This window comes from Anas acuta, chromosome 3 (genome assembly GCF_963932015.1).
Source record: "Anas acuta chromosome 3, bAnaAcu1.1, whole genome shotgun sequence".
Classification (NCBI taxonomy): Eukaryota; Metazoa; Chordata; class Aves; order Anseriformes; family Anatidae; genus Anas; species Anas acuta.
The window spans coordinates 46,062,142-46,134,230 of record NC_088981.1 but is presented as its reverse complement, the minus strand read 5'-3'; the positions used below and the strand labels follow the sequence as shown (position 1 = coordinate 46,134,230).

Genomic DNA, 72,089 nt, shown 5'->3' with positions numbered 1-72,089 from the left:
TTTTAATAGATTCACATCTACAAACTAAACTCCCTGAGGAGAAGGGAGTGAGGAGGATTTTCCCCCCTCAGCTGTTTTCTCTGCTCAGCCCTAATAGCTTCTTTCTCTTGTACATAGGAAGCCTCAAACAAATGTCAGGAATCTCAAGAATCATGTGCTTCTCACTATTTGACTGGAGGTTATGGTTTAAAACCTTCAGAAAAGTACATATGCACTCTTCACATTTCCATTTTCCCAAATCCACAGGAGAGCACAGAATTAAGCTATCTGAATTCACATATGCTTGTGGCCTGCTGAAAACACAACACTTTGGAGACCCAATATCTGTCTCTCTGATGTAGCCCTGCTGGTCATCTGCTTTTAGCTATTAGCTGTTTTCCTGTTAACTCAGTTTCCAGAAATATAATAAATGATAACTCCTTATCAAATTGAACAGGGAATGAAATTATCAACCAGTTCACAGTGAAAAAAATAACTTCCACCTAGACCTAGGACCACAGAAAGAGCATTAAGATCAAAGGCCAACCATAGATATACTAAAGAAGAATGGGTCAGTTCACTATAGGCTGTCATTTGATATAACCACCACTAGAACTTGACAAGTTCTTGGCTATAAGCTGAAGGTTGGTAATGCATTATACACCATACCATATTTCTTTATGTTCAGCTTTAGTGAACAGCTGGCAGTGTGATGTATTTGTGTGCTTTTGGCATTACCTCAGTGCTTCCCAACTTTGGCATTATCTCCCAATTTTTGTATTTTTTCTTCTCCCTAGAAAACTTAACTGGCTTCCAAAATCTTGTGGATGGATGAAGCCACAAGAACTTCATGACATGCATTTTCTGAATGAACATCTGTGCTCTCAACTACCTTAAGAACCCTATCAAAAAGGCACTGGCACTGGCTCTGGCATGCAGTTCTTCTTGCTCCTATTATATGCTTTTCTTTATTATATAGTGCTACTATTGTCCTATAGCCATCTCTTTGATTGTACAGAAGCTTTACTAGGAAAGTGCTATTAAAGAGGGTGTGATAACTTTCATATAACCTTTGTATAGCCTCCACCTTTAAAGAATTTTGATTAATGCCATGCTGCATATGCTGCAACTCCACCTATAATCCTTCCTATATGAAGCTGTTCCTCTCCATTCCACAGATGCATGCTTCTAGTAATCTGTAATAATGCTGAGGATTTGAAATTACATATATAATGTGCTTTTACATTAAACACAACTGCAAAGCCAACTGTGTAAGGCCAACTCTATTTGACCTGCAGCATTAACTGCACAACACAGAAAAGAAATTCCAACGGTACTACTAAAGTACACTGTAAAATATTCAGTGAGTTTAAGCAGGTGAAGTTTTTCCATGAAGATTATACTACAGTAATGAATGAAAAAATGAAAGGGTTACTTGATGCTCCACTATGCTTTTCCTAGTCATTGCACTTGTGTTAGGATTGTACATACATTCAATCCTCCACAATGCAAAAAAAATATTCTAAGATCTGGTCATTTTTAAATGATGTCTAAATCAGCAGGGGTTACATGTCTATAGCTGTGTCATGATAACAAGGCAGAAATGGATTCAAATGCACTGAGAAATCCAGTTCAGTAAAATAGTTTTACACCTGTGCTAAAAAGACACACTTGTATGCTGTGCGAGTCTCAAAATTTTCAGTCTTGTATTTATGTCTAACCAGGCACATATGTGTTCTGTCAAGCTGTTCATTTGTAAGCCCTGTCCTGAACTTGTTGAAGCAAGAACACTGTGCACACACCTTTTGTTCCCTGAAAAAATAGGAGCTCTTTTTGAAGAGGAAACACACAAAATAGAACAAACACTTGTCAACCTTGAGGTCAAGGTTTCTCAGTGAGTAACAGTAAATAATGGAGACTGCTTCTGTATCTTCTTTCCCAGACTGGCCATCTTCTTACAGCTACTCCCTCCAAAACAGCAGCTGACAGTAACAGGTATCTAAATAGGAATGCCAATTATTTACAATACCATTTTCTGAAATACAGACTAGAAGGAGAAGCAAAGTGTATGTGTGCTACTCCAAAATGTATATATATATATATATATATATTTTTTTTTTTTTTTTTAAATTCAGGGCGCAGCAGCAATCAGCTCTGAGTGGAGTACTTAGTGTATCAAATACCAGCTTAATTGTCAGTTACATCATGCAGTTTACTTTAAGTGAATGCAACAGTATGTAATTGTATGAATGCATATTGACAAATGACTGATTCTTTGTAGTCCTGCTGAATAGAGAAGGCTGTCATAACAAATTGCTGCTGTTCAGGAACAGGTATCTAGAAAAAGCTGACACAGAAAACAGTTGTGACTGTTGCCCAGTACTTTGTACAATAGGAGCAAAACACTATTGTTTCCTTAATACTCATAGTTCTGCCATCCATCAAGAGGAACAATTTTGTCATTCACATGCACATAATTAGTCTTTCCACAGGAATTTTAGTAGTATTTAAAACCAGCATCCATTAGTGTCTGCTTATTTTAAAGCAGTTGTTTATGCACAGCTATACTACTGAGACACAGCTCTACTGGCATGTACTATGTCACATTGCAAAAGTCCATGGTAGCTGTGATTTTTCTGGAGGAAAAGTGATATCTAAAGGGTCATATTAAATTTCTCTGATTTTGTTGAGGACAAATGTGACCAAACCTTCATTACTTCCAAACAAAAGCCAAATTTCAATTGAGAGAACATTGGCGATAGTCTGTATCTCTTATGAAACTGAACCAAGATAATATTTCGTTCCCCTCTCTCCTCTACCCAGCAGAATGATGAGCTGAGTTTGACTTAGATCAGTTAAAAAGGTCATGTCTTTGTTTCTGAGACACAATACAAACAGATTGGTATACAACTTGCAATGTTTATCCCTCTTGTTGTCAGTCATAACTGACAATTAAATAATGCAAGGTGTTACCAAGGAAATAACAGAAACCCAGCTCGTTTGCTGAGTTCCTACAGCAGTAGCTTTAATTACATTACAGATCAATTCCAATATTGAAAAGTGTGCTGTGTAATTTCATACAGGTACTGCTGGCTTCACTGCTTCATAGGCTTAATACTGATTTTAGATTGACCATTATACTTGTGTACATTCACATCAGCCAGAGTACTCAATCTCCTGCTTTCAATTTTGCTGAACTGTCCTTCTGCTTCCAACATGTGCCCTCTTTAAAAAGAAGAAAGCCTCCACACAAACTGCTGTGGTAATAGGGAAGTTAAAATGTAGATGACGACAATGGGTCCAATTCTGACAGCAAACACAGGCACATGACGTGCAGTATTTGAATCCTTTCAGACACAGAACACTGAGACAAAGCCTGATGAGACCAAACCTTGTCGTCTGCTCACAAGCGGCCCATGTGGAAGTTTTTTGTCAACAGAGAATCATAAGCTTGCAGTAAAGACAGTGATAATAAAAAAAAAAAAAAAAAAAAAAAACACTCTTAAATTCACACAGGTACTTGCATATCAACTTCATTGCACTCATTTTTTGAAGAAAAAAAGCAACTAATTCTTGGGCACTTTCCAAGCTAAAAGCAGAGAAATTAAATCAGCCTCCTGTCTTTTTCTCTCATCAGATCATGCACACAGATCTTTCATGCCATGCAAAATGTTGCCCATAGCTCAGTTTAAGTACAATGCCTGAAAGCATACCTTATCTTAGTGTTGGTTCGTATCAACGTCTACAGGAACTTGGCTGGGATTCCTACTGCTCTGCATGAGCCCCCGGCAACACAGGTCTTCCCTTCTTCTGCCCCTTCACAGCGTTCCTCTTTCTCCCAGTAACCCCATGGATAACTAGGATAGATGCTTTTGCAAGGCTTCTGTATAAACTAGCTCCCAAAATACTTTGTTTGTGACCTCCTAGTTTATCACGGAAATTAAAAGCCCAATTTCATTCATCTAAAAGTGCTCTCTTCACAATCTCAAGTGTAGGAAATCTATTTCTTCCACAGATTTCTTCCTAATCACAGTTCAGGTTTTTCTTCCAAGTTTTGAATCTTGTCTTCCTAGAATTCAGCTCTCCATAAGACTTTCTCTAAACTCATGAGCCTTTTACCACTCCAAAAAAAATCATCTCTAGTCAACAATTCTTTTTTTTTTTGTTTTGTTTTGTTTTTTTTTTTGTTTTGTTTTTTTGTGTGTTTGTTTTTTTTTGTTTTTTTTTTTTTTTCCAGTGCCTCCTCAAGGAGAGGCACATGCTTAAATATTTGAGAACAATGGCTCTGATAAATGGAACCATTAAAAGTTACAAGATGTCAACTCACATTTTATGTTGAACTGTAAAGCTGCTCCCTTAGAAATATAGATACATGACCCCTTCCATTAAAATAAAATTTCTAAATTATATACTAGACAGTTGCAGAACTTGAAAATAGTGTATCAAATTTTTTTCGAACTGTTATGCAAAAGGGCAAAGATATTAAAAACAACAACAACAACAACAAACTAATTGTCATTTAAATAAAAACTAGATAGCCTCTGATTTCAACAAATACCTTGTATAACTGATGCATTCACAGGGAATAGAAGGTTTGCACACTTACAACAATATTTGCTTACAAAAACATTTATACCAAACCCACTGAAGGGGTCACAATGAAATCTGATTTGCCTTCTTTTTCTGAGCCCTCTTGTCATTTAACCATGAAGCAAAAGCAGTAGAATACAATTTAAAAAGGTCAATCACTCATGAACAAATAGCTGATGACAGTCCAGGGAAATTGCCTAGAAACACCCCATGGGCTAAAATGTGCTTGTATTAAGTTTCTGAGTGCTTCTAAGCAAAAACTCTGTTCAAAATAAATTCTGATTATTTATAAGCAGCATGAGTTAAATTGGACAATTACATATTCATTACTGATTAACTCACTTGCTAATTGGCGTTTATTTGCTATTCCATATTCTTCAGATATGTGCTAATGTGTGCATATGGCAAGGTTGTGACATCATGAAACAAGCATGAATATAATTGAGACAGTTGAGTGCTTAGGATGCAGATAAGAGAAAAATGATGTTTCAAAGACATTACTTCCCTTTCTCTCCAGCTGTATTTATGATCCTTTTCTTTCCCTTACTAAAATGCACACAATCTTCCCTTGTAGCATTATTAAAGCTATTTGTGTGCTCTAATTTCACACATGTGGATTTCTTTTTAAGGTTACTTTCACTCTTAAAATGTCTTAGATTTGGAATGCTTGACTTGAGAATAATTGGAGTGCCTCTGTAGTATATATTTATTCAAAATATTACATACATTCCTCTTAAGTACTATTTTAACATAGCTTTGTCTAACAATGTGCATACTTCTAAGGCTAAATACTTCCTACAGTAAGACAGAGAACACCTCAACCTCACGTTTCTATCATTTTTATATCAAAGTAGCAGGAGTAAGCCATTTCTCTTTTAAATGCTTTTTTTTTCTTGTTAAATCAGAAAAAAGTGTTTTGACTCTCCCTTTGGAGCAGTGTAATGCAGCCACAGGTTGTTTGATGATTTAGTTTCCACCTGTTGTGTTTCATGAGATTCATCCAACAAGTCTTCGCTTTATCTTTCCCGTCCCACCACAGCCACACATCTGCTTAAACAGATATCCTCCCATAAGTACCACCGACCACACTTTTCCCAGCTTCCATATATCCAGATGCAAACGTGTGTATTCATATGCAATTAACACCCCCCCCCCCCCCATCCCCATCCCTCCTCCAGCCAGGCCTAATTTTTGAATATACTGTTGCTGCAGTATCACATCAAAGTTGGTTTGTCATTATAGCCTACTATATAGGTTTTTGTTTTGTTTTACAGCAAAACTGAAGTCAGATATTTTAAAATCTTACTTCTAGTCTGGTGAGAATGAGGCCATAGGCCTATTTTATATTTCAGACATCATCAGCCCCATATTTTTATAGATAAAAGTAAAGGCAGAAGAGTATCATTCCATGATCTCTTTGGTGTCAGTGGGGAATATTTGGCATTTATTTGAAAGAGTAGGACATAAGCTATTCCTGATATATCATTATTCCAGTGAAATATAAGACATTAGCCATTTGGAAAGAAGAAATTCATAGAGGGGTGTGATATATTCTCCCTGGGTAATGAAATTCCTAGTGATGATGCACTAGTCAGTCAGTACTCACCCCGATCTCCTGGGCGCTCAACCCAACCAGCACTGGCACTGACTTCAGAAACACCCACAGTTATCCTAGTACTCATAGAAAAATGAGTTTGATATCTTAAAAAAATGTTAAGGTGACAAGCATTTTCATTTTAATGCTGACAAAACACTGATTTTGAGGACCTGGTTTTCTTCTGTGAATAGCTGGAAAGAGACCATCCAAAATATCTTAGTGATGTGAAGCACCTTGAAATAGGCAGTGCCCTGACCTAAACCTGAGTTTCTCTGAGTTGGCCCCATTTGAGGGCCAACTGTCTTGTTGTCTCCAACTAGAAAGTTTAGCAAATCCAGGGTTAAAGCTTTCCCAATAGAATTGTCACCAGAACTACTATCTTCCTGAAAACAAAACAAAACAAACAAACAAACAAACAAAAAAAAAAAAAAACCAAAAACATTGTTTTAATACATTTTCATTTTCTAACTAGAAGGATTTTTGCCAAAAATTTTCCTCACTCAATTCTGTTATAAATCTCTTTCCATTACCAGAGTGGCCATTTGCTAGTCCTATTGCTCTGATGGCCACCAAATAACTTTATTTGAAAGCATTTGAAAACCTAAGCACATCACTACATTTGTGAGTTGTATTTCATTATTTAACCCTATCACATTAGCAGTGCTTGCCAGCTTTTAAATATTTTCTAAATTAAGGGTACTGTCTGCAGGCTTATTTCTCCCAAGCAATGCTAACAGAATAAAATAAATAAATAAATCTTACAACATTAAGGGAGAGGGAAGAAATATTTAAAGATTTATTCCAAAAAGCTTGAAATGATTTGGCCTGGAGGATCTGTTTTAATATGAAAAACATTTCTGCACAGACATATGCATATTTTTTCCTATATGCAGAAAAGTAGTACAATCTTCAAGAGGCATCCAGCATCTGACTTTCAATACCTACAGCCCTTTTTGCTCAAGAACAAAATAAAAGCTACTTAAACCCCTGGGTCACATCTTCAGTTAGCCATTTCATATGCAACTTTTGAGGAATAAAAAGAATTGAATGGGCCTAATCCAAACTCTTTGAAGTAATTTTTTTTTTTTTAGTTGCAACAGACTTTAACAGACTTTAAATCAGGTTTTTGTTTATTTAGAGTGTTTCTCTCTCTATCTCTCTCTTTTTTTTTTTCTTTATTTTTTTTCTTTTTCCAGTTAAGGAAAAAACCTCTCATTGCTAGTTCACAATACCAGAATCATTCTGAACAGGTAAGGTACCTCTTTTTGTTATTAAAATCTATTTTTTTTCCACTGTTGTGTAATATAATTTAGATTTTGCATGGAACACCAAAGATGAAATACAACTGAAAATGAACTGCTGAAGATTTCTGAATTACAGAATCTAGCTTGGTTGACATACGCTTTCCATAACTAATGCTCTTGTAAAGCCCTGAAGTCTGGAGGTCTAACGTGCTGAAGGAAAAAAAAATGGAAAATTGACAATAAGCAAGAGGTATTCAAAAGTTAGAGCACAGAACTTTGCTTTGGGACTTGTGAAGATTTTGTCACCAATGGTGATTCACCGCATGAGAGGGAGCAATTAACATCTCTGTGATGCAGCCTGCTTCATTGGTACCTGTACTGGGAATTTGGGAAGGAGAGATCTGAAGCTTAGTTATTTTTACAAGTCATAGAAATACACCTGGTCTCTAAACCTACAGTCCATTTCCCATCCCCACAAATTAATGCAGATCTAGGATAAAAACTTAAAAGTGTCACCAGATCCCCAAAGCCTGTCACCCTAAGAACTCAAGATGCTTAAGAAAGACATAAAGAAGCCAGAGATCTTTGTTGCATTGTTCTGAAGCACAGAGTGGTAGATCTAAGCAAGAATATTCTTATGGGGATGCAGCCATACCCAGTCCACAGCCCCAGGCAGAGGAGGCTGAGGCTGCCAATGTGACACCACAGCTTAGCTTTGACAGCAGGTTTCTGTGTAGTACTTTGAGATCCACACTTGAAAAGGGGAGGTACATATCCACAACACTTGTATTAAGAGTACATGCAGTACCTCAGCTGTCCTGTCTTGGTAAACGCAGGTTACTTTGGCCTTAGAATTATGTTGCGTGGCAGTTACTATGAAAAGCATTTTTTGTGTGTGTGTGCTTTGTTTTTTCTTTTTTTTAATAAATACTTTTGTCAATAGGCACACGCAGTACATTACATGTCTCAACTGCCACTATGACTTATGCCCTTTTTGCTTCAACATGAACACCTGTATTTATGCAGCAATGGAAAGGCTGGTTATTTCTTATATAGCTGACTGTGTTCCTTTTGGCATAATATGCTCTTATGAATAGTTGGGTGAAAACAGCCCACTTACCTTCACAATAATAAATTAGCCTGTGTGACTCAGAGGGGAAGTAAGGGGGAGAAAGGGAAGCAAGAATTAAAGTTTTGTGCAGTTCTGCTGAAATTCGAGACACATAATCCCCACACACCCATGCATATAAAAAGGAGGCTCTGGAGAGGTAAAGGTTCTATAGAAAAGAAAATTTTAAGACCTGACTGGCCTTTGGTTATGTAAAGAAATGAAGATTGAGCAGCTGCACTGACATTTCGTTTCTGGATAGCAGAGGATGGTAGTGACTCATTCCTCATTGCTATGCCAGCATACCTTTTCTACACAAGCTTTCATTAAGGTTAAAAACAAATGAGAAGGCAATGCATTTCGGCTTATATCAATGTGTTGCTGACAACTAGTGTGAGTAAGTGACCTGCCGCAGTGGCCCGAACTTAAGTATTCTCATTTGGATAGCTCAAGAGCAAGTATTTCTCATGTGAAATTCAGAAAGGGCATGCTGTATATAGAAATGAAATTAGGTTTTACTCTTGCTCTGCAGAAGTCCATAGAGCCTACATTCACAGCTATTCATGTTATATAAAAGAAAGCTTGAGTTACCACACACAATAGAATATAAATGGCAAATATAAGAAACTAATACAGTATATGATGAATTAAGTGTAGAGATAAAAACGGACACCGTATAATCTGTACCTGCCTCTGGTAATGATAAAATTTGATCAACAAAGAATAAGTCTGTATGTAGCATATTAGTCAGAGCTCAATGGGGAATATTAGTCAGAAATCAAAACTTCCTTAGCAAAGTATTTATGTGCAGCACGGAAAAGCTCAATTCGCTGTACAGAGCTAGCCAAGACATTTTGTACTAAACTCCAAGTCTCGCAGTTAGCACCTTTTCAGGTAACACCTCATGTTAATCCTTGCTCGCTAAAGACATTGGTGCTCTCTAACACGCAGGTAATACTGATGGTCCTAAGAGTTATTTTGGGTTTCTCTAAATTTCCTATTCACACTCTACTTCAGAGTGAGTAGGCAGACACAAAGCTTCTCCCAGAGCTTACCCGATATCGAAGAAAATCTCAGCCAAAGACTCTGTGCGATACCAGCTCTTCCCCATCCCTTGGGACACTATGCCAGCAGATACTCCCCTGAACTTCTCATCTATCTTATCCTGATCCCTGGCCTGGCTTGGGATATTCCTGGCTTGTCCCATTCTCTGTGAAACTCACCCCAGACAAACCACGTCTCTTAAATGCAAGAACAGCTCACCCTAAAGGAAAGACACGTTCTTGCATACAGTTTCAGTTAAATGAATGCAGCATCTGCAAGAGCCAGATCACTGGTCATGCAGGAAAACATAGGTAGTGACAGCACCAGTTCTTTTATTTGGAGTAAATGAGCATCAATCAGCCAGGGAACATTAGTGTTCAACCTCCTAGTTGGCAGGGCTGGAGAGTTTTTGCATGGGCTGCTCCAGAAATGAGATATTGTTTCTGTTTCACTCCTTAGCAGCAGCATTCAACAACAGAATTCAGAGCACTGATGATGTTTTACCTTTTTTTTCTTTTTTTTTTTTTTTTCTAACAGTAAAAACACTGCCCCCTTCATTGCTTTTTATTTGCTCCTAAATCCTAATCTGGAATGTTATCTCCAGCCACATGAGTTTCTATACTTATTAAATCTGGCTTTGTCTTCTAATGAATACACTTGTAATGCTGGCTCTCACAACATGGGTATATGTCCTTGAAGAAAAGAGACAGAGATCAACCTTTTAATTATTTTACCTTAGCCCTCTGAACCGTTGTTACCCAGTAACAACCTGCAGTAAAACAACAGGTAGTTAAAACCAGATCCGAGCTACTTGTATATGAAAACCTAAAGTGTCATTCTTGTGCTATTAATTTTGTGATCATCCAATGAAAAAAAATGCAATTTGAACAGAACCTCTTAAAAAGAGAACAGCTTATCACCACTAGGTAAAAATTGAAGTTCAAAAAAACTCTGTACTTAGGAAAGGTTTTTAGTTAACTAATTGGTCTCAGTAAAAAACATCCAATGCTTCAAACTGTGCTCGCTGTTACACAGAGATAAGTAAGCCTCCAGTGACTTATGTGAAGCTCTATAGCAGAATTTGTCCAACCACACAAAAGCTTCACTCTTCTGCATGTATACTATACATTGAAGAAGCAAGCAGGAACAAGCTGAAAAATGGGTAGGATTGTTTACTCTCCCCAAATCAGCTTGTTGTCTGCAGTCTGTACAAAGGAATGTCAAGGAACAAATGAAGTACAGGTAAAATTCAGTGTACCACAAACAAGCATCTTTCATTGCAGTTCTCTAAAAATTAAAGATATTTACATTAATTTCTGTACCTCCACATTAAGGCACTGTGTTTTGTATGCCTTCACATTACTGCATTTCATTCTTTGTTAGGTTAGCCCAACACACCAAAACCCTGAGTCTCAGATATGTGAAGAAGCAGAATTGGAATGTTCTTAGCCATACAGATCTTTGTGCACAAATCCATACTTAGTGTATCCACCGTGATAACTAATTGTCTGTAATTATATCCTCAAATCACCACATTGTCCATCTGTTTCCTTTCTACTTTGTTGCAGAGCTGACAGACCACACCTCATCTTCCTTCCATGCATTTCAGCACAGTGCAGAAAAAAGAAAGTCCCATTTGGAGATAAGAATCTTAACACTGCTCTCCACAAGCTACTATCCAACCAAGTCTACATTTCTTTTTCTGCTCAATTTCAGTGACCCAGAGATGTCCCTCCAATGAGCATTGCTGTTCAGGGTGAAATTTCCATTTCACTGCACCAGCAGCAGTTCTCTTTTCATACTTCATAAAGATAACAGCCAAAGAACTGCAGTGAGGAAATGCTGCTGTACGTGGGACAGAGGGAGGGAGGAAGGAAGGTAGGTGAAGGCAAGAATGAAGAGGAAATCTTAAAGAAAAACAGTTTCCCATGGCTGAAAGGGACAAAGGAGGATGAAATATTTATTTTTCTCACACTTATTTTGTGATACATATGAATCCAGTGGCAGTTCGTGGTTCCTGAATGGTTTAAGTTTGTTGCAGGAAACTGTGACCTCTGATATAAAACAGAATGACTGTTTCACAGATATTACACGATTGCTTGCAATTGCAAGGGACTGGCATCAATGAGTCCCTTTCAGTCTTATGTACCATACATGCTTATGATCTGTACATGCTCAGCTCACCTTGAATTCTTCACTGATAGATACCTACTTCATATTTCTCCTATATCAAGCAGAATGGTTTTCCTTCTTCTCTTATCAGAGCTAGCATCTAAAATTCCCTACTAAAACCCATAAAACAAAATTCACAGTCCAAAAGGTCTCTTGCAGCCAGGAGAGTAACACAGTTGAAAAACCTGAAAAAGTCATGCACAGACTGCAGATGCTATTGTGCACGCACACACCCCCACACCTATACATTATATAATATCTATATTTACATATGCACTGTCTTTCTCAATCTGCTCAGGTGGCATTTACCTCGTCATGTACCTCCCAGGCCTTCTGGCTTAGGAGCCACCCAGCCACAGGGATGCTTGGCATATGTTCCAGCTGATACACTGGATGCAGCTCCTCAGACCTGACTCTACCATTTAGTCCTGATGACATACATTTGCAAATATGTGTACTTTAGTCAAACAGCATCTGTTCAAGAAGTCTGCATGGTGTAACCAAGTTTTTTTTATCCTAATGCCATCATCAGAAACATATTTTGGAAAACTCCACAAACAATCCTGTATCCTGAGCTGCAGACAGCCAAAGCAGATTTTTTTTCTCTTTCCCTCCCATAGATCTGATATTCACATCACAGAGCAGTCAAACATACTGATCGAACACATATAGCCACAAGCCACTAACATTAGGACCTTAAAATCTGCAAATTTACTTTAAAAGCTGCGGTAGAAACAGCTCCTGTTTAGGTTGTTTGCTGCTTTTCCACTCTCCAGCTCATGCACAGCTATGCTAAGCCATGCTCCCCATGAAATGACTACATTAGAGCACTGCTGAGTGGCCCCAGAAGTTTGGTTGATCCATTACAGTTTTACAAACAGGCGCTAGAACTGCTCTTTGTAGGCCAACTGTGAAAACTTACTTTTTTCCCCATTGTCTTTTGTTTGTTTGTTTTGTGGAAGGAAAAAAATCAATGTGGTGGACTGTAATAAAGATATTTTGCATCTGAGAAGAATTGTATGTTGTTTCCTGATCTGATGCTGTCAAGGAATAAAACCCTCAGCTCTTCATATTTAATGTACTCATCCCTGTCTGGATCCCTCTCCTAACCAAGGACAGAGTCATGAGATCTGCTGAGGTATGCTGCCTCTAGACCATATCTGTAGTGTCTCTCAAGGGAAAGGACAATTAGGTTTGCAGTCACACATAGCACAGATGACAAAGGGAAATCACAGGGCATGACACCCTGGAAGAATGAGAGCATCTCATACTCTGTGCAGAAACTGAGTCTTACAGGAGAGCTGATCACTGAACTTACTTTGGCCACCTGGCACAGACAGGGCCCAGGGAGTCTGCAAGGATGGCAGAGAGCCCAAACGGATGCAGGGATGCAGGCTGTGGCAAAGCTCCCTCCACCCATCCTGACACACACAACCACTGTCTAAACTAGTCTTGCTGCTCTCAGGGTCACGCCTAAAGGAGCACCTGATGCCAGCTGAGCTGTTTCTGAACTGGCACATAAACAAGCAGAAAAGAGTCTAACTGGAGTAATACTCACTAGGAAATACATGGATCCTCTGTGCTCTGCTCACACTACAGACTCTCTCACTACTCCTTTTTCTTCCCATCACACCCACCAAAAGCCAACTCACCTGCATCTCAGCCTGGCTTATGTGTGCACCCACCTCATGAAACATCCTTTTTCCAAGAATGAAAGTGCAGATGAGCTCACGCTGCCCTGATACAGAAGGAATTTCTGTTTGACATTTGCTGTGTCTTTTGAGTTTCAGGCAGACAAATGATGACCAAAGCAAGGAAAGGGAGTCTCAATACAGTGCTCATGATGAGAAAGACTGACCGTTCCACAATATCACATACTGGTGTCAAACCAAGGTCACCATCATCACAGTATGACTTGGGTTGGAAGGGAAATATCATCTAGTTCCAATGTCCCTGGTGCAGGCAGGAATGCCACCCACTAGACCAGGTTGCCCAAAGCCCCATCCAGCCTGGCCTTGAACACCTCCAGAGATGGGGCATCCACAGCCTCTCTGGGCAGCCCGTTCCAGTGCCTCACCACCCTCTGAGTAAAGAATTTCCTCCTGATATTTAATCTAAATGTACCCTCTTCTATTTAAAAAACATTCTCCCTTGTCTTATCACTATTGGCCACTGTAAAGTCACTCTCCATCTTTTTTATAAGCTCCCCTTAAGCACTGAAAGGCTGTTGTAAGGTCTCCCCAGGGCCTTCTCTACTCCAGGCTGAATATCCCCAGCTCTCTCAGTCTTTTTTCATAGGTCCAACAAGTCCCTTTCTCAGGACTCTCTGGCATCACAGTACTCCTAAGATGAGATAAACCTGTCACTTCCATGCTGGGTTATCTGTAAAACAGGCCCCTCATGGCCTCTTTTGTTTAATTACAGTATTGTGCAGTGAAGCAAAATATTAGAGACACGCAGAGCCACATTTTAGCCAGTAGCGAGGCAGGAATCACTTTGTATAGAAAGTTCACAGTAAATTTGACCTTACCTTCATTCCTTGCATTCAATACCAGACAACAGTTCCTCTTTAGTGCTTCAATAATTCCTGTATGAGGATTAATTCTTAAGAATGAAGGATGAGAAGAACTTAAAAGGAAAAGAAGAGACCATCATTAGTTTTGGTAGTACCTATTCTAAGACCTCTCTCTCCCTCCACTTTTGTCCCAACCCCTACTCTGTACTTCCTTTCCTTCCTCCTGATTTTTTCCAAGAGAAAACCAAGCCATCACTGAGGTTTCAATGATGAGTTTCATCATTGAGGTTTACTGGCTTGTTGGAATCCAGAAATCCAAAAGGAGGCATGCACTCCATACTCAGGAAACTAAAGTTATGAATAGACAGAGCTTTCCAGCACTGTGTGGTCTGCCAGGTATGTGTGAATCCAGGAGATAAGCAAGAGGTGGTGAGCCTGAAGTTGTAAGCACTATATCATGATGGCCAGTCTTTGTTTGGGTATTCAGGAAGGATTCCCTGAAGCTGATGAGCAGATGCTTTTATGCTTTTATTTTTTTTTTTTTCTTTTCCCCATTGTGAAGCATTGCGGCCAGGGTAGCCCCCAGGGATGACCCAGCAGAAAAATATAAACATAGAAAGCCAACGGGGTATGCCTTGCTTGAGGGAAGCCTAATATTATGAACCATCTTTGCTGGCATTTATATATTCATTTTGTTGTCTCAGTATTACTAAGACCCTTTTCCCAATCCATGCTTGCGGCATGTCAAGCTGGTGGCAGCTGCTGCATTCTTTTTCCTCCTGAGATGCCTTAGAGAATTAAGCAACCGATCTCCTCAGGCAATTGACCTTTGTCCCGTATTTAAACTGAGTTGCCTAACCCAGGCTAAGGGTCTTTTTTTTTTTTTAATGCTTGGAAAAGAAGAGGGACTTAGTGACTTATAAAACAGGCAGTATTTCATACAGTACCAGGTGAAGAAAGCTGATTCTAGAGAAAGAGCTCTGAGAGTTTTGCAGAAAGAAGTTGTAACAACTCTAACACTGAATTCCCCAGCTGGAAGTGATACTGCTGTGAGACATTACTTTAATGTGCGCTCTTTGTCTCTGCTACATTGCCCGTTTCGTGCTTATAAATTAATAAGTAAGCTGGCACAAAACATCGTTCACTACTAGAAACAGGTAAAATTCAGAAACTAAAATTTAAGTTACAGTAAAATTAAGCACTATAAAATTTTTAGAGGAATCTAATTCTGAAGACTCTCCTATAGACATCTTTTATTCACTTATAAAAATAAATGCAATCAAAACAAACCACAAATTTATTAATAATCTAAACCTGCAATTCACATTATAAAAATCAATTAAATATAAGCTATGCATGAGATAATCACATGGTTTATGATTTTAAGTCAGGAATTTTATTATCATTTAGGAAAAAAAAAAAAAAGCAAAGACATACTATAGCATTAATAAATCTTACATTTAGCAGATAAGTATTCCTTGCCTAACTGGACTTGTTGGAAAACCTTTACTTTTGTGAAGCTTTGCTCTTGGAAAAGTCCTTTAAGCATTTAAGTTCCATGGAAGATGTGTTTAGCTATCACCATTGTTTCCCAAAATTGAGGGTTTTGACATTAATCTGCTTAATCTCATCCACTTTTAGAACTCAAGCGTTCATAACTAAGGTAATCATGAAGAGAAATGTGTGCTTTTAAGACTCAGCTCATCTGATAAAAGATAGACTTTTCCTTTAGGATGAGAGCAATCAAGTACTAGAAGTACATATTTATCTCCACTGACACAGAGGGAGCCTAGGATTTCTGATTTGGAGGCAAATGTAGACAATCATGGATGCCCATGTAGAAAACTGCATGGGGATCATATTAATCATACCTCCACTGACCAGAAATGAATAACTGTATGCATCAGATCTTTCCTGTTTTCTTCCAGTGTCATGAGAAATATCACTCCCTTTCTGTCCTGGTTTCAGCAGGGATAGAGTTAAATTTCTTCCTAGTAGCTGGTATAGTGCTGTGTTTTGGATTTAGGATGAAACTAATGCTGATAAACTAATATTTTCGTTGTTGTAGAGCAGTGCTTACACCAAGTCAAAGGCTTTTCAGCTTCTTGTGCTGCCCTCCAGAGAGAAGACTGGGGGTACACCAGGGGCTGGGAGTTGCAGCCAGGACAGCTGGCCCAGGCTGACCAAGGACATATTCCATACCATACGGTGTCATGCCCTGCAAGAAAACTGGGAAAGGGAGCCAGAGGGGCAGCCCTTGCTCAGGGACTGACTGGGCATTGGACGGCTAATGGTGAACAATTGCATTATGCATCACTTGCTTTGTTTATTCTTTCTTTTTTATTATTATTATTACATTATTTGTTATTGAACTGTCCTTATCACAGCTCACAAGTTCTTTCACTTGTCGATTTTCTCCTCCATCCCATGGGCGGGGGGGGCGGAACAGAGGGTGGACGGGGAAGAAGACAGAAATGAGTGAGTGTTGCTATGTGATGCTTAGCTGTCTGCCAGGTTAAACTACAACACCCTCCCACTTAGTCCCTCTGTCTTCTATAATCTTCTGTACTGTGAAATTTCTTGTGGCCCTTTTAACTGCATGCGTGTTCTTGTTCTTTCCAAATTGGCTATTATCTCATATGAGACATTACATATTTTTAGGGCAAACTATAGAAAGCAAGAGCACGTTACTGGCCCTGTAATTGAGAAAGATTCCAAGGAAGCATTCAAACTAATTCATAAACATTGTAAGATTATCAAATGTTCTGAACCAAACTAGATAGGCATCTTAATGAGGAGACAGAACATGAGAACATTTCCACTGAAGTACCTTGACTGTACTTGTTTTGTGCTAGTTACTCTGAAATGAAAACAGACCTCATTAGTATCATCATATTGAGAAAAGCAACCATCTCATTCAAAGCTAAGGAGGACTAGAAGTTCAGAATTTGCTAATATCAATCCAATTTAACCTATTATTAGGAAAGTTGTCTAAGTCTTGGAAAAGAGATGATAAACACATACACTCAAGCAGTCATCTCTATTTGTAGTCCCAGGAGTTTAAAAAGAAAAAAAAAAAAAAAGTAGAAAATACTTGACAAGGATGTTAGGTGCACAGAAAGTATGAATCAAATGGTTTGGATTTTATAGAGTAGTAGAATGCATTCTCCTGGAAGAATAAGCCATACTAATGAAATGCCCTGTATCACATCAGTAGGGTAAAATGATTTTCTTTGTTAGAAACTATCCAGAAGAAGAAAACTAGACATACAAGGGAAGATATTCAGAATATAATTAAATTCATACAATTTGAGTTCAGTGTATTCCAAACATTTTGAAGTAATGTGGCAAAGAAAAGGAAAAGAATAAAATTTTCTTTTACATTTATACCATCACTAGAAACCCAGACAGTAAGCAAAAGGAATTTAAAATTGCCGTTGACAAGAAGAAATTCAATATAATCGGCATTACTGAAAACTGGTGGGACCATTCTCATGTCTAGAATGTTAAAATCACAGCCTATAACCTATTTGGAAAAGACAATGTAAGAAAAAGAGTTTGAAAGCGTGCTCATGTTAGAAGACAATTACTTGCTTTAGAGTTATTGATAACTCAGAACAGCAGGACCTTGAACATATATGGATCAATGAGCTTACTAACAAAACCCAAGAGGAGGTTCTGATGAGAGGTTGTTGCAGACCACAAAACCAGACTAGAGAACAGGATGAATTAATCCTTAAATACTTCTCAGTAACATGGGGAAAGAGATATCTTTTTTGGAGGTTTCTGTTTCGCAGATGCGTGCTGCAGGTTTCAACTAGCTAACGGTAAATAATCATTAGAGCTTCTGATACAGCACTTATCTATATTCTAAACCAAAGCATGCTCTACTCAACATAAGGCAACTATTTTATAACAAATCTGATGACTGAATCATTAGACTGGAAGTTGGCATTTATCTAAAGATCAATGGTAGCAATCCAATTACATTCAACATGGACAAAGAGAGGACAGTCTCAAAGGGCTTTATAGATAGACAGATAGACAGGCTGTACTTCAGAAGTATGAATTTCTAAAAGCTGAGGAAAAGTGTAAACAGAACTAAAAGGAGCTCCAGAAACACAAGTGAGAATCTAAGCTCCTGAAAAATACTTAGAAACTTCATTTCCACAGTAAACTTGTCCCCAAATTTGTGATTTATATATATGAGACCAAAACATAGCAATTGACAATAGATAGGCAAATAAACACCAGTTGTTATCAAGCAGCAATTGACAATAGATAGGCAAATAAACACCAGTTGTTATCAAGCTTGTAGCCTCAGAAAGCAGGTAATGATAAAAAAAATGGTAATATTTTTTGAAGATACTCATTAATGCAATCAGAAGTACGTTGTGTCAGGTAACATGATTAATGCTCACCTCCATGAGTATCAAGGAGCAATGACAGGGTGGCCTCAATACTGAACTGAAGACCCCCAAGCCCCCTTCCACATCTCCTCTCAGGGCTGACACGGGAGAGTTGCCATCCCACCGTCCCCCAGCTGAGCCCTTGGGAGAATCTGTCCCTTGGGCCACCTCAGAGGCTGGGGGACTTACATGGACTCTTCTTCTCTGGGTGTGGGTCTGAGCGTGGCCACCAGCCTGGCACCAGGGGCTGCAGTGCCTGCCTGCCTGCGGCCTGCAGCTGGAGAGGCCCATGCATGGCTGCATTGGGCCCAACTCCATGTACAGCTGCTGCAGGCCTCGAGTCAGAGCAGCCAGACTGCAGATCTGGGTCTGCTGAGAGACCAGGATAGGCAGGGAAGAGAGCAGCGGGTCCGCATGTTGGCTACGGGAGGGAACCAGGAGGTCTGAGCCAGCTGCCAGAGAGACCCATCCACTTGTGTGCATGTACGCACAAATTAGGGTTCAGCAGCCAACGACAGTCTGTGCTCACAAGAAGCGCCACAAACAGGTGGTAGGAGTTCCTGGGTGAAAACGGTAGCATTGCCCATCAGAAATCTGGAGTTGCTCAAAATATTGCTGTTCTGAATTTGGAAAGAAAGCAGTACACTGTAACCAACTAGTAACCAAGAGGAATGTTAAACGGTACCTACTTAAAAAAAGAAAATAAAATACTGAATCTTAACTTTATTATTTTCATACATGCCTATAAATACATACAAAACTCATCAAAAGAACACTCTATACCACGTGTTTGCTTGTTTGTTTTTTGTTTGTTTTGTTTTGTTTTGTTTTGTTTTGTTTTCCTCTAATTCAATGCAATTTTAGAATGCTTTCAACACCAGGAAGTTGGAAGAACACCGCTCACCAATATTCAAGGAGAAAAACATTCAGTAGTGCTGACCTGGATAGACTGGCTAGCCAAACATCAACCCCATGTAAAATTGTAGAAAAATGAATACAACTGATATAGAATAGGAAAAAAAAATAAAGAATTAAAGACAATAAAAATCACTTTATAGAAAATAAATCACACCAAGGCAATCTATCTAAAGGAGGAAAACAGGCTATGTTTTGTCAGTGAAGGTAGGTTCAGAGACTAACATTCTTGGATTTTTTTGTAGCATTTTTTGTAGCACTATAAAACATTCTGATTAAAATGATCACTGCAGAATACGCCACACATTAGATGAGATAACAGCTAGCTTGGGCCAAGAAGTACTTGTCAGATGGTGAATATTTGCTGATGGGAGGTTTTTTTTTCAAAGGAGTCTTGCTATGACTGGCAATAGCTCTGATCCTATTCAACATTTTCATTGATGAATGGACTAGAATGAACAAAATCAGTGACACTTGATTAAATCTGCATCCAAGACAAAGATTGGTGGAATGATTAACAGCAATCAGAAGCGGGATGACAGGAAAATAATTTGTCTTAGGACTACTCAAAAAAATATGCTTAAATATATCCAATTCCACAAAATGTGGAAAAACAAAGAATACATATGCCACCCATATTGTGGTGGAGAACAAGGACGGAAGTGGCTCCAAAATAGCTTCTGCAGGGACAGCCAACATGCTATTCAATAAATGCTCCTTTGGTAATATTGTAAGGAGAAAAGGCTATTATAACTTCTGGACATGTGAACAAAATAAGTAGGACTGATATTGGCATGTTGCCAGCAGGTTTTCATGACCAAATTTTGAGGAAAACATTAGAAAACTAAAGACTGTGAGGAAAAAGGTCACAAAAAGTTGACTTTGAGAGCTGAAAAAAAATGCAGTGAAGTGAAAAACTTTAGCAGCTCAAGCTGTTTAGCTTTAGAGGGCCAGCTGAGAGACTTGATTACAGTATCTAAATACTTTTAAAGAGAAAATAGGAAGCTCTAAAGGATTCTTTAATTTAGCAAAAATAGATATAACAAGAACCAAAGCTAGAAATGAAGCCAAATATGAAAAGAGGCATCAATTTGTAAATGCAAGAGTGATTAGACACTGTGAAAAAAGTCTAAAGGAGAGTCCATCTTCATTTTATGATGTCTTCAGATCATGAGTAGATGTCTTTGTGAAACACATTGCTTTGACAGAGAAGTTATTTTTTAAATTAATGTATTCAGTTAATAGCCAGCCTGGGAATTAGATCCATAGGAAATTTCTATTTGGCCTGCAGCTCTTTTCTTACAAAAGGATGGCTATCTGGCTTGGGTATTGACTTTCTTGTCCATGCTTTTATTCCCCTGCTTCTCCAGTGGCAGAAGCCCAGCTCCGCTTTGTTACTGCAGGAGAGAGATTTCTGCCATCTGCTTCTGCTCCTCGTGGAAGGTGCCAGTTGATCAGCCAATATGCAGGGAGGGGGAAGAGAGATCCTTGCTGCTGTCAGGAGGAGGAAGAGGCCTGAAACCTTGCATAGTCCTGCGGCTACTAAGGTCAGACCTCCTTGCATTACCTCTATTAATTATTAACTTCAGAACACTCTAGCATAGGTATTTTAGTTCATGCCTGAATTTATGCATAAAATCAAGCCTAAGAAAGCAGATTTCCTAACATAGGAAATGTGGGTACCTCATTTATTAAAGGGGAAAAAAAAAAAAAAAGCTAACAAGCTAACCCTTTTTGAAAGACTCTTGGAAAGGGCTTGTCCAGCTAATCTAAGTATCTACAGCTAGGCACAGAGGACCCATCTCTGGAGATAAGCTTCCGTTGCTCTCCATTGACTAAGCAGAGTACTTAAGACATTAAATTTAGAAAGTTGATTTGCCAGACATTCTAAAATGTGTAGGCACAAGTTAGATTCAAATTATGTACAAAAAATCTCCTCTGAAGGTTGAATCACCTAAGATCTCCTACCCTTAAAACCTAAGACTGTGAATATCATTCAAATGAGGTGAGGCAATGCTTATAGGGAACAATAAAATTTTAATTTACCAGACTAAGTGATGTATCACAGATATATCACCAATAGTACTAACTACTGAAAGAGTGAAAGGGACAGAGTACACCCTCAGCAAGTTTAAAGACAATACAAAGCCAGGTGGAGTGGCTGACACACCCAAGGCATGTGCAGCCATTCAGAGGGACCTGAACTGGCTCAGGAGTTGGGCAGAGAGGAACCTCATGAGGTTCAACAAGAGCAAGTGCAGGGTCCTGCACCTGGGGAGGAACAGCCCCAGGCACCAATACAGGTTGGGGGCTTACCTTGGGGGGACCTGGGGTCATGGTGGACAACAAGTTAACCATGAGCCAGCAGTATGCCTTTGTGGCCAAGAAGGCAAATGGGATCCTAGGAGTATCCTATCCTGTATCAGGAGGAGTGTGAACAGCAGGTCAAGAGAGGTGATCCTCCCCCTCTACTCAGCTCTGGTAAGGCCACACCTGGAATACTGTGTGCAGTTCTGGGCTCTCCAGTACAAGAGGGACATAGAACGTCTTGAGAGGGTCCACTGTAGAGCTACAAAGATGATTAAGGGATTGGAGCATCTGTCTTATGAGGAAAGACTTAAACGAGCTGGGCCTATTTAGCCTAGAGAAGAGGAGATTGAGAGGGGATCTTATCAACCTCTATAAATAGAGGAGGGGACAATGTAAAGAGGATAGGGCCAAACTTTTCTCAGTGGTCACCACTGATAGGGCAAGGGGTAACAGGTATAAATTGAACCACAGGAGGTTTCATCGCCATATGGGGAAGTTTATGGTGCAGGTGACAGAACACTAGAACAGGCTGCCTGGAGAGGTTGTGGAGTCTCCTTTGAAGATAATCAAAACCCACCTGGATGTGATCCTGTGTAACATGCTCTAGGCAACCCTGCTTGAGCAGGGGGGATTGGATTAGATGACCTCTGGAGGTCCCATCCAACCTCAACCATTCTGTGATTTTTGGATTTGGGTTTTGCTTTTTGAAGAGACAATGCACATACACATTTTTTATTTTTAAGCATTCTTTTTGTGCCAAGAAGCTGTCAAATTCAAGTATGTTTACACTATCTCCAAAACCTAGCAGTTGTTTCCAACTTTCTGTTCACAAACATTTCTGAGGAAGGACAGTTTTCTAACCAAACACCTATAACAGCATAAAAGCCAGGGCTTCTGTACATGAACAATAGGATTTGCTACCTACGACTTGTCTTGCACTATTTCTTACACTATTTAGATATGCCATCAAGATACACGTGACACAAAACCTAGCTATTGAATAGCTCAACTGATCACAATATATTGCATTTTTTTTTTTTTTTTTAAATCCAGGCTATCCAATAAGCATTTATGAATAATGTACATGCTCCTGTGCTCAGAAATTGTTCACAAATGATTTGTGAACAGAAAAGAGCTAAATCTGCAATATATATTTTTTATAATAACCCACTCAATCAGAATTACTTCTGGAAAGATTGTTCAGCATTAGCTACTCATCATATCATGTACTTTTAGGGAACATATACTTGTAAGTGGTCCATAAAAAAAAAAAAAAAAAAAAAAGATAATAATAATAGGACATACTTTTAAATATATGGTGTTTAGGAGGACATCTAAACACCCTCACAATTCTAAAACATGCTTCATTGTCCAAATAGGGCTGAGATTTAAGCTGATGCATAAGTGTTAAGCAATCAATTCTTGTAGACACAGCTTCAAAAATGCTTCCATTTTGTCTGGTTGAATTACAAATGAGTTATTTCATTAGCAGAATTATTATTTTGGGATGAACTCCAGAACATTAAAGCTTTACGTTTAACCTCCATTACGGTCCAGAATTGAATTAACCTCTCTTTCTCATATAAAAGTAGCTAATGCACTTTTCTTGTAAAATGCAAATGTCATTATACTATGTTTCACAGAAAGCACTTAGAAAAATTCAATGGAATTATGGTTCATAATATTTCAGTGCATTCAATTAAAACACTGCATTTTAAGAAAATCAGTTTATTTTCTTTCCTATCATTGGTACTGACACTTGGAATAACAAGCTAAAATATCAAATCAGTTTTTCAAGGCAGAAACTCAATGCTGCTGTAACATACATAACACAAAGAAAATCTTCAGAATCGTTTCAAAGTCCCTCTGGTCTTGTGTTTTGTTTTGGTTTGTTTTCCCCCATTTCCCATTCTGAATTAGAAGACAAATAAGAAAAATAAGATATAAATTTGCATGTTACTGGAAGCACACTGAATTAAATTTTTTTAATATTATATAGTACTTACAAATTCAAAGCAGATTTTTGTGATTGCAAGTTTCATCTTTGTTCTGACTGAGAATGGAAAATTTCTACATGTACTGCAAAGAAAAATTCTAGGAAAAAAAAAAAAAAACAACACATATATCAATTAGTAATTTCGTTGCACATTTTAATGCTAATATATTTCTTTTAAATATTACATAAAAACAACCAAATAGAGAAAAACAACCAATATGGGAAATAGAAATTTGTATATTAGAATAAAAGAAGAAAGCACCGTTGATGTATATTAAAAAGTAGCTAAGAAAGGTCAGACTACCTTTCAAAAGTTGCTTATGGTCAGTTTTATGTACTGTCACTTATTTCAGAAGGAAAATGTGTAAGGATGCAGAGTACAGATAAAGAAAGAACAAGGTAATTTATAAAATATATTGGTTTATTATAAGGATACTGTCTCAGAGACTGGCAGATTCTTCCACCTGTCCAGCAGATAAGTAAAGGAATATTTTCACATTTTCTTTTCTTTCTTTCAAGTTTATCCCCCACATTGAAATGCAGCTCTTACAGTTCTGACAAGACATTTAAGAGGAGTTAGTCTGTAAAGCTTAATTGTTTGGTGTCTTTTGTTCTTGTTTTGAACCATTCATTGGAGTTGGCTTTCAATTATGAGCTGGAATTCAGATCCTTGTATAGACAGACCTTACACTGTCCATAAATTCTGGAATTTCACAACCATCAGACAGACTCTGTAAAAGCTTTTATGAGGAAATATGGTTTAGGATGGAGACAGCTGGTATTTAAATTATCCATGTGAGAGAAATTACTCTTATTCATTCACCAGATGCTTTATTCATATATAGATTTTTAAATTAATAATTCCATAATACTTATAGCTATATAATCCTAAAATCCACATAGTTTTGCTCAATGACCTTAACAAGCTTTGACATCATTTTTTTATTTCTTGCAAATAGAGAAGGGGATTTTGCCAACTGCCATTTTGATGGAACATTACAACAGATGTAAGAAAAAGAAGTCAGTGACCACTTACCAGGCAAGTAGAGTTCATCAAACCATTATTTCTGCCTGTACTCTAGGTCAAGACTCCACATTCACTCAACTAGGAAAAATATTCATACCTGCTAATCCCATGCAATGTCTAACCTTACTTCTCACAAACTGTTCAGTGATATATATTTTGAAATTCATTACAATATATATTGTAACATATTCACTATGTTACATATATACATATATACAATATATATTGTAATATATTCATTACATATATATTTTGAAATTCATTCATGGCACCGAGTGCCAAAGATATGTGTAGAGACAGGGATATATAGAGACATATCTATTAGCATAATTGGCCAATGAGAGATTTGGGGAAGAAAATTAGGAAAAATAAGAAATAAACAAAATAAGATGTTTTGCTGGAACATTCTAGGAGATGATCTTAAGTAGACATGGTTGGCATTCATGGTAAATCAGAGGTAAAAAAGAGGTAGAAATACAGTAGGTTATTTTGAACAGGTATTCACTGTAAAATAAACCTGTAACAGCAGGGCACATTGTTGTTCAGAAAAGGTTTATTCAGTCAATATCATGTTGTTTTTCTTTGCAGCACTGAAAATTATTTTTTTCCTGTTCTCTTCTTTCTGCTGGAATGCTTGTTCAAGATTTAGAGCTTAGTGATATGGTTTAGTAGAGGACTTGTTAGTGTTTGGTCAGAGGTTGGACTCGGTGATCTTGGAGGTCTCTTCCAACCTAGATGATTCTGTGATCTTGATGATTACAGTTTCCTTATTTCAGGCCTTTCTACGTTTTATTTGTCTTGGAAAGTGCTATATTTCTTCCTCATTTTTAATCCCTGTACTGATTAAATTCCACTTTACAAAGAGTTCATAAGCTTTGTCTCATGTACCACACAATGCCACTTACCACTTCAGCACTTCTCTTTCCTCTGCTCTTGTGCCATCTTTCACATATTCACATTGTTTCATGTAAAGGTCAGTCATCACCTGAGTGAATCAAAATACATAGTGTCTTCACCCAAATACTCCTTTAATGTACTTGTCTGTACTCACCAGAAATCATTACAATATTAAAACAAAATTTGAATTTGAAAGCTACTCCAACTCAGGACTTAATGTGTATATTATAGATACTTAATATCCTTGGCATCTCTAAATGGGAATCTGCTTAGCAGTTTATTTTCTTCTAACCATGCCAAAAACAACAATTATACATGAATGAGTCCCAGTTTCCCTTCCTGTTTCTTAACACAAGGATTTCTCCCTGGGCAAGGTTGTCAGAAGGACATAGTCTTGAGAATCAAGGCTACAGTAACAGGTTTCCCAACTTTAAAGGCTTAGAAATATGTAGCTAATACTGCTAGAGTAAGTTAATTTATTATTATTATTAGCTGCTCAGGTGGCTTCTTTTTAGCAAATCTACAGAGCATCTAATGAGGCTTAGGCCCCAGGGAGACAGCATATTGATATGTGGATATAAACAACCTTATGGACTACCAGTGGTCATGGTGGCATTTTCTGCCAGCTCACACTAGTCATGGCTCAACATTTGACCAAGACTTTCACTGTTCTTCCAAGTCACTCCATGGTTAAGAGCAGTAATAATTTGTTAATTGAACATTCAAAATGGCAGCTATGATATGAGAATGCTTCATGCTTAAAAAATGGAGGTTTTCAGTCAGAAAGCCTGTATGAACCTCCAAATTCCTGAGCCTCTATGATTCTTGCCCAAGCTAACAGAATACCTTCCTCCAAAGCCCTCTCAAATATCTGCAGCTAGGCATCAACCCCAGTACATCTGCTAATTTCCAACTCTGCAGCAAGACTTTAGGGATGAAAAGCAACCCTAGTTGCCTTCTTAATTTTTATAAATGAGATAGTTAAGCTTCAAACACAGGCCAGAATCATGTCCTGCTGAACTCATCACAGAAGTTTCACCCAGGCTTCACCTAGGCAAAGGATATGATTTCATTCATCAGGACAGAAAGACCTAACTAGAGGGTTTCATGGGCCCATCTGATATGGCAGTTGTATATTTAATAAGTACTTCTACTTGGTAATAATTTCAATGCATGTCAGACTACTAAATGTTGAAGCAACAGTCATAAGTCTACACTAGAACATCCCATGATTACTTGATACCACCAAAGACACAGAAAAATTATGCCCTGGAATATTACTATACAACTCACCCATCACAACCTGAGCTTGTACAGCTGTCTGAAAAAAATGCTTTTGTCAAGGCAATTTTCCAACATGCAGCCAGCATTACACAGCATGACCAAGAACAGACAAAGGGTTAGTAACAGATAAACTTCACATCCCACCCTCTACTCCAGTCATCTATGTTCTCTGATTCAGTTTTCTCATCTCCAACAGATACCTTTACTCTCCCAATGCACTGATGTGTTATAAGAATTAGTCAGTATCTAACTAACTGCTTGAACATTTAAAGTGCTATTCTTCAAGTGTTAATATCTCCAAAACATTTGGATATGATATTATTTATGTTTCTGACATTTGCTTTCCATGTTTTATTAGAGCTTGTAAACAATGAAAAATGACTGCTGCCAGGCCATATTACACACTTCCCTGAGATGATTCAGGCACTCTCAGACCTTTCACGTTTGTTGAAGTCATAGCCACTTAACAAATTTATTGAACTACTTTGGATTAGACCCTTCTGAAAAAGGAGAAATAACATTATTTATCTTACCTAGTGTTCCTTTGGTGGAAAAGAATTAGTTCGATATTTTTACAACAATAGCAACTTTAGTTCTTTGAATGAAGAAAGGAAGTTCCAGTTCTCTGCAGCGATCACTGCCCTGTTACTTTGGTTAAATAAATGTACCCAGAGTACGATGACAGCTTCAGCAGCTGGGTGCAAAAAGGTGATCTCTGATCTGATGCTCCTGACTCAGGCTATTTTATGCACAGTGGAAATTGTCTGCAGATAATAAAAAGGAGAAATAATAGCTCTGTAGAGATGGTTCTCTTAGATGTTTTGGAAGACAGGTCTATTCCATTCATATACTTTGGAAAAACTACAAATTTTCACATAAAATAGACAAGCTTAATTATTTCCATGGGTGCAACTCAAAATGCAGTAGTTGCAGTCATGTTTTCTGTCTTTGTTTGATGTGTGTGCACATCTATGCATATGAGTGCATGTATTTGAAGTGAAGAGTCTACTGATAGCCTGTCCATGTTACTTTCCATTAGCTTTGCATTCAAGATAATGTCTAAATACCAATCGTCCTGATTTATAAAAGATTTATTAACTTTGTCACACTTGTTGTCTCATACTGGTAAAACCTCTTTTCTCTTTGAATTTCAAACTGTATTTTTTGCCCCATGGACAAAATAAATTCATTCATCCTGTCCTTCCCATTTCCAAGCATGCATGCACGTGCACAAACAGACACATACCCCTGTGCTTTCATATAGGTCCCATCCCAGGAAATCCTATGATCTGAACACGGATGATCACACTAAAACAGTCACCATGCCTTTACAATTTAGAAGAAGGCATCTGGTCCAACAGATTATATTTGCAATGACACAACATGGGGATCTATGATATTTTATCTTGCAAAAAAAAAAAAAACAAAAACAAAAACAAAACAAAACAAAACAAACAAACAAACAAAAACTTTCCTTCTTATGCAGAACAGCCAGGAAATGGAGACCAGTTAGATGAAACCTTGATTTGTACCAGCTCAGAAAGTCATTTCTTGTTCTCAACATTTCTGCTTAAATTGTACTAGTTTAAGAAAATTATACAATTTAGTTGTATAGTCCACACAACACCAATGCTCAACTGTTTTGCATAAACCTATATCCACAGGTTTTCCTGATAGAACTTTATATATGTATAAAAAGAGAGAACATAAATGATCCTTCCATGATCATGATCTGGAATATGGGTTAGGATTAATATGGAGTACATACAGAAGTTTTGTATAGTACTAAAACATATAATCTATCAAAAGGTTAATTAATAAATGAAGGCACATACATAACACACCTAAGTCCAAATGTCAAAATCTTTGGCCCCAAAATCCTGACACACTGAGTTATCTGTAAAATTTCCTGGATTTGATTGCTAACATACACATAGTTCAAGCACCAACTGAACCTAAAAAAAAAAAAAAAGTCTAACATATTCTTTGTCTATGCAAGGGATATGAATGATATGACATTACGTCTTTAGCAACTACATGAGTAATTATCTGCTTTTTCTGGATCTTATCAACAAATTAAGGCTCTTCTCATATTAACAGCTTTCCAGATCACCAACTGTGCTGCTCTGGCAGTCCTGTTAATTCTCATATCACAAAAGGGTTTGAGGACTAAAGAGTAAATCTACCTATATAACTAGGCAACCTGTTTTATTCTGATGGTTTGCTGCGGGATAAGACTTAAAGAATGCCAGTAGAAATACAAACATGTTGACATGCTCCAGAATGCACTGGGTATTTGTTCCTTCTGCTATAAAAAGCCAAAACATTTGGATTAACGGCTGTCCATCTATCTTGAAAGCTTGACATCTACCAAAGCCCTTATTAGTCCCTCAGAGACGGACAAACACTGTATATCAGTGTTTGACACTAGGTTGCATCAAGGAGCTAACACAGCAAACAGAGGCAGTTCTAAGTATTTGGACACCTATGGGAAGAAAAGTAACCACTAGCTATGCTTTTGTTCTAACCACAACCTATCATGATGTAAATTCATTTAGAAAACAGCTTTGATGAGGGACAGTAATTGACCTTCTAGATATTGATCCAGGTAGTAACAAGGGCTATGTGAGACTAAAAGATCTTCTCTGCCTCAGCTTCAAAAATTCAAGGATGTTGTTACAATGCACTGCTCTATCTGAAAGGCATGCAAGCTTTCATAGCATTAGCTACTTCTCAACCTTATTATGTGGGCCATCAAGATCACTAACCGATGATTTTATCTAAGTTTATCTTTTTCAATCAATGACACTAAAAAGAAGCCTGCTGACAGTAGTTTTCTAAACAAATAGCAAACAAAAAAGTCAAGTTATAGAAAGTGCTGAAGTAGCCTGTGATGAGTCAGTCTGGAAGCATCATTTTAGGACATCTACATATTGAGTTGGCAATTATAATATATGTCAATGAGTCCAATCAGAACAGCTGAAAAAATAAATATTAAACCTCACATCAAATTGTTGTAGACCAAGAATTATTCAGTGACTCATTCAGACTGGAACTAGCTCTGAGAAGTCATGATCTCTTGTGGGTAATTCATAAAGAGAAAAAGGCCAAATTCATAAAATTATTCATTACAAATTATTCACCCTCCTTTTTGGAGGTATGAAGTGTAAAATTAAGTGTTTAGTTTTGATTAGGTGAGGAACTGAACATCATAAATACAACATTTGACTCAATAAATCCTAGGAAATTAACAGGTTTTGGAGGAAGGAGAATAAACTTCTTTTGCTATCACTCTTGAAACTTGATTAGCTGTTTGCATAGTGAACGTGTACACAGAGCCAGATCCCAAAAGATGCTGAGATTGCATAACTCCCACCACCTTCAGCTGTGGTTACTCGGCACATTTCAAGTTCAGCTGCAAAACAGCATATGCAAACTGCTAAATCTTTTTTTTTTTTTTTTTTTTTTTCTTCCCAGGAAAAGCTCATGAAATTAAAGAAAGCAGTGATGAATGGTAGCAAAACTGTGTCTGAAATGTCACTAGCAACAACTTCCCTTCCCAATCTTCCCTTTTCAGGACATCTTTGACACTTATTAAGCCAGAATTATCAGCTTCACAACTTTTATCACTGATTTTGTTTTTTCATGTGAAAAAAAAAATCATTTCAAAGAGCTTTGTTTTTTTCTTAAAAATATTTCCCTCCTCTCCTGCTCACTGCCCCATACACAAAGACAAATATGAACCACATGGCTTCAGTCTTTGCTAAGACTAAAATGACAACAACAAAAAAGCCAAGTTTGAGGATTTTGTGTTTGTTTGTTTGTTTTCTCAATAACATTTTTGAAATTACATTTTCTGATAGGGCAGCTTCTGAATATTTTTCTTTAACCTTTTAAAAACACACTGAAGATTTTCCTTGCCCCTGTTATTATTTGGGTAGTTTGCTTTTAGTTTTGCTGCTGTTGTTGTTGTTTTCTGGGGGGAAGAGCAGGTTGGCACTGGCATCACATCAGAAGCATCACATTAGACACTATCTCCCATTTCTTTCTTTGCTCTTTCCTGCCTGCTGCTGCATTAGTTTCATCTTTGGTACCACTGTTACCAATAAACACTGTGACAGAGTGCTGAGTAAGAAAGTAACTAAAGCACTGAAATGCTACACATATTAACTACTCAGAAAAGCATACAAATATTTTCCTTTTTAATCTCTTTCAGAGGTGGCAGGAATTGAAGTCAACTTTTAATACATGCTAACAGTGAAATGTACATATATTTTTCTCATATGAATGTGCTTTTCTAATTATTGCCCTTATAAAGTTATGGGAAGGCAAGAAAGAAATTAAAAGCTGATGTGAAAGCATGATACACCACCCTGTTCTGAACAAAACTGAGCACAGAGAAAATCAATGAAACATAAGGTCAAATGATGGCTGTACTTTAGAAGTTGTGCCACAAGTGCTTGTCTCCTCAAACCCACAAATGAATTCTGGGACATCTAAACACACTGCTCGGAGAAAAGGGATGCAGAGATGCACAACAATTTGGGAAAAACAGATGGCTAGGACAAGGACAAGGTCAGGAGAAGATTTGGTACTGTTCATATTTAAACTGAACCAGCTTTCTCATTCCTTTGTGAAGCTGAATCACTTCTTTTCATACATCAGTTCTCCTATGGACTCAGTGGTGGGCAATGAAAAGAGAAGCCCATAGGAATGAATTGCTACTGACAACCATTGTTAATGAACATGGCCCTTTCATGAGAAGAAGAAACCTGCCATCCTTTCCAGCCTCCCAGAGACTTCTGCACCCCCTCAAGGTGCTTTTACAATTCTCCTCAGCTCTCTAAAACTAAAAGGAAACTTTTCCAAGGTTACAATAGTTAGAGTTGAGTTTGATGCATCTTATTACCCTGGGCTAAGGAATATTAAAATATGACAAAAATGAAGCATTTTCTTTCAAAATTGCTTTAAAATATTACATCTCCTAAAAGAGAGTTTGTAGGCTCTCATTTGTTTCACTTATTTGCAAATCTACAGCTTTTCCTTAGGAGGAAAGAGTCATCTTTTCATTAGCCTTTTGAGGATGAAAATGCTGTAACCAGTTCAGCACCAAGTGTTCCACTCCAGTGACAGGGCACTCCTTTGTACACTGGTTGTTTTTCCAACATTATACATGCAATTTTAGCAATAAAAATTAATTCCCATCTGCTAGCTTTCCAGAACTCCATTTCATAACCCATCAACTTATGAAGTAAATTTAAAGCCTATCTCCTGTCAAAAGCAAACAAGTTTTTACCCTTACCCTGAGACTTTGGCATCTTTCCAGCCTAGATCTACATTTAGCAGCAATATTAATTTCTGTTTCCCTCAATTGCAGCTGTGCAGGAATAAAAAAGTCATTTTTCTACCCCGGAAGGATAGAACACACTTTTTAATTTGTTACTAGATTAAGCTAATGACAAAATACTGAAATCATTCCTTGCAACGACCTGGAGTCAAACTGGAGAAGGTAAGTGCACTAAGCCATTGTCCAGAATCTCTTCTTATTTTTAATAAAGCAATAGTTACACCTGTCAGGTGTAACACACAGAGAGCTGTACCTCACAGCACAGGTGTCAGGAGCCAAAACCACATTTCCACATTGCTTAAGGAGGTAAAATGTAAGCCTTTCTGTGTGTAAAGTAAAGAAGGATTTCTACACAGCTGAATAACACTGGAAGGATCATGTTAAATTTTTCCCAGCCCTACCATGTTCCATTATTAACTTATGGAGTAAAAACAAACAAAAATGCACAGAAATACACATTATGCAACAAGGCATCCCAAACAGGATAGCTGTAGGCAAGAGGTAGGATCATTGAGTGCAGCTGGCATTACACATAGAAACTCAAAACCAGTCGTGAAACAATGTATGTATGCAACACCAACTGCACCCTCAGTCTGTCACAAGGTAGGTAGCAAGGGTAATTGAACATCTGCTAGAGTTTGGCCCCATAGTTATTTCTAATTGGGTTCTTTCACTCTCTACACCTGAATTGATAGCAGGTGTTTGGTCTAAGCACTCTTTTAAACATTTTGGATGGTTCTGGCACATCCCTTTATGAGGCACCAGATGTGCAGGTCCTGAAATAGTGTCTGCTGACTTCTACCTGTAGGGAAACTGGAAGTCATATCATTAGAAAATAAATAAATGAAATGAAATAAAAACTTATTTGGAAAAAAAAAAAAAAAGGCATTGAAAAATGGATTAACCAGGGGGAAGGGGAAGATTTCTATTTTAAAATGCGGTTTTGAATTTCTCCAATCTTGTCAGTCCATCTGGACATTGCTAGATGCATAGTTACATCAACACATCATGTTTCATTTCAGTTCCTATTTTTTTTTTTTTGTTCTTGTTTTTTAATGTACCCTATGGTCCCCAAGCACCACAATATGTTCCAAAAATTCCATATTACATTTTTTGTCAAAAGAGCATCAGTGAAGAACAGCACAGGGGTTACTTAGTGCAGTGCTCAGGCCAACAGGAAGACTATGACTGTCTGCTCCTTTCTATTTATATATTTTTTGGCTCCCTTATCAGCATCTTCCCTGGATATTTCACCACAACTCTAATTATAGGACTGAGGATAACAACCATCAGGAAAGCAATACTTTATTTTTATACCTACTGCCAGTAGTTTGCTACTCGCATTGCTCTAGGAAAAGAGAAAAAAAAATTGTTTACAAATGTATCATTATACAGCAGATCTTAAATTGCACAACTATTAGCTGTAAGTATTGACTATTGTCAGAGCTCTGCTGCTGCCCGTGAAAAGGTCAGGCCTTTTCATTTGTGTTCTTTTTATGTGAGGAATACCAAATAATAAAACACACAATTTATTGGGCTGCTGAGATTTATTATTTTTTTTTTCCATGAAGACCTGCAGAACAGTCACTTGGTTTGAATCTTCTTTCCCATTAATACAGGAACAGGGTGATTTGACTTTTTTTTCCATCTTGATTAAAAAAATTAATTTCCCACACTAACACACAAAATGAATAGTCTTTATTTTCCAGGTAAGCAATACACAATTACATCTCCATGAGCTGCTTCTATCCTTAGGATGTCCATGGAGAATGGGGCACTTTTGCTTAGATGGGAAATCTCAGTTCCTTACTGGTCTATCAAGCCAACCAACAACTTTTTCTTCACTAACATATTCAAAGCACTGAGTAGCTCATTTTAAGGAATCGTATCTAAATGTAGATGTCTGAAAATATTTTGACCTTAGGATTCCTTGATTTCAAAGAGTGCCCCAGTTTAATGAACAGCTTAATAAACCACACACTTATTTAAATTCAATTAACCAAGTAACTACATGAAATTTTAATATCAGGTCATATAAGTCATATAAACAGAGCTGCCTAGCTCCATTTGTACACCCTCACAATTTCGAAATCGGTGTTAAGTGTTTTTCTGAAACTTAATTCACTGTTGTTACACCAAGCATTATCATCTTCTAAATACCCAGAGAAGCTGGTAGTGGTTTAGAGAAAACTACACAAGACAAAATACAGGAAGAAAAGACTCTCAGCACATCATTTTTAATTCTTCTACCACTTTGAAGGAAGTAACATGGCAAGATGGAAACATCTACATGGTTTAGTTTAACACGAGTGCTGATTAAGCATTAATAAATAAATAAATAAACAATAATAATAAAACATGTTGGCAAAGCACAGTAAAGGCCTAATCTCAAACCCAGGAATCAACTTGGCAAATATGCTGAACACTTTACATTGTGGTACTGAGTAAAGATGAACTCAGCAACCATCACAGGCCAGACACACAGAGGTCTATTTCAGCCAAAACCAGGACAGAAATGTACCATACTAAGCCAATTCACCAGGCTGCAACATGAAACCTGCAAGATGTGACTCATCTTCCCTTTCACCATCCATACTCCATCATACTGGAGCAGGAGCAATGAGCATGTGGCAGGAGACAACACCTCAACACTACCACTTTCAATGGCTCCAGTCACTTTTACTATGGAGCACCCATAAGCAGTTTTGCTCCCCTATCTGTTAGACTGCTCCTCTACACCACACAAAAGGACACATGACTGCTGATGAAAGAAAGAACAATTTGGTGTGCCCGTGGAAATAAATAACCACACAAAACAGTATGTCACTAGCCCTACTGTTTATTTTAATTTTATTATTATTATATCATCATCTAGAGACTGTTGAGGTAGTTAAGCACCAAAATAAGGCCTGGCCTTAGAGGTTGTGGAGTGTACGTTGTTGCTAACCTTGTTTTCAGGAACGTTGAGGCAACCGTGAGGAATGGCCCAGGATTTAGCTGATCTACATTGGGGATGGAAAGGATGACTTATAGCATCTCTCAACTCCTCCAGCCTTATTTTCTGTGATCCCGTGGAAATAATACATTTATGTGGTAAATGAGACCATTCCTGTTTCTAAGAGTTAATTCTTAAACAGAGTTTTGAATAAGACTCTGTGCTTCAGGGTTTTGCATCAATATTAAGGATGCATATTTTTTTCAAAATGGTGTGGATAGAGTTTTGTCCACTTCTCTCTGAAGCATCTTGTATTGGCTCCCCCTGGGAAGGAAGATCAGAGAGACTGCACATCTGATTTGGTATGACAGCTTCACTGTTGCAAATCTTTACAGAAAAGTGTTGCCATACTTCCTAACACACAAAAGAGTGCTTCACATTTCTACCACTTTGAAAGACTTCATTATCTTGATTCATATTTTGTATGTTAAGCATAGGAGTGGCAATAAAACTACTCTTTTTCCCAAATACAGAGATACATATATACATGCACACACACATAATGCACATACATACACCTATAAACATATGTATATTTACAGATAAAAATCTGTGTGCGTGGCACAAAAGCATGGTTATTTTGTTATCAAATACAAACAAACATTGTTACTGAATTAACTGAATTGAACTTCAAAGGCCTGGGACACAGATTTAATCGTTATTGCTGGGATTTTATGACAACAGCATCAAACACGTCTCCCTTGAAAGATCAAACAATGCTCTGCTCTTCTGTTTTAGTAGGCAAAGTTTCATTCAATGACATTTTCGATCTCCAAGAATGTGAAGAAACTGATATCCCACACATTAAGGTGACTGGAAGGCTTTTCTCTCTTGCTTTTAACAGATGTTGCAAATGTTTACATTTTACCCTAGAATAATTATCAGATTTAATACCTTCAGCCCAATTAATCCTGTTTCTTTACTATTTCCTTCAATGTTAAGCATGTGGAATCAAATAAATTCATAAACTGATGTTTGGCAACCACTGAACACTGATTATCATTTGAAGTTCTGATCAATAGCTTTCACATTTGCTGCACTTCAAACTCAAAACAGTCACATAATGAATTCCACACCAAAAACTGGAGAAGGAAGAAGGCAGCCAAAACTGTTATTGTTTTGTATCAGCTGAAAATATTCTAACTGGTCATAGAGATATAGACAAAGAATTTAGGAAGGCTCAAACACACCCAAGTGTATAGCCATGCAGTCTTGAACCTGCTGTACAAAGCTGGCACCTATAACCACTTTATGCTTCAACATCTTCATTTGCTTCTAAGTTTCTGGGTAGCTTTTGCATCTCATCTTTCTTATGTGTTCTCTCATGTGAATTTAGTATTTTTCAAGTTTTTAATCACAGAATAAAATTCAAACAATATTTTTAATAAACTAGTACATGCACACACACATATATATTCCAAGTACAGCTTTTTCATATACAATTTTCAGAATGACATAAATTACAAACAAAAATATTAGAAATAACCTTGGGACCACGTGAGAAAAAAAAAAAAAAAAAAGAAAAAAAAAAAGAAGCAACACAGAACACAATGGATAAAAAAGACATCTTCAAGTTTGCATACTACACTTACAGCTTTGCATACATCAGAAACCCAAGCATTACACTCAACATGAATCTATTCCTGGGAGAAACGATGACAGATGTTAGTTACATTGTCAAAAAAGGTACTGGAAGGCTCCCAAATACTACACCGATGAGACTGATAAGTATAAAATCAGTGTAGAACAGAGACAGCACATGCAGGCATAGAGTGAAAGCTCAAGTCATGAAGGTAGAAGAGGCTACATTTCAGATACATATAATGAATTTTCCCCATTGCTGAAAGTGTATGTCCCACACTTCAGAAATCTGTGACAGAGAGCAACTATTGCCTCTTGACCATCATGCAATAAAAAATAAATAAAATAAAAAATCGAGGCATCCACAACTAGAGACAACATTAATGTCTACATTATCTTAGACCTTTCCTCCTCTCAGATAAACATTCCTTTTTACTGATTATTCAAAGACTCCCCTAATAATATATACACTTAATTTCTCATAGGAATTTCTAAGGACAAAATTTGACTACTCTGACTTTTCTTCTTTGATTCAGTTATCTTCATTTTGCTGGGATCAGCCTAGAGATTTTACTTTCGGTTGATTGTCAGGAATTTCAGGTATATTAATAACCATTGATTAAGACTAGGAGTTTGTGTAACAGTAGCAAGTACCAGATATACGGTAAAATAACATTTGGAAAATAAAACACACTAATTGTGATTCACTTATTGTCTCAACTGGAGTTTTATAGAGTTCTAGTATGATTATGTGCACAAGACTTTCAAAGAAATCCTTACTTTTGAATTAAAATGTCTAGGAATAGGCTGCCCAGGGAAGCGGTTCAGTCGCTATCCCTGGAGGTCTTTAAAAGATGTTTAGATGTAGAGCTTAGTGATATGGTTTAGTGGAGGACTTGTTAGCATAAGGTCAGAGGTTGGATTGGGTAATCTTGAAGGTCTTTTCCAACCTAGATGACTATGTGATTCTGTGGAATAAAGCAAATGCATTAGAGTTTGTATTTTATTTTTCTTTAGCATTCTGGAAAAAAAAAAAAAATCATATTACAGCATTTATTACATACTTAGAGATATTTTATTGTTGTTGATATAGTTGTTGATCTTACTGTCTCTTTGAGCTCAGCATGGCAGCCCTTAGAACAGAACAGACAAGTGGCTGGGGACTCACACTCTCTTGTAGAAAGCATAGATCCCTCCTGGTGTCAGGAATGGTGAAGGGTTCCCGTTTACTACTAAATTATGGAGCAAGAGGTCATGAGCAATTGTGTACGGATAGCAGCTTCTGTTGTTATTTTGTTTTATTTTATTTTATTTGAATTAATGTTCCCACACCTGCACATAGGACCCTGTCTGCTGACTTTGACAGAAAACTTTTATCCTCACAATACAGAATGCCTCCGAAGTTACACATGTGCACAGATGTTCATACACACTGCATATGTATCACAAGCAAAAAAAACTCAGAACCACAAGAAAGAAACTGTTTTTCTCTTAGGGAATCCTGCATTAATCATTTCTTTTTTTCTTTTCTTGCCAGTAAATGTAATGAAAACGTTGGCTCACTACAGCATAACTCATTAATACTAGAACCTAATGTGTTAAGCACTGTTAGAACATCTAGCCCATTATATAAGAATGAAAGCTAATCTAAACATGGAGTCTGAAACAAAAATCTATGACCTTTTTATTTTTTATTTGGTAGGTTTCTTGCTGACTTCATTTTGCTGCTCTGTTTTCCCTACATTTTGTAGAAGCCAAAAAACAGTAAGAGACCATTACAAAAGGCAGGCCACAATATAGTGATTCCATAGTACCATCTAGAGCTTGTGACTGTTATAACACCTCTAAAAAGAAAGCACTTCCCAGACTCTTGCTAGGGGCCATGGGCTAAAAAAAACACACTCCTGTATTTTTTCCAGGGCCTCAGAGGTGATTGTCCAATATAATGGAAACAGACATCGAACTGAGCATTTTGCATCCTTTATGTAGGCATGCAGTTTATAACGCTGTCTTTTCATGCATACTGTTTTCAGGATGCTTTATTATTATCTTGTGGCTGACCCTTCAGAGGAAAAGCAGATCAAGAGATAAAATGGTATATCTGACTTAATCATTTTGGCATGTTGGGTTCTTTGGTCTGTCAGTGTCTCCTGAAAGCACATTTTTCACCAGTCACTGCAGACAGGCTCACAGCATGTAGCTCCCATCCCAACAGCAGTTTCAACATGACTAACTGTTGACAATATTAGAACTTTTGAGCCCTGCCATCCTTGGGCACAGACTCAAGAGCAGCAAAAATACATGAGTCTTCACTTCAAGAATACTACCCTCCCCTCCCCCCCCCCCCCCCCCCTTCACAAACTAAAGCCTTCCACCTCCCCTTTCAAATCCCATCTCAAAAACACACCATGAAACCCATTTAATTAGAAATGCTCTCACACATTCATTATACTGGCTGGTCTCAACTCAGAAAACATATTCTTCTGGCTCATTTCTATACACAGCACCTCTGTTGAAATACTAGACTCTAAGGAGGACCTGTGTCTTCTCTGTGCTTTCTTATGCTAGAGGCTCAGCACTCTGGCAACTCCTAAGTATAAGTAATAGGCCATTTATAATTCGAGATACACATGAAAGAAGGGTGAAAAGACTGACAAATGCCTCTTTCCTCTCGCTTCCTCTTCTCCCTGCCTCCTTCAAACCAGCAAGTCATCCATTCCTCTTGCCTCTATTCCATTTTATGAATCTCTCTTTTCTACAGAGACGTGCCTACAGCTATCAGTGGTCCACAGTGCAGCAGAATCAATGCAGTTGATATGCGATAGAAAGGGGAAATGTTGGCGATATATGGTTCCAGATTAAATGATGCAATTTCAGGGTCAGCACTAGAGAAGGAACTTACGAAGAGGCTGACAAGTAAAGATGAATGGCAAATGAATGAGGGCAGTTACAGTATTTAATATACATTTGCCTTCTCTGAGATCTGTAGACTCTGCTACCATCTGCTGGTTTATGAATAAGAGCCAGGGAATCTATTTTAGTGGCTCTTTATACATAATCTTTCAGCTGTCTCTCATTATGAGAACAGTCCTCATTTCAGGTCACAGCCTACCTTCAGCCTCCCCAGAGCTGTCAATTAGGCTTGCTTTTGTCTCCTGACGCATTTCCGACAGCAGGCATGAGGAAGAATGACAAACAGACAGTGCAAAATTTATGCTAATTCCAAATAATATATCCCAGAGTAATGTACATTTTCAGTATCCTGCAAAAACAAAACAAAAAAAAAAATGAATCAATGCAAGTAGTTCCAGTTTATTCTAGAGGACAGAGGGTAAGGACAGATTGAAAGGTATTCAATTTTGATTTTGAATGAACATACCCTTCATTATACTTCCCCTATACAATTGATATATAAATGGCATACTCCACTGAAATCAAAGGAACAATACAGATTGCTGTCTTTTGAGAGTGTGAACTAGGGAGGATACATACCAGACCTTAAACATAGCTTAATGCAAAGTTATGGCCATTAAATAGAGTAAGAGAGAAAACAGGAATGTATTTCTAAACACAATACTTTTATTCTACCCATTCTTCCCTTGGATGAATGTAAAAATATGTAGACACTTACAGAACTCATGAAATAAACCGGTTTCTTCAACCATTTAACCCATCAGGACCATTATGAAAGGGTAGGCAGGGGTGGCAATGAACTCTTTATGCAGATGAGTGGCATTATAAATTGGATGCATACAATCAACTAATTCTTTGGAATTTAAGGCCAAAATAGTTCATGGTGGCCACTTACCACAGTCCACAGACTTCTACTTAGTGGCTCCTTTTTCAAGTCATTATTGCTAGCTGAGTTTGGGGATTTGGAGAAGAGAAAAACAAAGAGAAAAACAAGAGCAAAACCACTATCCTCAAGTTAGAGGATTTACTACATGCTCAGGTCATTTATGTTGTTCACTCAGCCTTATTTCTGGCAACAGTAAGGTCCACACTGGTACCAAAACAAAGCTGTAGCACTCCACATGAAGCCCAAGGAGCATCAGCAAGCCAAAGGGAGCTACAACCCTCCAATATCTACTTTGCTTCATAAGAAAAGCCCATACCATCTTTGGATAGTCCAGTTTCCTTTCCTGGGAGCTAACCAAGACTATCCTAATCCAGCTGGAGCATACTGTTCCTCACTGACATCACAGGCCATCCACATTTCATGGTAACGTCAAAAGACTGAGATTTCCTATATTTGGAGACATTGGAGCAAGGATCTCTTAGAGGCAGTTTTGAGAAAAGCCTGTAGTGAGCCTTCTGCGTTTGCCCTATACAAATTGGACTTACTCCCATCACCATTAAGCAATAGCAAGCTTAGGACATCCAGATAAATGTGCATGAGGAAAAGAGATGTGCACATACTGTTTTTGCAGGAGTAAATATCACAGACAGCCTGTGTTCACTGCGTGCCATCTAGTAAAAAGGAAACAGGTTACAGGAGTCAATGAGAAATCATCAACTGCATCTTCTACTCCTACAAAGGTTTCAACAGAATTCCTTTTAAAATGAAACTGGACACAGTTTCAGTAGTACATTTTCTCAAGAGAGACAGAATTAGGGTGGTTGACATATGCTGTGTGCTTTAGAGTTGAGTTGATGCTACTACAGATACAGTGCAGATGAATGAAACCATGATATAGCCTCAAGGGACTTGAAATAGTCTAGAGATGGACTTTTCTTGGTCTAGTTCAGGCAGAGTTTTTTTTTTTTTTTTTTTTTTTTTTTAATGTTGTAGTGATAGAAAACTCTGTACTTCTATAACAACTCTATGATGAGCACACACACAGACAAAAAAGAAATATTTAAAACCATGCCTCCTAGTAAATTTAAATCTTTAACACTCCGTAGTAACGTGTTATCTTAACAATTCCTTTTGGGAGTGAAAGAGAGAAAATATCTCATGAGGACAAGCCAACATGAATTATAGACCATGCACTGCTTGTCATTAGCAAGGGTAGAAGAATGTGGGAAAATATATGATTTGACAACAACAACAAAAATACCAAACACAACATTGTAAAATGAATTATTGATACAATAAACAGTCAACCTGCTTCATACATTCAAGAAGCCAAACTCCAGTCACACAGTCACCCCACCCCTATTAAGTTAATTCAGTCATCTATAGGATTTTCTATCTATATGAAAGAAATTACGGAAAAATATTTTCAAAATATTTGGCTATACTTATTAGAAATCAGAAAAAGCACAAAGAAGCTTTGCAATGATGGTTCCCTTTTTCACCACACTGTTGAGAAGTGCATTTGGCTCTTATTTTTGAGACCCCACAAAGAGTCCGCAACACTTGTAAAGAGCAATTTTTCAGTTTCCAGAGAGCTACAAAGTGCTGGAAGGGGGCTAAGAAACAGCAACAAATGTAAGCATTAATGTAAGCATCAGACAGATGCAGAGGGACTTTTTCACACAATCAGCCTCACAGCCCAAGGGCACGATGATGTTCTTCATTTCTTACAGGTCCCAGGTCGAAGACCAGCCCCTTTTCTATTGAACCAGCATTTTTCGAGGGGGAAGGGAGGAGGGGGGGCAATTTCCAATTGCTGTTAGTCTTGAAGACTTTCATCTAGTTGCAACAATACAGTTGAAGAGCAGATGTCTTTTTGCAGGTTTTGGAGAGATGCTACCTACAATACGTGCTTGTAGATATACACACCATATAACAGGATAGGCTGCAGCGACTTGTCTTAGTCTTAATAGTTTATCTATTAAGCTACATTAGCACATCCTAAAACAATATGGAAATAATTTTCTCTCTTTTCCTATTTTTTAAAGCATTTATCAGTTTCAATTGGAAATAAGACAACATAGGGAAATAAAATCCAGATCCTAAGATGTTTTACCAGAGAAATCAGAACAAAAATATTGCATCGTGTCATACAGAGATTAATTTTCCCACCTGTTGATACCAGAGTCCCTGCAAGATAGCAATACATTTAATCAGAGAACCATTAAAATGAGCTAAAACATATACACATTTATAGCAGGAATAGTAATAAATTTTCCTAATTTTTAAACAAAATAAAATTCAGGAGCCAGATCTTTCAGATTTGCCCACAGAAATTCTGTGATTAAGAACAAACGTTAGAGCACAGAAAGTGTTTACTTTTTTTCATGAATCTGTTACCTAGCCAGTCTGTCATTTTGCATAGGCAGACCACCACAGTAAAAAATTAGAGTTCTGAATCACAGTTTATATATAGTTTAATTATTTATGTATTCATCTTCCCAAAGGAATAAACTAAAATAAATCATAAGAATATTGTCATGGGAATACACAGATGTACCTCTTATAACAAATAATAAGGCATCTAAATAGGAATCTCAAAGGAAAGGGAGAGTTATTTTGTGTCCCTTAAAATTTCACTGGACTATGAGGTCTTGCTTTTGTATGGGTTTTTCTGATATAATTACTATTTTTTAATAAGAAAACAGGATGACACACTTCAAGCGTGTATAAGAATTCAACCTGAGAAGGTAATAACAGTGCTCTCTCACCCTCTCATTCTTTGTCTCATTTTGTGCCTGCAGTAAATTAACTAAATATTCTTTGAATCACCTGGTATATTTAAGAATCATGGAAACATTTCTTTTGTTGTTAGTTCCATGAGACAATTTCCATTTTCTGTAGATTTTGTCTTCAGAGCTCATATTTTTCCCCATCAGGGAGGCACTGAGTGACTCCTCATCTACCAGAAGAGCCACATGGTTAATCTACCTGCCAGAAACTGGGACGCTGTTCTCTGCAAGAGGCAGATGATTTTGTATGTAAATCTGATACATCCCAGGCACATTCCACAATAACTGACTTACTCGTGTTTCAGTTTATGAAGAATTATAGTGCTTCCCAATTCTGAATAAGAAGCCACATTTTGACTTTTTTTTTTTTTAAAATGAGAAAACATTATTTTCGAACTCTGATGATAATCTCAGTTAATATCTTCTGAAACAATTCTTCTAGTCATAGAACCACAATTTACCAAGAGGAAAAACAAAAAACCTTCATGCTTACAGTTCAAGGAAAAGAGGGATAAAAAGGCAAAGTAAACACTGAGATCTTTAAGAGTATCACAGAATCGTAGAATATCTCAAGTTGGAAGGCACCCATAAGGATCATCAAGTCCAACTCTTGGCACCACACAGGTCTACCCCCAAAATTTCAGACCATACGACTAAGAGCACAGCCCAAATGCTTCTTAAACCCCAACAGGCTTGGTGCCATGACTACATCCCTGTGGAGCCTGTTCCAGTGTGCAACAACCCTCTCAGTCTCAGTCCCTTTTCCTGATACCTCCTCTATCACAGCTCGACACATCTTTACCTCGGGTCCTAGTAAATATGGGCAACAGTGTTGCCTTCATAATAAAACCAATAGTCAAACCTGGACATGACTAAGTCAACAGAAATATTTTCCCTGGCTTAATGAGGGCTAGGATTTCATCCTAGGTCCTTAAAGTAAGTAAAAGGAAAGAGCAAAGCTTAACTTTATAGCAAGAAAAGAGAGCAAAGAAAGTTGAAAATAGATCTTTGGATTCTTTTATTTTATTTTATTTTATTTTTTAAGAGTTAAAAGGTCATTTGTCTTTACAAAAGCTAATGAAACAAATGTCGTTAGATGTTGGAGATATGAAAGGTCAAATAAATATCCTGAACGTAGAGCTAAAATGTTACTGTAGGAATAAAAGAAGGGGAAAGGCACATTTCTTCCCTTGAGGATAAAATGATTAAAGAATAAAAATAAATTTGGAAAAAAAAAAATTAATCTCAAGCAAAAAGAAGAAGTCCACATGCCAAAGATATGAAACAACAAGCCTGCATTCAAAACGAAATAATTTCCATGTATTAAATATCTAAGGAGCAAGCAGTTACCAGAATCTGTAGTGATCACACAATGTAGAATATTATTGAATTTGCTTTATTAAAACTTGAAATTTTATAGGAATCATGTCCATCAGGAAAAAGGAATATTCCAAGATAGAAAGATATCTATTATATTCAGTCTGAGAAATCACATTTGTTCAACAAGTGAAAGGAAAAAGACAAATTATAAAAATTCATTAAAAAAAAGGCAGCAGCAGCAAAATAAATGTTAACTTACCATTGAATCAGTTTAGCAAAGAGAACTTTAAACTCTCTATATGGATTCTTGATCTCAAGGTAACTCTTTCCAACAATCATCCTTGAAAATAAGGTATTTGCCTTTGGGGAATTTTCTTTAAAAAACTTTTTTTATTTTATTTTTATTTTTTGAACTGTAAGGGGAACACCAGCCCAATCCAAAAAGCCAAACCAAAACAAGACAGTCACCAACCTTAACATTAACTTCCAAAAAGATCAGAACTGTCATCAAAAAAGACATATTCATTTATATTTAAGTGTTGCAGGTTTGGGGTATTATATATACCAAAATTATTGGGGAAAAAATATTTATTCTTCTGCATTTATTAATTTTCATCATTAAAATTTGTATTCAATTTTAGATCATTCACGATAAAATAAGTACATTGTGCTATTTTTCTCATGACTCGAGTAACTGTCAGTGCTCACATTCTTTCCCCTTCTTGATTCTGACAAGGACTCTGAACAATAAGTTGATTATCATAGTGCCAAACATGCTATTTTTAGAGAAGCATATGTTCCGGTGAACTCACAGCACATTTTGTATTTTTTCTAATTTGATTATGGGAATTCAGCTATGATGTGATCCAAGTCCTGAATGCACCTTCTCCTAATTTAATGCCATGTTTTAAAAGCACGACCCTTCTCTTCTGGCTAAAAAATGGCAACTGTTCTCCAAGATAAATATGAATTAACTGAAAAATGGCATGTTTCTACATTAAATCACAGAGCATGTGCACCTGTTTCCAGATGCTAAGCATTCCACACTACTAAATAGTAACAGTGCTGTTGTAAACTATGCACGTAATGAAGCAAAATGCAACTGTATGAAGTTCTTAAGTCTTGAGATGTCAATGAATTCCAGGTAGAAGACTTGAGATTTGTCAGCTCTACTGTATGTATTAGGTGATGAAACACAGTATAAGAATTTACCCAACACCCGTTGCCTCATGATTAGGACAGTCATGGTTTCTACAAGCCACAGTCTTAAGTATCCTGATTGTCCTGTTTCTCTACTTGTAAGGGATAGGGCTGGACAGAGATTAATGTGTCACAGTCTGCCAAAAGTGAACAGAATTACATCCAGACAGCAGGAAAGATGGGAAGGGAGCCTCACATTAAACATACCTTGAGGTGTGTGGGCAGAGAAGCAAGTAACTGTGGGGTAAGTTACAATGGGAATTTACACTCTGTCCACAGTTCAGTAAACACTCAGCCACAGGTATGTGAAGGTAGATTAGCCAGCCTCTTCCACTGATGTGATCCATCTACTACTACTTTGAATTATTTATTTTCATTTCAGGACATGTGCATACAAGTAGTTCGTATAGAATTACTAACAGGTTTTGATTATTCAGGAATAACTGATTGTTATTCCATATTCCTCTGTATCTCTTTCTTACTGAAGACAGAGGAGGGGAGCCGTGCAGAAATAAGTTCTCTTTCATCAGATCCCAGCTTATATGAAAAGCATCTGGGAGGCAGTCAAAACCTTTCGCGTGTCCATGTCCATAGTTACTCACACAGCCCTCCAGTTATCTTCATTAACTGAAGTTCAACTTTGAGTTTCCTTCATGGGAAAGACCTGGGATGGAGTTTCTTTTCCATTAGGACTGTAGGAAGGACTTGGTTTTCCCGTCTTTGAGCCCTCACCCTGCCTTATGCTGCAGCTTTTCTCATTCCCTTTAGTTTTTCCAGCTGCAACCTAGCTCAAACTGTTACTACTCCACTGAAGACACTGCTTAGGAGCTATGTCTCAGACCACCCTGGACCACAATCAAATCCAAGAGAACACATAAATCACTCTCCTGTTTAAACTTTTCCAGGCACAATCTTTTCTCAGAAGCTATTTTGGACTAAGTTGGCAGCCTTACAATCAATTATTTTTCTACTTGTCCACAGATGTAACTACACCATCTAAAAGATAAGAAAATAGGGGAACCCTATTTACACCTCTTAATTTGCAGATAAAAATATTTCTGCATCATATCTCATGTTCTCCTAAATGGTGAAAAGCCATTCTTATGACTTCTAGCATGTCTTGTAGTCGGATTGCCCAAGGTCTACAATGCCAATCTACATTAGGTGCTCGATGTTATATACATTTAAATCAGATAAGATGCATAATTCTCTTGCCACATACTTTTGGTATTACGTTTGCTCTATCTGACAAGGCTAACCTGGCACAGCTGGAAAACTGTCTTACAGTCAACAGGAGCAATACAGCCGATTAAAATGTCCTTTAAGTTCAGTGTAACCAAGAAAGTTTCCTTGCTTGGTCCTTTCCCAGACTGTTCTGTCTTGGAAAATGTCTGCAAAAATAGCAGTTTCAACAAAGAAAACTGTTTAAAAAACAAACCTACAACTATAAGTATGTTTTTTGTTCGTATCAATTAATTGTTGATAGAAGATGCTGATGCCGCATCCCTAGAGGTGTTCAGGGACAGGTTGGATGGGACTTGGAGCAACCTGGTCTAGTGGAAGGTGCCTTTGCCCATGGCAGGGGAGTTGGAAATGAATGCTCTTTAACTAACGTCCCATCCAACCCAGACCATTCTATGATTTGCTAATTCCATTAATTCATTTTCACCTGGAGTAGAAACCTGAAAGAGCAATGGGAGCCCCAAAAAAAGTTCTCTCTGATTCCAAACAAACCTATGCATGTCCAACCTCCTCAGCTGCCTAAACAACTTCTCTGTTAAAACTAGTATTTTATCCTCTTCTGTAATTCAAACATCTATAGTTTTTTGTTTGTTTGTTTGTTTGTTTGTTTTCCACTGGGAAACAGTTGTTACCTCTAACATGTTTCTTTCTTAATCACCCATTAATGTGCTCATCCTGCTTCTTTGGGCTTAGCTAATCCAGTCCTTGTCCTGCTTACTTGTTGGCTTATCACTGAGAGAATGATAATTTTCCTAAATCATTCAATCAGCCATGTCATTTACTCTCTTTTCATCCCATTGTGGGGTCTGACTTCCCCATAGGATAAAAGACAAAACTACTTACCTTTATTGCATAGTCCTACAGAGGGCTCACACCTCATCTTTCATCTCTAATTAGCTCCAAGAGGCTGAGTGACCTTTTCATCCATACCTGCACCTCTTTCCAGCTTTTCCCAATTCATCAACTAGATGATCTTCATAAATCATGAGTCACGTTCACTATCTTTCTTGATACTCCACCACCAAACACCCCTCTGTTGCAATACGTACTAAAAGCTTGACAATAATTACACTGTTAAAATACCAGAAGTCCCACTTACCACTTTGAAAGTTTTCTCACTGTATCTTTGTTGCCCCTTTTTCTTCTGCATTCATAACTTGTTTTGTACTTATATTGTAATGCTTTTCTAACACTTTTATGCTCACTTTTGGTAGAGCACTAAGCACAGTGAGAATTTGGTCCACAGCTTGCCTCTAATTACTACAGTAATGCTACTCCCAATAATAAATTGAACTAAACTATGAATTATAAATAATTGCTGTTTTCACATGTCAATTTGCATGCTGTGATACATTCTGAAGGAGCCACTGTACATATCTGCATTTCCTGTCAGGAATCCTGTTTGATATGTACTTTATGTACACAGCTAAAACTACAGATAGGACCTTAAATTCTTTCCCAAAGGAAAACACAATCATTTTCTTCATTGCTGTGGCTCCTTCTGATCAGAATACCCTTTAATTAAAGTTCACTAAATGGACAAGGAAGAAACCTTTTTTTTTTTTTTCCAGTTATTGAAGATTATGTGCTGTGTACTTCACAAATGTTGTTGGGAAAATAAAACCTGAAGTAGATCAATGGTCTCAAAATTAAGTTGTTCTTGACTACTGCTTATTTATATTAAAAAATACCCTAATAAAATAAATTCTTACTTATTTATTTCTTAGATTCAAACTCTCTTAAAAGTCTTTGAAGTACATCCTTTTAACATTTTTTTCTATAATTTTTCCAGCATGCTGACTTGGTAGGTCTTAGCAGCCTTGTACTGCTTAGCAAGTGTTTCAAACTCTGCTAGTGATCTACCTGTATAATGATGCTATATGCATTATGTTTTCGTGTGTGTGTGTCTTTGTTTGCTTGTTTGTTTCATTTTTGTCATTTGAGAAACAAGCATTCTAGAGAATGGTAAAATAGCAAAGCTAAGTCTTCAAGAAAAAAAATAATAAATTAGATTAAGGTTTTTCAGGTTACAGGACAAGACAGAGTCAGATTTCCACATGTAGTTCTCAAAGTATTCCCAGTATACCATTTCATTCCTTAACAGAATTGGAGTACAGGAAACTGGAGGTCTGTTTTCTGAGCCAGTGTCTGCAATATTTTTTCAGAAAAAATTTGAGTTTATTCCTAGAGATGTTTTAGACAACAGCAACAACATATACACACAAAAACAAAACAAAACAAACAAACAAAAAAAACACAAAACACACCACACAAACAAACAAAAAATCCCACACCACACACCACACCAACTAAACTAAATTCCAGCTCTCACTTGCCTTGGGGAGCATATAAAAGTATTTGTTCAGATATTGAGTTTGGGAAATGTTGAAGACACTTTATGCATTCTAGAAAAGATTACACTGAACTGCTTAGGATTTTCACATGAAGAGATTTCCCCCATAATGATTTAGGTAGTAGTGAACAAATATTCTAACAACATTATAGACAATACCATCCTTCCACCACCCCCCCACCAAAAAAAAAAAAAATCAAAATCAAAAAAGACAATAAAAAAATAACAGTGTTTAGCAAAAGTGATTTGGGCTTGTGATTTTTTTTTTTTTAGTATATATATATATATTTCTCTTACAAAGAAACTAATAATCCAAAATTTACAAAACAAAGGAGGAAAGAAAGAAGAATTATGAAAATGAGCAAAACAATGAGTAATGCTTTTGATTTTCAAATTCTTCTACATGAAAGCCTTCTATCTAGCTACCTGGCAAAGCAGTTAAAAAAAATCAGAAAGATCAATAGAAGTCTAGAAATAACCAGTAAAATGATTCGTGAGTATGGAACTGGAAGTTAAGAGTTTACAACCTTTACAATCACTGAACCTGTATAAATCCTGTTATTTTTAGGAACAAAGTTTGAGTCATTCTGTTCTAAAACTGCATTATCTAAAGTAATGGCTAAAACCAGCTTCAAGCAGAATATTGCACCACAAAAGATAAAGTAAGGTTTAAAAAGAAGCGAAGCAGAAGCAAAATACTATCAGCACAATGTAGTATCCCAAAGGAAATATTTGTCCACATATCAAAAACACAGTTTATTTGCTGGTTTAAAGCAATATAGCTCTCCCAACTTACACCTACTTAATACTGAAGTATCTTCATACTGAAATGAAATGTCTCTTGTCATGAATTCAAAAAATATGTCAACAGTATCCATAAATTTAAAACCTGGTAAGGACCCGACAACTGTAATTATCATCAGATATCACTGCTACCTATTGTCTATAAAATAGTAACTAGTATTCTACATACAAAGGTAAATACAAGAATAATTAATATTTTAAACCCAGGTGAAGTTTGCTTTGTGATATGAGATAGCTGATAAGAATCACTATATGTATTGATTTTGATTGTACTGACAACAAGAGTAAAGCTCTTGTTTTTACTCTTCTACTGACAGCATAGAGTAAAATTTTCCATTGTGAAAAGCTCCACCAAAATTCTCAGAATCTGTTATGAAATAACACAGAAGTCTGGTTCTCTGTACTGGGGTAAAACTTTTGTTCACATAGATGATGCCTGACCCACATATTTAACAGTTATAACCAACACGTATGCCTATCTATTAGTACAATCTCTGGTCTATGTCTTCGGTGTCTCAGAATAGGCTTAAATAGAAACAAAATAAAACCAATATGAAACTGGAGGTCAAAAAGCGAAGATCCATCAGACACCTCTTCAATGTGAAATTTACTAGAACACAGAGGAAAGACATTTGACTAAATTTACATCTGGAAGGTGGAGATTCTGACACTTAGGAAAGGAGTGCCTGGATGACCACACAGGGTACCTGGAGATCTTCTTTAACAGGAGACTTATTTGTTAATCACTATGATGTTATCTATGAAGGGGAATAAATAAATAAATAAATCACCTAAAAATTGTCTTGTCTGGAAAATGGAAAAAACAATGTCCAAGTTCGAGGGGAAAAACAACAATACAAAACAAACAAAAATGCCTCAGAGCAAATACCTCTGGAATTCTGTCCAGAGTAGAACCATCTCAAGAAGAGTTAATTTTCCAGTGTTTCAAATGCCAATCTGTGATAACCATCAGCAGATGGTGAATACTGGATCTGGTGGCCCCAGCAGAGGAAGTGTTTTGAGGAGGAAATCTTTGAGAACCAGCACTCCAGCGCATCCCTAAATTTCAATTTAACAACCCAATTAATAAAAAACAAACAACAGCAACAAAAAAAAAATCTCAGAGATTTTAAAACTCACAAACAGCTTAATGATACATGATAATTTCTGATAGAAGAAAGCAAAGTTTGTGCTTCATTAATTTAAACTTTCACCCATGTCATCTTGTAGAAAAAACTATAGATATTTATGAAAGAACTTTAGAAATGTGACTTGTTTCCCCTCCTCAAACACTTGCAGAGACATCCACCCCCAATACCTGCAAATCTCTCACTCTTGGCTCTTCATGCTGCATGGCTTTTTGGCAATATTTTGAGTAAACACAACACTGAGAACAGGAATACCTAGTCAACACAACAAAAATAGGCTTTCTGTTTCAGCAGCACTGGTGTAACAGTTCTGTAACAGAAGTGCCACTGACTGCTGGGAGGACTGTGGTCACCTCAGAGTTCACACCGGTTTAGCCTGATTTAGATAAGACAACACTGGCACAGAACACGATTGACTTTGGAAATCAGTCTCCCCTCTCTGTAGAAGCCCAATGCCAGTTGCCAGCAAGGAGCCCAGGAAGGCAGACTGTCTTGTGCCTTCATTTTAGCAACCATGGACAAAGCACCAAAGAAAGTCATGACGCCTCTTGGCATTGGCTCTGGAGAGAGCCCAGAAACACATCGTCGGGGATGCAAGTGGGAGAGGTCAAGTCACCTGTGGGCTCCATCAATGTGCAATATCCTAAGATATTCTGGGATAAGAAAACCTGCCACCAGCTTCTGTGGGCATTGAGGGAGACACAGAAAATTCAACAGAAAGTCACTGAAGAGGTTACATTTCTGGTAAGACTAACATGAGCCTCTCAATCTTCTACTGCTCAGGGCTGGTCTTTTTTTTTTTTTTTTTTTTTTTTCTGAGAGACCAGACCAGAAACCTCAGGGCCTGCAAAATGTCCTGATTCACACCTGCTAACCCCATACCTATGCCCTGATCAGCCTTTACTGTGAAAGTCTGCATAGGATGGAGGCAGAGGAGAAAAGTTACTTCTATCACCTACCCCAAATTAAAGACGGAATACAGATTACATTCATTAAATCTTTCCAGTTTGTCAAAAGCAAGGACATCCAGGCTATTAACCAAAAGTTGTAATTGCACTTGCAGCCAGGTGCTGACACCGCATGCCATGGTTGTCTCCAATATTTATGAGTACTTACAAGGTCTTTCAGAGAACACCACAACAATTTTCACAATACCAGCAATTACTGTAAATGTAGAAGATTACGCAGGTTGAAATGTTCACAGAGCATGCCAGCTCAGATGACTTTATGGTTCCTTCTGACATAGGAATCTATCAATCTACAATTTGGTCAGTAAAGGAACTTTGGATATTGATTAAAAAAAAATAAAATAAAAAAGAAAAAAAAAAAAAAGATGAGAAAAAAAAAAAGATAATCTAGAAGCCAGTATAACAGCACTACTTTTCCTTAGAAGAAATATCTTAGATTCAATAAACGGTCTTCTAACAGTTAGATAAGAGTCTTGTCCTTGCCAGGGAAGTTTGGGATTTCTTACAAGTTACATGCATACATAGGTATACATCTATATGACTAAAGAATTTAGCAGTTTAAAATCCATTCTGACAAGTTATTCACAGGTAGATTGTTCCAGGGGCTCTACTCCTTTTTCTTAATATCCCCAGTGTTTATCATAATAGTGAGAAAACAATTGCTTTTGTATAGCAATATTATGTGTGCTATTTCAATTACTCTCTTGTATGTCTACATGGAATCAAGTACTGGGCCTGTGCAGGAAGGGAGAGAAAAAGAAATAGTCACACACTTAAGAAAATGTGCTTCTGCAGGGTGGTGCCACAGTTGGTAAAAGCATGTTCTTCTTTATTATTATTATTTTTTTTATTTATTTGTAAATATTTATGAAGAACACTGGGTTGGTATGGAGAAACACCTGTCTATCTCTCCAATGTCTGAGACCTTCTTGCAGGATAATTCAGACAAGGGAGGCCAATTTCAATGAAAAGCAAATCTTGACCAAAAAAAAGAAAAAAATGATTAAATTACTACAACAAAGTGGTGAAGAAATTAGAAAGTAAACAAGTACAGTTTGAAATGATACCCAAAACTATGTTGCTTCAAAATCATATGATCAATAACACACTGAATGGCTTTACTCTTAAGCAAACACAACCATTCCCTCCCGCCCACCCAGTCACACTGAGCTCTAGTTCTGTAATACATTTAATTTTAAACTTTTTAAATAAATGCAGTTTTCCTGTCAAAATTGTAAAATGTTACCATCACATAATGTAATTAACACATCTTTAATGGGTGAAATCCACACCATCTTTAAAAAAAAATCCACCACCACATATAATTGCCAAAAGGTGGCTCAAGACATGCTCCAAGCATATTCTCTACAAGAATAAAGCATGCTAAAATGCTTTCAGTTTGTAGAGTAGATGTCAATCATGCTTGACTTACTTGATGCTCTTTGAAGAACTGTAGTACAAGGGTGGAAGAGTCAATTGAAAGTTTTTCTGTTTGGTAACAAGCATTGCTATAGCTGTGATTTTTTGTCTGCTTTTCCACTCAAGGCCTAGCCCTGCAGCCATGTCTTGGGTATAACTCCCGCTGACATCTGACATTGATTATGAAAAAATTAAAAAGTTTATACAAAATCTTGATCCTTACTGGCAGCTAATACCTCTACCTGAAAGCTTTTCTCAAGCTATACAAAAAAAGCAATTCAAAGTCCCTATTTCCAAGATATTTTTACTCTTAAATTCATGTGAACTTGGCACAATTGGTATGGGAATTGCAGTTAAAAGCATATATGTACATTTTAATGAAACTCCAGCATTATTAACAGATTTTTACTATTTGCATAGCCTACATCAAAGTTATAAAATATAAATAAATATGTATATATTAAAATACTTTTATGTGGATGTAAGAATTATTCCCACATGAAACCAAGAACTAATGCTGTTTGTGGGCTTCAGATAATCTGGAATGACCCTCAAAGTACCACCTCAGTGAAATAGGAACATACAATTCTGATCTACCTGGGGCAGTTGGTATCTCTTCTTATCAATACATTGTTTCTTTTAACAGCCAGATTTAGTTGCTTTAGAGAAACTCCAAAAAAAAAAATATATATATATATAGTAGGCTAAAATAATGTTCTCCCTTTAACTTATCCCTGATGCTTCAGAAAGATATACATTAAAATTGGTAATGGTTGACTTGAAAATCACTATAAAGATCCTTTCTTGTGGACAAAATGATTTGCAAGAAGTTGGCTGGATTATGCATACTTCAGTTTCAGCATCTTTTATGGTATAAGATTTGCAGCTTGGCTAAGTAAATCAGAAAAAAATCTTGCTTCCTCTGTTTAATGTATACAATTCCAACAATTAAAAAACTAATGATAATACTTTCATTCATTCTCTTTAACTAGGTCCCAAACCACTCACATTCACATTTCTTCCTCTCCAGTTTTTCTTATCCAACTCGGCATCTCTAAGCCCCTGAGTGTGTTGAGATATATATCATACAATGCACAAGTCAAGGCAATGAAACTCTGAAGCAAATCTCTTCACTCAAAAAAAAAAAAAAAAAAAAAAAAAACAGGAGAAAATTCAATCCTTTCTTGCCAGGGCTAGACAGAGTTTAATTACCCCACAACAGTAACTTCAGTGGTCATAGACTTGGCTCATAAAATAATGACTACAAAACATACGTACCCAAAAATCCTCAGAGGAAACCAAAAATCATCAGTAACTGATGCATAGCTGAAAAAAGAGCTGAATTTGTCCCCACAGGCACTATTTGTGCATTCACGCACTTAATATTTCACATCAAATCTGACTGTTTGAGTAAATAAAGTGACATTTTGATTATGGGACATATTAGAGACTGACAGTAGTTTTATTGATCTACCAAAACATTTGAAGGATTGATTATTACAGTTCCAAAGTCATCCATTACCACAAAGGTGCAGGCTACAGTCCACAGCAAGTAGGCAAGCACAAAGCTTGAATAATAATCTTGGTTAGAAATATAGTTCTAAGACTGATAAGTGAAGATGACTATCATTTAAGGAAACATTCCACAATGTTTGCTTAGTGCAGTGATACAGATTTTTTTTTTTTTTTTTTTTTTTTTTTTTTTTAAATAGGGCCCAATGAACCCCAGAAAAGTCTTCCTTGATAATATCCCTCTGGTAATCTCAAAGGAAAAACTATGTGATTACAATAAAAATCCATCTGAATTCAGTAATATATGTCCAATAGTGAAACTAAACCAATCCCATTACAATCAGGTGCATAAAAATTATTATGAGATTTGATAAGTCACTTTATGTTGGTTTCACCAATAATCCTTTCTCTCACTCCTGAGCACAGCACTTCCTTGCCCTTTAGCCACTAGGCCAACAAATGAGCCTTCCAGATTTCACATTAAAATGACAGCCATTTGCTTTCCAAATTCTGCTCCTACCATGCTTCATAATTTAAAGCCTCCTCAGGTTCTCTAAAGTCCAAGAAGAGTGGGAGGCAGAAACAAGAGACACATCTTCAGCAGCGTGATTTTATCACCTTTGATGCCTTCAAATTGTAGTCTAACCATTACCAGGCCTCTTAGCATAATTACCTGCAGAGTTGAGGGTAGGGAGAGAGTACAGAATGGAATGTAACAAAGAGTAAAATGCTTTGAGAGGTGTTATGGCCTTTGTGTAGCAGAAAGATGATTTTTTATAAGAACTGAAAGAGGAGGTTAAACATGAAGAAAGGCTCAAGACAGGGACCTCTTACGAGATGTATTAAGTAGCATCTCAGGATAGAAAAGGAATATGAAGCACAACTAGCATGAAACAGACAGAAATACAGTGCTCATGTGTATGTACAGTGTTCCTACAAATATCTGCACAAAAGAAGGGAAATTGTTGTTTTCCTGCAATTTTTGGTTCACACGTTTTTACACAGCCTCCTGAAGACAATGGTGAAGGAGCTCCCTCTTGTAAAATAAATAAATAAATAATCAAGCTTACACTAACCTGTTGGAAAAGCTTAACTGTAGTGAGGGCCATGATGTACAACAGGAAAACTAATGGAGTAATTGGAGAGTGTAAAAGAGAGAAACTAATGCCATTTCCTACTGTGAGCTTCACTGTTTCCACAGAACAGGGAAGAGGAAAGGTCCCAGCAAGGTGGGTCTCCAAGCTGCAGTTCCTCCCAGGACTTCCTATTTCTATCATAAAGGGTTGCTTTCTATCATCCCTTTCAGAGGGCCAAAAATAAACCTTAAAGATGACCTAGATCCAGGTTATGAAAAGGGGCATATTTTGTCATCTTTTTCCTTGCATTTATGGCAACACATGAAGCATTTCACACAGACTTCATTCCAAAGTTTAAGCCCAAACCTTTTTGTCAAGGGTTTGTGATCTTTTGAGTGGTTTTAGTTTTAAAGCAAAAGAAAACGGAAAAATTCTGAATATTTCACTTCTGAAAAAGAAAAGAAAAAAAAATGGGGGAAGATTTTCTGTCAACAATCAAAAATAAAATTTGATAGGCAGTCAAGAAACACTCCATTGCATTCCAAGGAGGAATAATGTCTTCAAATGTGAAGATAAGATTATCAGTAAGTTACCACAAACAGACTTGTTCTCCATAAGTACCTAGAGCAGGGAAAACAAGCTTATTAGTGATGTTGCAATCACTCTGTGGTTCCTTATGATCCAGGAGTATGCAAGCTAGAAATATACCCTAAATGTCCCACCATATTTATTTCTAGGGAGAGGATCTGTTGCTGTAAGCAGTCATAGTCACTGGGGCTCTCTGGGAACAAAATTTACTCATCAATCCAGGACTAATTCAGTTAACAAACAATTTACTCCAACAGACTACATGAACATATACATATAACTTAGAAAAGAAGGAAAATGCACTAGCTTTATTCAGTGTCGGTGGAAATAAAAGACCATAAGAAGGACGGAACAAATGGTGTTCCTAGCACAAAGAGCTGTAAAAAGAGGTGAAGAGCCAGCCAGGCTAGAGTTTCTTAATGAGTTGATTTATTCTTCTCCAGCTTCCTACAGTTAACTACCTAGATCTTGTTATTTCTAACTGATCTACTTCAAAAAGTGCAAGACAAGAATACAATTCTAGATGCCAAACCACTTCCTCAGCTGAGGCATCAAATTGCCAAAAACAATCAAGAGTTTGGCTGCTTTTAGTCCTTTATTCAGCACATGATGTTTGAAGATAAAAATTTATACTTTAATGAAAAGTTTTAAACATGCACCCAAAATTCATCATCAATATTTGAGCTACATAGTGCCAGATGCTTCCAACACTTAGCAAAGGTAAAGAAGGAAGCAGAATGGTACATAAAACAACTGAATGGAACATGTAAATTAGCTTCAGTGTACAAAATGCATTAGCGTACAGAGTGCATGTTTTTCGCCAGCAGTTCATTGAGCTAATTTACTCATAGACTGCTGTATCATGCTCGCATACTTCCAGAGAAGCAAGTGCCAGGAAGAACGTTTTTTTTTTTTTTTTTTTCAGAGGAAGAAGTGCTTTGTGTAACATCCACTGCAGAGGGACCACATAAGTCTACTAAACCTCTGGACCCCTGTGACAGAAAAAGGACTGCATGAACATCAACGAATCCCACATCGGGCAGCCTCTTTTAATCCATTGTAAATCTGCTTACTGCAGCTGAACATGAGAGCACCGTATCCAACACTGAAACAGAAATATAGCTCTAATGAGTTGGTGGAGTGTCTCTGAAGAGAAACACAACCTCTGACATAGGTCCTATACAAGGTATTGACCACTGTTTTCATGTCCCAACACCCCGCAAGTTGGGATGTAAGTACCTATTCTATACTGTTGAGATGAAGGAAATAGGTGAAGGTACTAATAGTTACATTATGTAAAAAAAGGCTAGATCATTGTTTTTACTAAAGGTATTTTCAAATGAGAGTCAGAAATGTGATACCATATACAACTGAACAGGACATTTCAGAGCTTAATGATAAAACAGCATTTCTAAAATCAAGGTCTTAGAAACTTTTATTTTCCAATGATCAATGAAAAATTCCCAGAAGATAGGGGACATCATATACAAGCATTTAAATCTTTTTATCAACTGAAGTTTAGCATCATAATGCAGAGAATTTAGCCAGTCTTTTGCTTCAGAATAATTTGGAAAAAAAAAAAAAAAAAAAAAAAAGAATAAAGGAGAAGGAGAAGGAGACAGAGAAAGAGAGAGAGAAAGAGACAGAAAGAGAAAGAGAGAGAGAGAGAAAGAGCGAGCGAGAGCGTGAGCAAGAAGAGAGAGAGCAAGAGAGTGAAAGAGAGGGGAAGGGGAAGGGAAAAAAAGTCTCCCGGCAGAATAAATAATTTAATTAATAAGAATACAGCTCTCAGTGTTTTCCAAGAATACATTAGACATAATTTTTTTATGGCTTGAAAGTTCTAGTTCTGGGTTTACTAGCTGTATCTGGATCACCTGGTTTTCTCACATTTTAGTGAGCTGAAGTGTGAGGAAACAAAGGAGAAATGAACTTTTTATAACACAAGAGGAAAAGGCTAAGCTGCATGAAGAGAAACTAGAAGAAAATAACTAGTAAAATTTTCTCCAAAATAGAATGCATCAAAACCAACAAATCCCAACAATAAGCAACTCAAATAGCTGGCCAAATATTTGGCTATGGCAGAAGTAAAATGTATGCAGGAAATATGTAAAAGAGAGAGAGAATCTGACCACTTATGAAACCACCATGTGTAACAAAAACAGGTACAACACTGAAGACCGGATGCCACAGAATAGGTTCGGCTTACCTGGTATTTTTTATATAAGCCATACATGACCTTACACAAACATTCCCAGGACAAATCTACTTGCACAGATTCACTGCATAATTAAATCATAGGAAAACATTCAGTTTCCATCCAGTGATGTTTTAAAAGTCTTAACACCATCTTTGGTGTCACAACTAGAAATGAGTACTGTATGATGCAAAACCTTTTATAAATCATTGCCTTGACCAAAACTATTATTTTTCATCCTAATAAACTTTGAGCCTTTGGCTTTGAAGCTGAATTTTTATCCTTTCTTGGTATGGAATAAATCATGGAATCATAGAACATCCCAAATTGGAACGGACCCATAAGAGTCACTGAGTCCAACTCATAATTCCATGCAGAAAAAGGCAGGTGATAGTGAAACCCAGTTTATTCATTCACTAGTAGACATTTCCAATATAATTTCTTATTCATTTATATATTCCTTCTCCTTTCCTGTAGAAGTCTAAATAGCTGTGTCATTAACTAATGAGTGCAAGTCCTCCTTCAATATGTGATCTGCAGCTCGTACAAAGATGTTACAGCATCAGTTAGAAAGAGCATACATGTCTTTATGCAGTAATTCATGCTTTCTACCTTCAGAGGCATGACAGCTGGTTTATAGGGAGCATAGTCAAAGATGACCATCCAAGCTGAAGAAGCAATATTATCACTCCAGTCATGAGACTGGAAGAGAACCTTCAGATTAAAAATCTGATGCAAATTCACTGAATTGTCCCATATGTTAAACAGCACAAGTCCATTAGAACAAGTCCATTAGAACGGTAATTATAAGACTTTCAGAAAGTCTCCTTGTGCATATAGCTTGAGGCTTATGTAAACATTGCCAGTTAGAATTTCAATTGACTTCAAGTATTCTCCACACCTTTTCTTCCAGAGAAATTTGTCACATAATCTTTTCTCCCCAGTCTAGCCACTGTGCCTTCAATAAAATGAATTGTTTGTGGTCTCCAGCAAGAGTCATTTTCACCGAGTTTAATAATCCACTCCATTCAAAATGTATCAACATTCATATCTCCATCGTCAAGACCTCCCCAATGTCAATAGCCTTGTAGACAGCCAAGCTACAAAAACAATACTGCTAAATACTGAATCTATTACCCGGAAGTATATATTTGAAGAGCGTGCAAAGTTACTGTACCAGTAATCCAAGGTTCTATTAGTGCGTAAGTCTCAGATTTTTTGAATGTGTGTCTTAACAAGGCCTTTGACCCAGCAAACAGGACAGTCTTCACTAACATATATCTGGTTTATCAATTGCAGCCACCAGGATAAGGGCTGCAAATGTGAAAATAATGTTTGATCCAAGTGTTGTCTTTACTAATCAAGAAACAAAACAACAACAAAACAGCTCTCCAAGTGTCATGAAAAAATATAATTGGGTCAGGACAGCTTAAAGATGGACTAAATTGCACTGAATTTGGAAACAGCTGAAATACTTGAAGCATTCAAAAGGTGGTCTTCACCTGCTTCCTGTGATCTGTAGGCTTCACCCAAAAGAGGAACATGGACCTTTCAACTCCAGATCTCCATCCATTCCTTTTCCATAAGCTAAACCCCAGCATCCTTAAGCCACTCTAAAGCCATTTATTTTGATTTTTGCAACTTTGTGTTCCCCAAGACTAAGCCAAAAAGTAACCAAAGATTTAAAGCAAGGTTGAGGTATTCAAAACTAAAACCTAGTCACTGAGCCACTCTCTGGACTGGTCTTTGTAACACCCCTAGGCCATTAAATTAAGGAAAGTCCTTAGTCTGACACCTAATGCCAAAAAGAGGAAGGCATCTGACAAGATGCATCATCTGTGAGAACTGGAGCACGCAATTTTAAGTGGGCAGGTCGGGGAGGCTGTAAGAGGAGAAAAGAGGACCATTAACATTTGCTAATCTAATTTAAATCCAAAAAATTAGAACTATTTTTTTTCTCCTATATGACTTAAAAAAATGCTCTAAACAATAATAAAAATCTCCTAAATATAAGGTTTTTAAATGAGCTACATAATGTTCCATGCCGTAATCACCACTGCAACAAGAAAATTGCTCAAATCATTTCTGAGCCAGATTTGTCAGTCATGCTGCTCTGTGCTCTGAGTAACAATGTTCTGTGCAATTAATATCAAACCTTCCAAGGCAGCTCTGATTTCTTATGTTCTGTGTGTTCCTGTCACTGCAGAAACTGCAAAGCCATACTAGACTATAATATAGAGCACTGAAGGGAAGAAGAGAGAAAGAAATGGGAATGAGGGGAATAGAAATAAAGGAGAAAAGTTTTGCAGCCAAACAGAGGCCAGGAATAGTAAGATAATTAGGGTGTGTTTTTTCACAAGATTGCAGCGGCTTGAACTGTCCTCCCCCTCCCCCTCCTCATATTTAATTACAGTTTTTATTGCACTCGTAAGAAATTCAGCTGCTGAAATAATCCAAGGAGCCAAGAACAATTCATTTCTCCCCATTTTCCAGAAACTTTCAGCTCAGCCATTATACTCTATTTCTGATACAAAGATGGAACAAAGCACTATTGCACACTTGTTTATGTTAGGATCTTATATGCCATCATTATTCTCAATCTGCATGAAAATCCTAGGATAAGAAATGGATGAGGAAGACACAGGGGCATATAAAGGACAGAATTCTTTTTCTCTGCATCTTGCTGTGCCTCTGCATTGCAAAATTGCTACTTACATCAATAAAACACACATCAGGCGATAATGAATGTATAGAGACCTCGCAGAGGGAAAAATCACAACTCCAATACATATGAAACATCAGCCTCCTACATATGTTTAAAATTATACACCGTATGCTGAGATTTCAAAAGAGACATTCACTCAGTAGAAGTACAGGGATGGGAGAGGAGGAAGTATGTACAATGCCATTTTTAAAGAGCTTTCAGAACTGCTAAGTACTGATTACCATAAAACCCTATAGCATAATATTTAGCACAACGTAAACTGTAGGTCCTTAATATCTGTGACCAGACCAAAAATTAAGCCTACATAACACCAAGCAGTACATGGGAACAAACAGGAGGCCATTGAACATGCTGCACACAATATTTTCAGGCTTTGATCTATAACTCCAGCCCACATGAATAGTCATACTGAAATCAATAATATTTTGTCAATAAAATTTATATCAGTAAGAGTTAGCGGATTAGGCCAGTAAAGCATTTTTCATGGTAGGAAACCTGATTACAAAACCAGTCATTTGCCTTCAGACTGCAAATGAGGCTTTTCTTTCAGGAATTCTGTGGATATAGCTGGAGAAGGAAAAAAATGAATTCTCCTTTATATTGAAAGTTAAAGCTCAGCCTGAAGGAAAGAAAGACACTTTATTGCACTATTACCTACAGAGAATTTCATTTCTCATCATTGACTCGAGTCTTGTCCACAGCTGTCTTCTTCACAATGTTCCACCTTAGCTTCTGATATTCCACCTAAAATGATTAATAGAGCTATTTTTCTATAGAAAAGCATAAAATGAAATACTTATAGCAGCTGGAAAACCAGGTTGGAATTTTACCTACAATGTTTTCATACACAACTCTTTAATCTGAAAGGAAGACTTTTTAGGCTGATTTGGCAATAAGCTTTTAGCAAAATTAAGCTCAAGAGACATGCTCCAAATGCCACACACTTAAAACAAAGAAAACAAGCAAACAAGCCAAAAACAACAACAACAACAAAAAGAAACAATGAAACCAAAGAAACAAGCCAAACCAAACCTTTACTCTACGCCTGAGGAAACTGCCAGAGCAAAATGTATAAGTGAAACAACAATGAAAACAACAGCGAAAATCAGTTTTCACTTCTAGTGGAGTGTGCAGAACAGAACACTATCAACAGAAAAGGAAAGGATGCTTTTCCCTTAAAATCAATGATTCAGGTGGGGAACTGGTCAAAATTTTCTAGACAAGAACACCCTTAGCAGTCTAGGAAGCATGGGAATATAAACAAACAAACAAAAACACAACACCACACACACAAAACAAAAACCAACAACAACAACCAGAAAACAGCCATGATGACTTTACATGAAATTTAAGTAATTTTAAGTATGAAAAAAAAAGTCCACTTTGATCAAACAAGCAAGCCTTCACAGAAAGTGTTGCACAGAAAAGTTCTGATTGTCCCCTTAGTTATGAATAGAAGCCTTCTGGTGAGGCACAAAGTTAGTCACAAATGCAGGACTGGACTTTTTACCTTTGAAAGGCTTGGGAAACTAATGAGTGAATTTCCCAAAGACTCAGATGATAAAGAAAGGCACAAAAGACCTATCTTCTTGTTCTTATTCTTCAGAGAATTGTTAGATCACTGTTAATAATGGACAAGTTTATCTTAAGACACTCTATCTCAAAGAGTGTTCTACAGGGAAGAAAAAAAGAAAGAACAATTTTTTCCTGCCCTTTACCTAATGGCATCATTTCTTCTAGCCCTTGGCATCTGTCTCACTCCACTTCTCTGTTTTCCCTTCGCATCTGCAGGCACACCTTGCTATAATGGAGTTTAACAAGGAGACAGTCTCATCCCTAATCCTACCTGGCTGTGATATGGCTTGTAGAAGATCGGATTTACAATAGCATTGTATTTTAAGGCCCTTATCTATTAGATGCTGGCAAAGCCAATGGGGTGGGAAAAAAAAAAAGGAAAAGGAAGAAAACTAGCATGGTGCTCAGAAAAACAATTCTGGATCTGAAGAAAAAAAAATAATAAAGCATAACTAATGGGTATAAAACTTGAAGCCTTCACAGCAAGCCTAGTTCACCCATTCAGAGAGTTTCGCCGTCTGTGTTGTGGAGTCTGGTGACAGAATCAGAGCGGTGCTCTGGGCATAAAATCTTCCATTGCTTCTGTGATAATACCTCTGATCTTCTTATTCATCATTTCAGATTTTATCTCCTCTCAGTACATCATAAATTTCTGGAGGAAACATAGCAGTCAACACAGACTGAGCATACTGGCTCAGTCTGAGTAATGCAACGGCACTTCCACTCAGCAGTGCAACAAAACACAAGAGAGTCACCACTGTGGCCATCTCTACCAGGGTGGGGGGCAAGCAAGCATCCCCCTCCATGACCCAAGAAAGCTGTATGTCTGGGGTGTTTTATGAAACAGTCATAAATCCAACCCAAGGAAGAATGCTTCCCATAAATGAGAAACAGCGTACCAGAGCTCACTTCTGCTGCATTATATTTATTCTTGCTTGTCAAGATACTTATTATGATATACCATTTTCAGCTCACATTGTCACACCTCCAAACTCAAAGCCCAGTTAAGCTGCAGTCACAAACATGAGTACACAGATTTCATGTGCCTGTTAACTACTAAGAACTAGCCATCACCATTTATCTCAAGCCCTTTAACATTTTTAATAGCTGCTTATTAAAATAATACATCTCACAAAATACACTTTTCAAAAAAGACTAAAGGACAATTTCTCCACTGTTGGCATTTCATGACAAATTCTTTTTGACTCTATTCAGTCTTTGAATTTAAGAGAGATTTCTTTTGGTATCTTGCCATTCAATTTCATTTTCCCAGATGATACTAGAAGCTTTTAAGCTTGAACTCTTGCTCATGTACTTAAACTTTCTGCAGTGTCATAATATCCAAACTTTTCTTATATGAAATATAATCATTACCTTCTATGATCCATAAGAATTTTCAAAAATCAATAATTAATAATATTAAGATGATGAGAAAAGCCAAATTTCCCAGTATTCATTAACCTTGAACAGAACTAAATTCCTTTAATTGTTTTAAATTGGAAGGAAGATGGAATATCAACCCTATAAAGATCTGGGAAGATTTTTCAACATGATCATTTATACTCATACAGAACTACTGATGAATTTTTCAGCAGGGACACACACAGCAGTTTCAGAAGGCCCGAAGAAAAATTAATTCTGACAACTTCTGGGCTGTATTATAGCATAAATAGTTACAGCTCTTCACTTCCTTTTTCTTCCCAAAACACGGCTGGAGCAGAACACCCTCTTTGCTCTGCTGTGGAGGTCCTACTGTTTACTTAACAGAAGTATCTCCTGTACATATCTAAGCTCCAGAGAAAACAGCCACAAAGCATACATTTACTGTTAAGTTTACTGAATACTACATAGCTTTTTGTTTTGTTCTGTTTATTTGTTTTACCCTTTTCTTCCTCCCTGAGACCCACCTCTATCATACCAGTGATGGTCTGATAGCAGAGATCAGAGTAAAAGCTAACAAGCCTCTTTACAGCCATCCCACCTTTCCAATAAGCCAATGCCAACTGCCATCTCCTTGTGCCACAGTGTTGCATGGCTAGACAATGTAGTGAGTGGGGCAAAGGATTTGTGCTGAGATTTAGTCGGTCTTTTCCTCTCCACATTTCCCATTGCAGAGATGATGAGTTTTATCACCTGTCAAAGCAATATTCCAGAAGGGTATGGTATAAAGTAAAGGTAATGAAAACCAGGAGGAGTCTCTCTGTGGGTATCTGCAGAAAGAATGGCACATAGCTGTTGGAATGGGGAGCACAACTTATTTTCCTAGAACTTCATTTGCATTCAGAGTTTCCACGATGAAGAGAAGAGGTGGAGCATACGTTGGTGAATGGGTGGTAACAACCTCCGTTTCTATTGCTGTTGATAACCAAATCTCATATGTTCCCCCAAAGTCTGCCCTAAAGAAGTATAAATCTGGGACAAAATTAATATTTGAATTTCCCCCAGTACAAAAAAAAAAAAAAGCCTTTTTTTTTTTTTTTTTTTTTAAAGAGTTGATACACTCCATGGTTGAGTTGGTGAGAAAAAGTGGGATACTTTGCTCTTTTAACACACTGAAAAAAAGAGATCAATTTGGGGATTAAAGTCCATCGTGCAGCCCAGAAAACCTTGTATACAATACATTATAGTTTGTTGGGTTTATGATGCTTTTGCATATAAAGCAGTAACACCAGGGAAGATTTGAAGCTGTCACTTAATCTAAATTTCTTTTTAGCTGGGAGCAATAAAGAAGAGGCACTGAGAAGTAGCACTTTCTTCTTAGAAAAAGGGTGTTACCTTGCACCACATGTCCTTGGCCATTTGGGGTATGCAATTTAACAGCAGACAATGTTGCTACCCACTGTGTTGCTTATGATTGTAAAAATACTTGCTCTGATTTAGCCAAAGAGAATCCCCATATATTAGAGAGCTGGAGAAAAAAAAAATTTTGGCCTCTTGTGGCATAAGACTTATAAATAAAGAAGGGAAGCTTTTGAAGAAGGTGAAAAGAATTGAAAAAAAAAAATAAATAGTTCAAGAGAAGGAATTTACCCTCCTAGAAAAAGAAAACAAAACCAGAAAAAAAACACACACACACACACAAAAAAAAAAAAAAAAAAAAAAAAAACACAAAACAAACAAAAAATAAACAACACAGATAGTCAAAACCAAACCACCTCAAGACAGAAATGCAGGCTCTGTAAATGAACTCAGTTATGTTAGTATTAACATTAATTTTCTCACAACTGCACAATATTGCCTAGAGCACAGCTGAAGCAGGTCTAGTAAGGGGAATAATGTCTGTATGTTACATTAATTTTTCAATGTATTTAAATTAAAAAAAAAAAAATGAAATTAAAAAATATATTTTTAACCATCATTCTTTTTTTACTCAGCCATCCATACTGCTCACTACCCAGCACTTCACAAGTATTAAAGTATAAAAGGACTTGTAAAAGATGCTCCTCACTCAGACACTCCTGAGAGCCAATGGAATTGGGAATGTTCCACTAGTCATTCATTTTCAAAACAACAAACCTCCTGTCTTCTCTCCTCCTTCAACATGCTGGCTGGATTATGTGCAATGGAAGGTCACGAGCACTCCCTCTTGGCCACCCTTTGCTCAGGATCACCAGTTTTCTCTTTCTAGCTTACAGTAGAAAGGACGTTAGAAGTCTGTGAGCTGTAATTACTCCATCTAGAATACAGCAACAGCTACGTTATGATCATTTTCTGAGCAAGGCAATGCTGAAAAAGAACAGCAAGGAGTCTTGAAGTAGTTCCTGCATACTCTGCATGTTTCAATCAACTCACAGAGAGGTTTGTTTCCCTTTACAACATCCTACTCTACTGGAACAGAGTTTCAGCACTGAATGAACACCTGAGCCTCAAACATGGACAATTTGAACAATTTAAATGAAAATTAGGGATGTGAGTAGGCAACCAGCACAGGATAAAATTGTTTTGCTCATCAGAACCCTGCCTGACACACATCTAGTTGTGTCAGCCTGCACTAGGGGCAAAGCTTTCTTGCTAATCCTGCAGCATGGGATCAGCTAATAGGAAAGTTAGATATAGTCTGTCCTTTGAACCAACAGCATTGCTGTGCAAAATTCCATCGGTTACACTTGAAGAAATGCAGACAAGTCTATGGGGGTTTTTCCAGTTGCCATGAAGAGAAAAATACTATTAGACTAGGATTGTATTTATGTTGATAAAAGCAACCCTTCAAAGCATGACTGAATTTAGAAAACTGGTGAATAGAAAATTTCAATGTACCAAGCTTTTATCCAGTTTAGACTGTGGCCACAAGTTTTTACAAACATAAGTACAGTTAAGGACAGAACACACCATCAGGAAACCTGGGTTTCCTCACATAGTTCATAAGCCATAAGGTTTAAAAATATATATATACGTACTTGTCTAAATCACTTCTTATCTCAAGTTGTATTGGTGATTATCTAACTCAGAAGAAACAAAAATGAAAAAGCTCAATTGATTAGTACCAGAAAGCAACAGTTTCTCCACTTCAGGCTTGAAACCTATCTTGAATCAGTACTGAAGAATAACATAAAGCTTCAGATACTCAAAAGTAGAGCGGAAGCTGCTTCTCTGTTCGTCCCTCCAGGCAGAGAAGTCAAAGCCATGATCTGACTCATGGTCAAAGAGAAAGCTTCAGGTAGCTGATTTTTATTATTATTTTTTTTTTCTCTCTGAATGCTGCTGCCTCATGGACCATAGATGGACAATTATAGCTGTGTAACACTGACCATACACATATTAGCACCATACCCAACAAAAGTCTACATCTAATCCAGATACACAAACTTCTGGGCTTTACTCTCTGTACTCTATCGGTAAACCCCAAAGGTAAGAGCTTAAAGACTATATCTGCCAGACTAGGCAAACCAGCTGAGAGTAGCTGGAGAATATTTCCACAAGGGATCCAATACCCCCCCTCCCAAAGCTTTTCTAAAACAGTCTCTCTAGAAACTCTGGGACAGCTATATTTTCCCTCCCAATTCACATTTTAGGCTTGTTCTCCAGCTGCATGGAGAATTTGAGCAAATCAGTCAGAGGGTTTTCCACCAGTATTAAGCTCATGTTGAACAAAGTAACAAAGTTCTCTCTCATTTGTCTAATACTTTTTAAAAGTTGTGGTTTCAGGCAGTCTGTAGGTGCAAAGCAAATGCAGATTTAGAAGAACAACTTACAATAGCTTAACACACCACACCTTCCAGGGCAGAAAGCCTTCCCTTCAGATAACAACATTACCATTCCAGTGTCACAAGCCCCTTTCTGCTTGATCAAAATCAGTGACATTTACAGGACCAAAAAGAAATACCTCAGCAGCCCAAGGAGAGATGCTTCCTTTATGTTAGTGAAAGCCAGTACTGTGGGAACTGCTACCTACAAAATAAATAGAGTATCAAAATATATTCTAATGGTAAGTAGTATTCTTGCACATAAAGACATCCTCCCCTGTAGGCCGGAGCAACAGAAGAATAATTTGAACAATTACATCAAAGATTCAAGATACCAGAATACCATTTTAATGCAGATAACCAAATGGGAAAACAGAATAGGATGCACAACAGCTGTGAACTCACCCTTCACCCACTGTGGCTCTCTTCAATTACTCTGCACATTTCTGGCAAAGCAAAAAGCTGCACTGATAAGAACTGATTCCTGTGAGCTGCCCTACTGGGGGTAAAAAAAAAAAAAAAAAAAAAGAAAAAAAAAAAAAAGAAAAAAAGGACACTTGCATATATCTGCCACTTTCCACAAATCCCTGCTATAATAATCCAATAGTCACCTGTTAGAAGTGTCAGTTGATCAGGGCAAAGTTACAGCTTGATCAAACACTCTTAAGAAAGTGTTTTCCACTTGACAGGCAGGAGACTGTTAGGGTATTACAGTGCTCTATCATACACCAACCCTGCTTGTTCATGCTTCTCTGTGGCTCTTAGTTTAGCTATTAGAAAATGCAACCCTACACACACACATACAAGATCATACAGATGTAGAGTACCTGGAATCTTCCTACTACACAGAATAACAAGTAGAATGCCAAGTCTGTATCTGTATGCCCTGCATATCTGCATATCTATTTAAGGCTCGTTCATTTTTTCCTTGTTCAATTTGGAAAAGATCTGCAGCCCCTTGCTCAGACACAGGGGTTTCAGTCTTGGCAGGTATCTCAGGGCTCTCTCTCTCCCTGCTCTAGCTCATTGCTTCTGTGCTGGCAGCATGCAGTCGCTCTGTGCGGCTGTTTTTTCCCCACCGTTTGTCAGTACATGCGCTCTGGGCTTCCCGCTGCCATCTGGCAATCAGTATGAGATCACAGCTTCGGATCCCAAGAGAAAGGCACCACAAGACAAGGTCACAGATAAAACAATATCAGAATACACAAACCTTTGTGTAGCTGCACCACACACTGTTTGGCATTCCTGTGACCCATTTTTTACCTTTCTGTAGCAATTCAATCAGTGATTTTGCTACAGTAGATAAGCATGAAATGAATTTTTCACAGTTGTTTACTGATACTGCAAAACCATACTGCTCAGAAATTCTTGTAGGTCCTAATGCTAGTCAGTTCATTTGTGTTTTATCTTTGGCAGGTGATTTCATTTAGCATCAAAACTGAGTTGCAATAGAGTCTTTTCCTTTATTCAGAAATCATATTGCTGATGTCTCCTTAATGCATATAGTCTAACATGAGCATTTCTTCCAATACTTAGAGGATATTAGATCTCTCTTAGCATTTGCACTAAAAGATTTATCATGCTCACTGCACATTTTGCACAGAATTACAAAATCATTCCATTTGGACAGTTTCTCTGGGCACTGTTTTGTGTGGATAGATAGGTAAAAACTTTCAGTAACAATAAAACTGGCAAACTAATCTGTTCTATCCTCAATTTGCGCCAATCTGGCATAATTACTGGGAGGAAGGGGCAGCTCAGTGTCAGGCTACCTGGACCTGACCATGAGGCAATTAAACCACCAGAAGGGTGGACTGAGCACTAAGTTAGAGACAAAGGTGTACATTTAATTATTTATTTATTTATTTATTAGAAACATAACCTCTTATCTAGCTTCTCATATACTTCATCTTACCTTTTCTTTAATCAAAGCTAGAAGGGGAAAAACACAAAACTACAACTTGCAAATGAAGATTTTTCTCACTGGTTTCAAGCAGCTATTTTGTTGTTTTAAATGTGATGACTTTCTCATTAGCAAAAGTCCAATATACTCATGTGATTGCTATAAAATGCAATACTGAAAGCAGTAAAGTTTATTTGCCATGTGCAACACATGCAGAATTACTCACAATATCCAGATTTCTTGTCTAAGGCAAGATTTTTCTTCTAGTAAATTTTCAGTGAAGCTCTGTGCAGCTTATTCCATAAATAAAATTGATCTGTCCACTTTTTAGCTAGTGTAATGAATGGCAAATTCAGATGAAAAAGCCAAGGCTTTTTAAACATGTCAAGCAATTTCTCACCTACATGTTGTATAGTCATGAAAGCTATTACTGTACCATATGGATGAAATGTTTTTTTGGATGAATAGATTTTTCTTATATTCAGTAGTCATATTCAATTCTTAGTTCACTGAACCTCCCGGGATATCAGGTCCTTCATCAGGGTAAACATATGTAGTTCAGCCACTCTTTAGAATATATATGTTTCCTTATAGTCTTTGTTAGTGCTTAATTATAAAAGATGATATAAATACATTTAGTATCTCTGCAATTTCATGAAGGCACACATTCACTTTCAGAGCAGAGAATAACCTTTTTCTTTTATCTTTATTTTTGAAAGGGACTGACGCAAAACAAACTCAGGAAATATTGTATAACCAAATAGACACATCTGACAAAAACATAAACAAAGTGAAACTGTAAGATGCAAATTCTACGTAAGCCCCTTCAACTATAAAGACATTCAGAGTCCTAATATGGTCTACAAGTCTTTGCTAGAAATTGAATCTATGTCAAAACTTGAATGAAACGAGCAAGCATCTGAGCATGCTTCTCTGAATTATCCCCAGTACTGAGACGGATCTTCCTGTGTTCATTTAATTCAGATAGTGCAACATCGTTAGTGTAAATCATCATCCACTTAGGCACATAGGGTATCATTTGCGTGGTAGGAGTTATGGTTAAAAACAAAAGTCTGAGAAATGGAGAGAGAGAGTGGTTTTGCCTGATAATATTATCATGTTTTCACCACTGCCACAGAGTTTGTCCAGTATATCATACAAGATGATGAAGCCACAAGGACTCCCTGCAGACAAGAACTGGCAACAGTAATTTATGCAGAACCTCAAGAGTAATGAGTTTCATGTTACTTTTTTATTATTATTATTATTATTACTATT

General features: G+C 37.2%; 1 long non-coding RNA gene across 3 annotated transcripts; it reads right to left on the bottom strand.

Annotated features, from left to right (window-relative positions):
• Positions 1-13,747: 13,747 nt before the first annotated feature.
• LOC137854012 (uncharacterized) lies at positions 13,748-70,012 on the bottom strand. 3 transcript variants are annotated; one of them, XR_011094876.1, is made up of 8 exons: positions 69,736-70,012; positions 69,314-69,407; positions 40,123-40,272; positions 35,382-37,978; positions 27,621-27,851; positions 25,812-25,891; positions 23,890-23,977; positions 13,748-14,362 (listed from the first exon to the last, which is right to left on the bottom strand). It is a non-coding gene; the product is annotated as an uncharacterized lncRNA (long non-coding RNA). The 3 variants fall into 3 exon arrangements; XR_011094875.1 differs by having other exon boundaries at positions 69,314-69,404; XR_011094877.1 differs by lacking the exon at positions 13,748-14,362 and adding an exon at positions 23,240-23,794 and having other exon boundaries at positions 69,314-69,404.
• Between the last annotated feature and the right edge of the window lie 2,077 nt (positions 70,013-72,089).